Source organism: Rhinoderma darwinii, chromosome 1, assembly GCF_050947455.1.
Source record: "Rhinoderma darwinii isolate aRhiDar2 chromosome 1, aRhiDar2.hap1, whole genome shotgun sequence".
NCBI classification, from domain to species: domain Eukaryota; kingdom Metazoa; phylum Chordata; class Amphibia; order Anura; family Rhinodermatidae; genus Rhinoderma; species Rhinoderma darwinii.
In genome coordinates, this window is record NC_134687.1 from 297,752,568 (window position 1) to 297,824,656 (window position 72,089).

General features: G+C 43.8%; 1 protein-coding gene across 3 annotated transcripts; it reads left to right on the forward strand.

Moving 5' to 3' along the window:
* Positions 1-21,696: 21,696 nt before the first annotated feature.
* LOC142647696 (cold-inducible RNA-binding protein B) lies at positions 21,697-28,430 on the forward strand. Of its 3 annotated transcripts, XM_075825385.1 has the most exons (8): positions 21,697-21,804; positions 22,203-22,310; positions 22,432-22,538; positions 22,734-22,854; positions 23,588-23,681; positions 24,591-24,658; positions 27,141-27,223; positions 28,363-28,430. In XM_075825385.1, exons 2-7 carry the CDS (start codon positions 22,208-22,210, stop codon positions 27,143-27,145), a joined length of 498 nt encoding a protein of 165 aa, XP_075681500.1. In that variant the 5' UTR covers positions 21,697-21,804; positions 22,203-22,207; the 3' UTR covers positions 27,146-27,223; positions 28,363-28,430. The 3 variants fall into 3 exon arrangements, with proteins under 3 accessions (XP_075681500.1, XP_075681498.1, XP_075681499.1); XM_075825383.1 differs by lacking the exons at positions 27,141-27,223; positions 28,363-28,430 and adding an exon at positions 24,956-25,722; XM_075825384.1 differs by lacking the exons at positions 27,141-27,223; positions 28,363-28,430 and adding an exon at positions 24,956-25,722 and having other exon boundaries at positions 22,734-22,842.
* The last annotated feature ends 43,659 nt before the right edge of the window (positions 28,431-72,089 follow it).

Consider the following 72,089-nt stretch of genomic DNA (forward strand, 5'->3'; position numbering starts at 1 on the left):
ATATATATATATATATATATACACACACACACATACATATGTCCACACATACACGCACACACATTTTTTTGGGGGGGGAGGGGGTGAACATGTTAGTACAGGGATACTTACTGCTGGGGCCCTGTATCTAAGTATCATGTATGATACGGTCTGCTGGGCCATGTATCTAAGCCTATCATGTGTGATACGGTCTGCTGGGGCCACGTATCTAAGCCTATCATGTATGATACTGTCTGCAGAAAACAAGGAGGGTATGTGGGACAACCTACAGGGGACTGCATGGCACTGTCTACAAGGGGGATGTATGGCAGGGGGACTGTGTGTGGAACCATACATGGGGGTTTGTGACAATATATACAGGGGGCATTGTGTCAGGAACTCTCTACAGGTGTCTTTGATTAGAGCCCCCGAGACATAACTTTGCTTGGGGTCCCAGAAATGCCAAATTTGCCCCTGAGGGTTAGTACAAGGATACTTACTGCTGGGGCCCTGTATCTAAGGCCGGATTCACACGAGTGTGTGCATTTTGCGTGCGCAAAAAACGTGCCGTTTTGCGCGCGCAAAAGGTCCACAACAGCTCCGTGTGTCATCAGCATATGATGCGTGGCTGCGTGATTTTCGCGAACGGCCCCATTGACTAACATAGGTCCGTGCGACGCGCGTGAAAATCACGCGCGTTGCAGACGTATTTTACGTTCGTCTGAATAAGCCCTAAGGCTACATTCACATGAGCGTGACAGATTTAAGTACGTAAAAAAGGCATTTTGCATCAGTGTGCTTTGCGTGTGGCATGTTTTTCAGTGTAATTGATGCGTGAAACACGGACAGCAAATGGATGCCGTCCATGTGCTGTCCATGGTTTTCACGCACCCACTGACTTCAATGGGTGGCGAGGTGCGTGAAATACACCAATATAGGACACGCACTGCGTTTCACGCAACGGAAACTCGCTGTGAAAACTCACGCATGTGTGAATGGGCCCCATTGAAATGAATGGGTACGTGTGCTGTGCGTTGCTTCAACGCACAGCACACTGACGAGAATCACGCTCGTCTGAATGAGCCCTAAGTCTATCATGTGTGATACTGTCTGCTGGGGCCCTGTATCTAATCCTATCATGTGTGATACTGTCTGCTAAGACAATGCATCCAATTCTATCCAGCGGTGTAGCTATAGGAGCCTTAATCTTATAGATATGCTATCTCCAATATGTATGTAAAAATGTTTTTTTGGGGGGGGAGGGGGTTAAATATATGTCTCGGGGCTTGTGCCCCTGGTTTCACCTATGAAAACCACCTGGCTAATTGCTGTGTTAAAAAAACGCTGCTTTTTTTTTAACCGCACCTCAACTACACTTTGTGAACATACCCTTAGGCCAGGATCACACACTCTTAAAGGAACAGTGTCATCACAAATTATTTTTTTATATGTTAAAGATGTTAGTGCTTTATTAAAAACGTTTATATTCATTTGTGTGTTTGTGTTTTACTTTTTCTTATTTTTACACTTTTTCTTCCCTATGGGGGCTGCCATTTTTTTTCCATTTCTGTCTGTGTCGATTAACGACACATACAGACATGGAATACGGCAGCCACAGTCCCATAGGGACTGCGAACGGCTCCCGTCCCATTGACTTCCGTGTACGGCGTCTGTGTGGTAACTGCGCATGCGCCGCTCCCACACAGTCCAATTCGAAATTGGCGCCGTCCGGCGCCATTTTTCTGTGGACCGGAAGTCGCGGCCGGACAGTAATATTACTACTTCCGGTCGCGGCTTCCGGATTTGTGCACTTGGACCAGCGGCAGCAAACGGAGCGGACGGGCCGGAGGGAGCCGCGGCGGCAGGAGCAGGTAAGAGATTTCAATGTATGTTCGTGTTTGTGTGTGTTTACTACTGTATGTAAACCTACTACACTGTGTGTTAGCTCAAAAAATGGCGACACACAGTGTAGGAGGTTACACCGTTCAAACCCCTCGTTTATCCCGGCACTAGCCAGGATAAAGGAGGGGGGGATGCTGAGAGCTCACTAGAGCGAGGGCTTTTAACCCTATGTTGCACTGCTGCAATTTTGGGAATAGCTCCATCTAGTGACCAAAAATGGGTAGTATTATAAATTTAGAATTAATTTATAATATTTCCTGACTCGTGAAAAAAATAAAAAAAATTTGAACAATGTTTAATCACCCACACACTAAATGTTTCATTTTTTTAAAAAAAACATGTTTTTCTGGCAGAAAAACATGTTTTGTTTTTTTTTAATTAAACATTTAGTGTGTAGGTGATTAAACACTGTCCAAATTTTTTTTATTTTTTTCACGAGTCAGGAAATATTATAAATTAGATTCTAATTTATAATATTTCCCATTGCTGGTCACTAGATGGAGCTATTCCCAAAATTGCAGCATTGCAAAATTGGGTAAAAAGCCCTCGCTCTAGTGAGCTCTCAGCATCCCCCCCCCTCCTTTATCCTGGCTAGTGCCGGGATAAACGAGGGGTTTGAACGGTCTAACCACCTACACTGTGTGTCGCCATTTTTTGAGCTAACACACAGTGTAGTAGGTTTACATACAGTAGTAAACGTACACAAACACGAACATACATAGAAATCTCTTACCTGCTCCTGCCGCCGTGGCTCCCTCCGGCCCGTCCGCTCCGTCTGCTGCCGCTGGTCCAAGTGCACAAGTCCGGAAGCCGCGACCGGAAGTAGTAATCTTACTGTCCGGCCGCGACTTCCGGTCCACAGTCACTGATTGGTCAGCCTCATACACTCCTCTGTACAACACCCAGTTGGTAAAAAGTAAAAACACGCCCAGTTGTCCATTGAGAAACTCATTAGCATAAATCTAAACTAGCTCATAACTTGCTCAAAAATGATAGTTTTTCAAAATAAAAACCACTGCTGTTATCTACATTACAGCGCCAATCAGATTATGTAGGAGATAGGGCACTTATAATCTGGTGACGGAGCCTCTTTAGTTTTTTTTAGCCAAAGCTAGATGTGGATCCAAAAGGAATGAAAGGTATAAAGAAAAAAGCGAAGCCTGGCCTTGCTTTTGTTCCACTCATGTGTTTGTCTTTAAAAACTGCATCAAAACTGTGAGGCCTCCTTCAGGCTTGATTCACACACAGCGTTTTTGGTGGCATTTTTTTTTATACAGTTTTAAGTGTGACTAGACAGTAAAGACTATAGAAACAAATGCAATCCACTACCCAACTGCGTTTTGGTTTGTGTCGCTTTTGAGGCAATTTTGTGCTCAGTGGCGTTTTCTTCCAAACGCAGCTTGCTCTGGGGTATGGCAGTTTTTTCATGCATTTTCCCCATAGGTTTCTCTATAGGACTTTAAAAACGCCAGAAAAAAAGCATGTACAAAAAAAATGACACCAGATTAAAAATGCCACAAAAAAGCCACTAAAAACGGCATAAAAACGCACATTACATTTGAAAACCGCTAGCTTCTAAAAACGTTAGCAATTTTCAAAACTAACATGCGTTTTTTTATGCTGCTTTTAGTGGCGTATGTGGTGTCAATTTGTACATGCTTTGTTTCTGGCATTTTTGAAGTCCTATAGTGAAGCCTATGGGAAAAACAACTGGAAAAAAAACGCCATAGCCATGCTGCGTTTGGAATAAAACGCCAATTACCACAAAATTGCCTCAAAATTACCACAAACCAAAAGGCAGTTGTGTGTAGTGGATTGGATATATTACTATAGACTTTAACCCCTTAACGACCGCCCACCGTCTTTTGACGTCAGGCGGTGCAGGTACTCAGTCTACAGCGACGCCTTTTGGCGTCGCTGTAGTAGAGGGGGTTTAACGGCACCCTGGTGACATCTGCACTAAAAACCGGCTGTAAGTAACAGGTCCGGTTCTTAGTGCAGCCATCAGGACCTGCCGATTTCGTCGTAACAGCATGTGACCGCTGTGACAGCCAATCACAGCGGTCACATGCTGTTACTGCGTATAGAGCCGCCGGGAGTGTCTAAATGACAGCTCCTGCTCTAAGAACGAGCTGTTGCTAGCAGCTCTGTTCTTAGAGCAGTGATCAGGAGCCAACAGTATTGGTTCCTGATCTTTTCTGATCACTATGAGATCCAATCATAGTGATCACTACTGTAAAATAAAAGTAAAAACATGTATCTGTTTCTCCTCACTGTTCTAGCTGTGGAGAGAAACAGATACAAGTGTGTCAGTGTCCCCTCACAAAATCACTTGTTCCTCACACACAGTTTATAAAAAAAAAAAAAAAATATTTTCAGTATTTTATAGTATATAGTATATACATATATATATATATATATATATATATATAAATATATTTACTGTATATACTAAGAATCGTACTATAAACTACTTTCTTTTTAGGGTACGCTGGTAGATGGCGTGTACGCTGTTAGGCCTCATGCACACATGCCGCCCGCAAATCGCGGGACATGCACATGGCCGCCACCATTGTTTTCAATGAGCCCGGACCGCAGAACAGGGCCGTAATAAGACATGCCCGTTCTTTCTGCGGACCGGGCTCCCGGGCCGTGCAAGGACTGCAAAAACAACGGTCGTGTGCATGGCCCCATAGAAAAGAATGGGGACGCAATTCTCCCGTGGATTTTCGGGGGGATTGTGGCCGCAAAAACCCGTTCGTGTGCATGGGGCCTTAGACGGCGTAGGGTGCTGTTCTGGGCTTGGGTTTACGGTTTGTGTTAGGCGTAGGTTTGAAAAAAAAAAAAAACTTAAAAAAAACAAGAAAAAAAAAAAAAAAAAGTTTCATTCTTTTAGTGTTCTTAGTTGATTAGGCTTCATGCACACGACCGTGCTCGTAATTACGAGCACGGCCGGGCACGGCCGGCCGCGGGTAGCTGGCCGCTTTTGCGAGCCGTGCTGTCATTATAAAGTATAGCAGCACGGCCCGTAAAATAGAAAAATAGAACATGCTCTATTTTTTTAACGGCACGGGCACCTTCCCGTGAGAAAACGGGAAGGTACCCGTGGGTAACAGAAGTCTATGAGCCCGTTATTGCGGGTCGTAATACGACCCGCAATAACGGGTGTTTTTACGGTCGTGTGCATGAGGCCACGTGTGCGACGACGCGTAAATGACAGGTTGTCTGCACAGTACGTCGGCAAACCCATTCAAATGAATGGGCAGATGTTTGCCGACGTATTGTAGCCCTATTTTCAGACGTAAAATGAGGCATAATACGCCTCGTTTATGTCTGAAAATAGGTCGTGTGAACCCAGCCTTACTTGACAGCGAAAGTGTCGCTTCAAGGGATTCTATGGATATGAGACCCAGCACCAGTGATATGGGAGACGGCGCAGTTGCCACAACGTCCGTTCAAAGTGCAGCCCCTGAAATTGCACAACCCCACCAAACCGATTTAGTGTGGGAACCCACGAGTTTATTTTCTCCCACCATAAATGACTTTATTGCTACTCCTGGCATAAGTACCAATGTCAGTAATTTTTCACCACTAAATTATTTTAATATTTTTATTACGGACCAAGTTTTGGAACATTTTGTGCAGGAAACAAATTTGTATGCCAGGCAGTACATTGCCAATAAGCCTTCGTCACCTAATGCCAGGTTGTGGAATCCCACAAATTTCAAAGGGCGTCTCTCATTCCGTCAATTCATACCCTCAAAAAGTGCAAAATACGGGGTAAAGATCTACAAGTTATGTGAAAGCACTACTGGCTACACATGTGCATTTAAGATCTACGAGGGCAAAGAAAGTGAATTTAATCCACCAGGGTGCCCTCCAAATATTGGTACCACTGGTAAGATTGTGTGGGATTTAATTGGCCCTTTCCTACACAAGGGGTATCATGTATACACGGACAGTTTTTATACCAGTGTGCCATTGTTTAGCTCCCTTCATTGTGCCAACACCGGAGACTGTGGCACAATACGCAGGAATCGCAAAGGTTTCCCACGTCAACTTGTGGATAAAAAACTACGAAAGGGGGAGTCATGCACTTTTCAAATTGAGAAGATGCTGGCTTTAAAATTTAGTGACCGCAAGGACGTCTACATGATCAGCACTGTCCATTCAAGTGCAACAGCAACTATTAGAGAACGTGGGGCCTCTGCAGATAGACAAAAGCCTGTGTGTGTCATCGGCTATAACAAATTCAGGTTGCGATGCAGAACGCATTTGTCCTGTACAAAAAATCAGCGGGCAGGGCGACATTCTTTGAATTTCAGGAGAAAGTGATTGAAGATCTCCTATTTCAATCTGCAGACCAGAGAGTAGTCCATGAGTCAGAGGATGTACACCGACTTGTTGAAAAACATTTTTTACACCCCATCCCTTCAACATCTAACCAAAAATACCCCAAAAAACGGTGTCGGGTCTGCAGCAAACGAGGACAGCGAAGTGAGTCACGATATTATTGTTCCGCTTGTCCTTCCAACCCTGGTCTATGCATAAGTCCCTGTTTTGTCCTTATCAATACACTATGGGCTTTATTACAGTTTTGTTCGGGTTTTTGGTGGACCTCTTACACCCGACAATACTTCTAGAAATAGCTACATTAATTTGGGGAGCAGTGGTCCTTTACTGTATCTATACATACGGTGTGGGACACTGCCCCTTTATATATTCTACAGGTGATTGGTTGTTTTGTGCACATGGCGGTTCCTACCTTGCCGGGCAGGGGCTTGTTATGGTGTACCGCGTCACTTGGCACATTCGTCCCTTATATAGGGATTGATGGAGCTAAAGAGACGTCGTATGACCAGTCACTTTGAATAATAAAGTCATTACAGCCCTACAAATTTTCTTTCATCCTGTGAACATGCTCTAGTTTTCCACATAGCTGGATACATTCTTCCTCCTTTTTTTTGGATATATTGCCTTTTTCCGCCAACAGTTTAATACATTTTCCCACTCTAACTTACTATATATCAGAGCGGGTTGATATACATAATGTCTATGGACTGACATGATTTCAGGACAGCTGCTTTCTTAGTATGACATAGTCATAGGGTGTAGAAACTGTTAGGGACATCTATTTCTCAATCTAGAAAAGCAGAATCCTCCCATTTTCAAAGCAAAATGTGTGCCCTGAAAGCCTCCGGGTGCTCCCTTCCTTTTGGGTCCTGCCGTGTGTCCAGGAAACACATTAGGGCCAGGATGGGGATATTTTTGAACACAGGAGAAACAGGGTGATACATTTTCTGGTGCATTTCCTTATTCTCATGTCCTCTGTACAAGAAATCTGACCTTAAAATGACACATTTGTGAAAAAAAGTGAAATAAAATTTTCTTTCCACCTGCTTTGCATTAATTCCTGCGAAAACTGTGGGGTCAAAATACTTAGTACAAACCTAGATGAATACCTTAAGCGGTCTAGTTTTCAAAATGGGTCATTTATGGGGAGTTTCTATCTTTTTGGCAGCTCAGTGCCTCTATAAATGTGTAATGGGACCTGAAACATTTTCAAGCAAAATGTGTGCCCTGAAAGTCTTCGGGTGCTACCTCCCTTTCGGGCCCTGCCGTGTGTCCAGGTAACGCATTAGGGTCACAATGGGGGCATTTTTGAAAACAGGAGAAACAGGGTGATAGATTTTGGGGGGTGTTTCTTCATTCTCATGGTCGCTTTACAAAGAAATCGGTCTTCAAAGTGATACTTTTATATAAAAAGTGTTTTGTTTTTTTTATTTCACCTGCAATGCATTAAATTTAGCAAAAAACTGTGGGGTCAAAATACTCACTACAGCCCTAGATAAATACCTTAAGGGGTCTAGTTTTCTAAATGGGGTCGTTTATGGGGAGTTTCTATCGTTCTGGTAGTTCAAAACCTCTCCAAATGTACAGTGGGGCCTAAAACATTTTCAAGCAAAATATGAGACCTGAATGCCTCCGGTTGCTCCCTTCCTTTCGGGCCCTGCCGTGTGTCCAGGCAACGCATTAGGATCACAATGTGGGCATTTTTGAAAACAGGAGAAACAGGGTGATAGATTTTGGGGTGTGTTTCTTCATTCTGATGGTCGCTTTACAAAGAAATCGGTCTTCAAAGTGATACTTTTATGAAAAAAGTGAAATTATATTTTTTTACGCCTGCTTTGCATGAATTCTTACAAAACAACTGTGGGGTCAAAATACTTACAACACCCCTTAATAAATACCTTAAGGGGTGTAGTTTTCAAAATGGTGTCACTTGTGGGGGTTTCCACCATTCTGACACCTATGAGCCTCTGAAAACCTGGCTTGGTGCAGGAAAACAAAATGTACTTCAAAATTTATAAAATCATTACTAAACTTGTAAGTCTTCTAAATTGCTCAAAAAAAAATATTTTTTTTCAAAAGTGCTGCCAAAATAGAGTAAAGCGATGGAAATATATATTTAATAAAAAAAATTGTACAGTATGTATGTACATATGTGACATATTGCAGTTAAAAATAGGGAAAAATGATAATTTTTACAAAATTTCGTACATTTTTCTATTTTTTCATTAATTTCCGCAAATCGTATCAGTCTACTTTTACCACTAAAATAAAGTACAACATGTGACGAAAAAAACAATGTCAAAATTACTTGGATATTCAAAACTTTCGCAGAGTTATTCTCTGATAAAGTCAGACATACCAGATTTAACAAATCTGGCTTGGTCATTAAGGTCTTTTCAGGGGTTAATGTAACATCTGGTCGCACTTAAAACAACATGAAAAAATGCTGCAAAAAACGCCATTAAAAATGCCACGAAAAACGCACAAAAGCTGTGTGCGAATCCAGCCTAATAGCTGTGTAAACCTTGTAGCCTTTTTTAAAAAAAATGTTACTGTATAGGGGGAATTTATTAAGGCTGGTTTTTCATAGGCCATTCCCCCCCTTCGGCCATAAAACAAAAAAGAAAACATACTCACCTTACAGCTCCTCTTCTCCCCCCTCTACGTTCCCTTAGCATTCCAGTGCGGTTCATACTTATATACAATGCAGCACTCAACGTCATCAGTGCGGCGGTGAGGTGAGCGTAATCTTTTATTATTTATTTAATTGTCCACTGTAAGGGGTGTTGGGAGAAAGCCCAATTTGGGGGGCCTCTACCTTGCCAACCCCCACAGAGTGAAATTTCCGCAAGCTAAGAGCTGGCCTAGATTGCCACCAAAATTTCAACCAATTTTATTTAACTTTTGCACCGCAGCTTGTATGTATTCACTATACATAGAAATAAAACTTACTTTTATGAAATAAAATTAAACATTTCCTTAATCACAATGAATAATACAAAATATCATCGGGATAAGTAGAGGAACTAATTGTACAAACTACCAAATGGTGAACCTGGTTTAATTCACCAAAGGTCACGTATTAGTCGGGTCTTCAGGGAACACCATGGTTTCCACGGTCCGTGCATGGCCCAGGAGCCTGGACCGCATGTCTTATTACGGCCTTGTTCTGCGGTCCAGGCTCATAGGAAATAATGCACGCGGCCATGTACACGGCCCGCGATTTGCGGGCGGCTCGCGGGTGTCACTCCGTGGACGGCCGGCCGGAAAAATCACTGCCGTGCACATGGCTACGATCGTGTGCATGAGGCCTTAGGGGACTGAATGAACCCAGGAAAACAAGTCAGATACTTTCACTCCTAAAAAAAATCTGAATTGGGTATTCTTTTACGACAAGAAACTCACTTTAAAACTGCACATATACCCTCTTTACACCACCATCATTACACAAAGTGGTTCCACAGCACCCACCCTTCCGCATCTTCTAGAGCAGTAAGCATTGCCTTGAGTAGTAGCCTGCCGTATCAACATATATTGACACAATCAGACCCGGAAGGTCGCTTTCTATTTATTAAAGGGACAGTGTCGAATGTAACTATTTCAGTCGCTAACCTGTATGCCCCTAATACGGGACAAGTTCACTGGTTGACCGAAACATTGGAAAAGTTTCAGGTTTTTGCAGGAGTGCTTTTGGTGCGGGGTGACCTTAACCTAGCAGTGGACCCACTTCTCGATACCTCCCTACAACAATCCTGTCACTCTTTTGCATCCCTGCGCAGAGTCCGTAAACATCTCGACACTCTAGGTCTAATAGATACATGGCGCTTGTTAGGAGGACAGAGACTACTCCTTGTTCTCTAAATTGCACAACTCACGTCATAGGTTAGATTATTGGTTTATATTCAAACATCATCTTCCTATGACAATTAATGCAGAAATTGACGTAGCGACTCTCTCAGACCATGCCCCAGTACATATAACACTGACTTTTTCAAATATTCCCGCTAGAATGTGGTCCTGGAGACTCAATGAGACCTTATTAGATGATGACAAAGATGACAAGTGTTCGGAGGTCCATTACAGAATTTTTAAAGGTAAACGAGATGCCTGAAGTCTCTTCCCCTTTGGTGTGGGAGACACACAAAGCTTATATAAGGGGCTAGCTTATAGCTCTGGGTTCCCGAATTAAAAACCAGAGGTCAACGGAGCTCAACTCTATACTTGCACAGATCTCTGCAATGGATACATTGGGGAAGAGATCTAGAGCTGGCACAAGGCAACAAGATTTAGCTACCCTACGACTTAAACTCAGGGAACTTCTGAACATTCGCTCTGCTATAAATGATCAATATAGTCAATTTAGACTCTATGCACATGGAGATAGGGGTTCAAAAGTGATGTCTTCTCTAGTTAAAGAGGCTCTGTCACCAGATTTTGCAACCCCTATCTCCTATTGCTGCAGATCGGCGCTGCAATGTAGATAAGAGTAACGTTTTTTGTTTTTTTTTTTAAAACGAGCATTTTTGGCCAAGTTATGACCATTTTTATATTTATGTAAATGAGGCTTTCTAAAGTACAACTGGGCGTGTTTAAAGTTAAAGTACAAGTGGGCGTGTATTGTGTATGTACATCTGGGCGTTTTTACTTCTTTTACTAGCTGGGCATTGTGAATGGGAGTGTATGATGCTGACGAATCAGCATCATCCACTTCTCTTCACAACGCCCAGCTTCTGGCAGTGCAGACACACAGCGTGTTCTCGAGAGATCACGCTGTGACGTCACTCACTTCCTGCCCCAGGTCCTGCATCGTGTCGGACGAGCGAGGACACATCGGCACCAGAGGCTACAGTTGATTCTGCAGCATCATCATTTGCAGGTAAGTCGATGTAGCTACTTACCTGCAAACGCTGATGCTGCTGCAGAATCAACTGTAGCCTCTGGTGCCGACACGATGCAGGACCTGGGGCAGGAAGTGAGTGACGTCACAGCGTTAAAAAAACAAAAACGTTACTCTTATCTACATTGCAGCGCCGATCTGCAGCAATAGGAGATAGGGGTTGCAAAATCTGGTGACAGAGCCTCTTTAAACAGAGAACTGAACTTTGTCATATCTCATCTATTAAAGATGAGAGGGGAGAGCCTCAATCAGATATAGAGGACATCACTGCTGAGTTTATCTCGTTCTATTCCTCTCTTTACAACCTACCTTCGGTTCCAGATGCAGAACATTTAACATCCAGATTCCTAGCTTCCATGGACTTGCTCTCTCTGTCAGACACTGAGAAACAAGCTCTCACATCCCCATTTACACTTCAGGAGTTGACCTCCGTATTGAACTCCATTGGTGATGGCAAAAGCCCTGGTCCAGATGGATTCCCAACTTCTTATTACAAAAAAATTAGCTCTACTCTTCTCCCTAAGTTCCTGGTAATATGTAATGATCTACTTAAGGGTGGCCATCTCCCCTCCCAAACGTTAGAAGCGCACATAACCCTTATCCCAAAGGAAGGGAAAGACGCTAGTTCCTGTAGTAGATACAGGCCAATATCCCTTTTGAACACTGACCTGAAATGGTGGGCAAAAATGCTGGCAAACAGGATACAAACTTTACTGCAGAGGCTGGTCGGGACGGAACAGACGGGGTTTGTGCCTGGCAGGGAGGGCAAGAATAACACCACACGTCTTATCCAACTCATTCACCATGCACAGATAAAAAAAGATCCCTTTGGCATTTTTGGGAACGGATGCAGAGAAATCCTTCGACCGAGTCAGCTGGCCCATTATGAGAGCTACTCTGACGAAGTTTGGGTTTCCTGAACAGTTCGTATCTGCTATTTTCTCTGTCTATTCGGATCCCAAGACCAGGATACGATTAAATGGCACTCTGTGCGAATGTTTTTCCATCCGTAACGGCACAAGACAGGGATGACGCCTCTCTGTTTATTTTGACTATGGAAATCTTGATTCAAAAACGATGTCAAACAGAGAGTATCAAAGGCCTGAAGGTTGGTAACTTCACCCACTCTACTGCAGCATCTGCTGATGATCTGCTGCTTATTTTAACTAACCCGATCTTGGAGATCCCTCGGCTCATGTCTATCTTTGACGATTTTGGTCTGATCTCCAATTTTAAAACAAAGTTTTCAAAATCAGAATTCCTCAATATCACGGCACCAGTTTCTGACATTGCTTACATCACTTCCCATACATCGTTCAAATGTCCAGATGTAGCTTTAGGGTATGTTCACACGGCCTATTTTCTGCCGTTTTTCGGGCCGTAAATGCCCAAAAAACGGGCAAAAAATCGGAAGCAGAATGCCTCCAAACATCTGCCCATTGAGTTCAATGGGAAAACGGCGTTCTGTTCCAATGGAGCATTTTTCGCTGCGTTTTTTTACGCGTGAAAAAACAGCAGCGAAAAAGAAGTGCAGGACACTTCTTGGGATGTTTTTGGAGCCGTTTTCCATAGACTATTGAAAAAAGCTCAAAAAACGGCCGTAAAAACTGTGCGAGTGGCACAAGAAAACTTCTGAAAATCAGGAGCTGTTTTCTGCATGTGCACATACCCTTAAAATACCTAAAATATATATTACCAAAACTGCTATTTGTATTACAGACTGTACCTATCTTTCTCCCACATACTTTTTTCAACACTGTTAGAAGTCTGTTTGGGGCTTCCTGTGGGGTTCAAGACACCCTAGACTTCCTCATCCTCAAACAGACACAGGGTGGTATGGGCCTCCCAGACATCGACTCCTACTATAGAGCAAGTCCCCTTAGTAGATGGGCTCTACTTAACACCTTCCCGACCGCCCACTGTCTTTTGACGTCAGGCGGTGCGGGTGCTTAAAGAGGCTCTGTCACCAGATTTTGCAACCCCTGTCTGCTATTGCAGCAGATAGGCGCTGCAATGTAGATTACAGTAACGTTTTTATTTTTAAAAAACGAGCATTTTTGGCCAAGTTATGACCATTTTCGTATTTATTTTATGTTGAAAAGTAAAAGTACAACTGGGCGTGTATTATGTGCGTACATCTGGGCGTGTTTACTACTTTTACTAGCTGGGCGTTGTGTATAGAAGTATCATCCACTTCTCTTCAGATCGCCCAGCTTCTGGCAGTGCAGACACAGCCATGTTCTCAAGAGATCACGCTGTGTCGTCACTCACAGGTCCTGCATCGTGTCAGACGAGCGAGGACACATCGGCACCAGAGGCTACAGATGATTCTGCAGCAGCATCGGCGTTTGCAAGTAAGTCGATGTAGCTGCTTACCTGCAAACGCTGATGCTGCTGCAGAATCAACTGTAGCCTCTGGTGCCGACACGATGCAGGACCTGTGAGTGACGTCACAGATCTGCACTGCCAGAAGCTGGGCGTTCTGAAGAGAAGTGGATGATACTTCTCATCAGAACGCCCAGCTAGTAAAAGAAGTAAACACGCCCCGATGTACGCACATAATACACACCCACTTGTACTTTTACTTTTCAACACACCCACTTGTACTTTTGCAAACCTCATTTGCATAAATACGAAAATGGTCATAACTTGGCCAAAAATGCTTGTTTTTTAAAAATAAAAACGTTACTGTAATCTACATTGCAGCGCCTATCTGCTGCAATAGCAGATAGGCGCTGCAAAATCTGGTGACAGAGCCTCTTTAATCTACAGAGACGTCTTTTGGCGTCGCTGCAGATCAGGCTGATGAGCACTCGTGTGAGCACTCATCCTCTAAGCAGGAGCTGTTATTAACAGCTCCTGATCTTAGAGCAGCCTCCTGAACACAGCTGGGGTCGGCAAACATTCGGACCCCAGCTGTGTAACCCTTTGATTACCGCGGTCCGTGACCGCGGCATGATCAAAGGGAATTTCCCTCTTTGATCGCATCACCGGGATTCCAGTGATGCGATCAAACACCGGGGAATCCCTCTCCAGTCAGTCCTGGGGACCTACAAAGGACCCCAGGGCTGTCTGTTCCGTGTGCCTGCTGTTCGGGCACACTATGTGCTGCCCGATCAGCAGCCTGTGTCATAGTGACACAGTGTAATGTATTAGCGTACAGAAGTATGCTAATACATTACAAGTAAAAAATAAAGTTACAAATAAAGTTATCCCTTGATGGGATTAAAAAAAAAAAAGTAACAAAACAAATAAATAAATAAAAAAAGTGGCAAAAAGAGTCTTTATTTTGCATTAAATACATTTTATTGCCCCTACACTAAATAAAAACAAAAAACCTACGCATATTAGGTATCTACACCACCGTAATAACCTGAAGAATTAATCTAACGGGTTATTTAGTGTGAAACGTGAACGGGATAAAAAATAAACAAAAAAAAACTATTCAGAGAATCGCTTTTTCCTATATTCACGGCGTAAAAAAAATTTTTTTTACCCCCAAACTGTGGGAAAAATAAAATACTATTTCTCTCGCATAAAACAAGGCCTCATACAGCCACGTCAATGAAAAAATAAAAAAGTTATGGCTGCTGAAATGCAGAGAGGCAAAAACAGAAAAATTTAGCTGGTCATTAAGGTCTTTTTAGGCCCGGTCATTAAGGGGTTAATAGATGGCAAGATACACCTTCCCCCCATGTGGAATAAGAAAGACTAGGACCCTGTCTTCTCCCGCTCCTGTGGGGCCTATTTAAAACCTTTTTTTTTTTTTTTAAGTAAGTTACTTATTTCTATTATATTTTTAAAGTTTTTTTGCTGTATTTTTTTTTTTCTTCCACATGGTGGAAAGCATTACATATTAAATAATAATTTGACATGTTTTCCTATGTTGGCCACCAGAGGGAGCACTTCCCAGAATTACAGCAAGGTGAATAAGGCAAAGCAACCTGACTCACAGCTGCCGTAAATGTGGGAGGGAATCTCACCCCCCCCCCCCCCCTCCTACAAGCCAGGAAAAGGTGTCTTCAAATTGCTAAGCAGTGTCCGGTTGCGATTTCGGGAGTGATTGTACAAATGGCAGCTGGCAGAAGCTATAGAACACACCAAAGGGCTAAGGGTATGTTCTCACGCTTAGTGTATGTGCACACACACTAATTACGTCCGTAATTGACGGACGTATTTCGGCCGCAAGTACCGGACCGAACACAGTGCAGGGAGCCGGGCTCCTAGCATCATACTTATGTACGATGCTAGGAGTCCCTGCCTCTCTGCAGGACAACTGTCTCGTACTGTAATCGTGTTTTCAGTACGGGACAGTAGTTCCACGGAGAGGCAGGGACTCCTAGCATCGTACATAAGTATGATGCTAGGAGCCCGGCTCCCTGCACTGAGTTCGGTCCACTACTTGCGGCCGAAATACGTCCGTCAATTACGGACGTAATTAGTGTGTGTGCACATACCCTTACTAAACCAGGGGAAAACAGCTCCTGATTTTCAGCCATTTTTTAATCAAACTCACGTCTTTGACTGCGTTTTTTACGGCCGTTTTTTTTTCCTATAGCGTCAATAAAAAACTGCTCCAAAAACATCCCAAGAAGTGACATGTACTTCTTTTTGGCAGGCGCCTTTTTACGTGCCGTTTTTGTAAACCGGTCGCGTAAAAAAAAGCCACCTCGGAACAGAACGGCGTATTTCCCATTGAAACCAATGGGCAGATGTTTGTAGGTGCACTGCTCCCGATTTTTCAGACATTTTTCGGGACGTTTACGGCCCAAAAAACGGCTGAAAACACTGCGTGTGAACATACCCTTAGAATGATGAAAGTGAAGTGAATGGCTTTTCAGTTGACAGGTTCACATGGCGTGTATTTGACACGTTTTTTGCGCATTTTACGTGCCAAAAACCACATCAAAAAACGCTTGATTACCAATTATGTAAATAAAAAGCGTAAAGTGCGCTGTTAGTACATACAACGCACTTTTTTACACGCGTTTCTAAAAAACGCAGTGTGTAAATAAATAAATGTTTAGTAAATTCCTTTCCACACACACGCAGCACTAATACACACAGACACACACAGTACTGCTACACAGACACACACACACACAGCACTGCTACAGACACTCAGCTCTGCTACACACAGACACTCAGCTCTGCTACACACAGAAACACTCAGCTCTGCTACACACAGAGACACTCAGCTCTGCTACACACAGAGACACTCAGCTCTGCTACACACAGACACTCAGCTCTGCTACACACAGACACACTCAGCTCTGCTACACACAGACACACTCAGCTCTGCTACACACAGACACACTCAGCTCTGCTACACACAGACACACTCAGCTCTGCTACACAGACACACTCAGCTCTGTTACACACAGACAAACTCAGCTCTTCTACACACAGACACACTCAGCTCTGCTACACAGACACTCAGCACTGCTACACACAGACACTCAGCACTGCTACACACAGACACACACACACACCCAGCTCTGCTACACAGACACTCAGCACTGCTACACACAGACATACACACCCAGCTCTGCTACAGACACACACAGCACTGCTACACACAGACACAATCCGCTCTGCTATACACACACATACACACACACACAGCTACACACAGCACTGCTACACAGACACACACAGCTCTGCTACACAGACACACTCAGCTCTGCTACACAGCAATGTGCCTATAAACCAAACAAACATTTAGACAGGGGCAAAGCAATGGGGGGGGGGGCCGCGGGGGTCACGAGAGCGGGGGTCTGTGAGAGGGAGAGAGAGGGGGACAGACAGAGACACACCTTACCTGCAGTGCAGCCGGTCTTCATGGCGCCTGCTATCTCCCTACAAACCAGCTTCTCTGCAGTGTGGCACTGAACTGCGCCTGCGCAGTATAGAGCCAGATGTCAGATGCAATGAACGGGTCCCGTTCATTATGTCCTATGCCCTGTAGCTACCGTATTCCATCTGTGTATGTGTCGTTAAGAGACACATACACAGATTAAATAAAACATGGCAGCCCCAGTAAAGTAAGAAAGTGTTAATTAAAAAAAACAACTTTGTGTGTGAAAAATTAAAGTCAATATAATATTTTATTAAATAAAAACACAAATTAATAAAAAATAATCATGACACTGTCCCTTTAAGTACCTCACCCCCTTTAACGAACAAAAACCCATATCTAAAGGCACTATATTAGGCTATGTTCACACAGTTTTTTGCAGGTGGAATTTCTGCCTCAAAACTCCTTTTGGAAGTTTGAAGCAGATTTTCCTCTCCCTGCACGCCGTGGGCATAAAACTCTTTCTCTGCGTCCCATTGATGTCAATGGGAGGTCAGAGGCGTAAATGCCCGAAGATAGGGCATGTCCTTTTCCCCCGCGAGACGGTTTTACCGCTCGCGGGAGAAAGACGCCTCCGCCTCCCACTGAAATCAATGGGAGGCATTTTCAGGCCATTTTTGACGAGTTTTGCGGTGCGGTTTCCGCGTAAAAAAACTGTGTGAACATACCCTTAGTGTTTCATAAACACCTAGCCTCACTAGTTACCCCTAGATCCTTCTCCCCATCTACACCTATAAATTTCCTACACCTCACTTTTGGAACACCCTGCTCCTGGGAAGTTTTTGGGAAGACCTGGATTTCTCTCCATTACATTCTCATTTCCAAACCTCTGCTACCCCTCGTTAGAGGTTGTGAGGCGATCCTCTATCACTAGGCAAGGGAATTTTCTCCACTCTGCGAATTTCCAGAGGCTCTCCATCAAGTTCCAAAAAACATACACACCTCTACCCGAGTCATCCCAGATAGACACCCTTCTTCGATTCCCATCTACACCCAAACTACTATATAAAATATATTCAGATCTCATATCTCTCACTGCTCCAGATAGGCCCAGTTTCATTTTGGCCTGGGAAGTGAAACATCAAGTCAAGTGGTCCCCGTCTGAGATTGCAATCATTTTTAAACATTCCCACGGTTTCTCGACATGCGTCAAGATACAAGAAAATTATTTAAAGACCTTTGCGAGGTGGTTTAGAACCCCTGAATTTATGTTTAAAATCGGTCTATCCCCAGATGGTTCTTGTTAGCGTTGTGGTGAGAGTAGGGCATCGATCTATCATATCTGGTGGGATGGCCCTCTAATTAAACCATTTTGGGCTGGAGTTTCCAACTTAATTTGCCACACAACTGGCAAAGGTATATCTCTGCAAGCATCCCTGATACTAGTCTGGCTACCGATGGACTCCTTTGCCACGTCCAGAAACTATCTCACTACACATATCCTCACAGCAGCAAAGTTGTTCATCCCACTCAACTGGCGATCTAAGCTTCCCCCAACTATGACCCAGCTGGAGGACAAATTAGATCACACTTGTAGAATGGAGGAGTTGTGTAGTTGGGAACTGAGATCACATTCTAAATACATGATGGTTTGGGTCCCACTGGAAGTGATACAGACATGATTCCGTCAACCTCAATATCATTGCTTCCCAAAATCCTAAATCCTTCTCTACCCCCTTAGACAAATTGTTCCCTCTAGCTTACATTTGGAGAAAATACTAATTATGTAGGTTTATACATCCCTATTACAACGGAGCGGTCTCTAACAACCCCTATTTACCCTACCTGCATCATAGGTGAATAGTCTTCCCTACTGGCGAGTACACCTAAGGGCCTGTTCACATCACCGTTCGCTTTCCGTTCCGGGGTTCCGTCTGAGGCTTCCGTTGGGTAAACCCTGCAACGGAAAGTGAAACCACAGCTTCCGTTTCAGTCACCATTGATATCACCCGACGGAAACCTCCGACGGAACCCCGGAACGGAAAGCGAACGGTGATGTGAACAGGCCCTTAGAGCGCATTCTTTTTTGTAAATATACTTAGTTTTTGGAATGTTGTCTTTTTGTACTTCGGGGACAGGACAATGAGCTGTTGGAGGGGGGCGCCCCCCTGTTTCTCACATCTTAGATGCCGTGATTGATCGCATCATTTAAAAGGTTAAACAGCCAGGAACAGCGCGATCACTATTCCTGGCCGTTAGTCCAGCTCAGCTGTAATATACACAGCGAACACCCTCAGAGTACGGAGCTGACTTTGTCCAATCCATACATCACGCACGCACACACACCAGGACGTGCTATTACTTTGTGGAGCGGTAACAGGTTAACATGTGGAAAATCCGCAGCGTTTACAGTAGCAGCAAAGTCGTTGAGATTTCCACAAATCTCATTCTCATTCCCACACTGCAGCTAAAATCCGCACATAGGAGATATATCAAAACTGGTGCAAAGGAAAAGTGTAGCAGTTGCCTATGGCAACCAATCAGATTCCTCTCTCATTTTTTAGCGCCCCTTTTGAAAATGAAAGCGGAAACCTTATTGGTTGTCATGGGGAACTACTCCACTTTTCCTTTGCACCAGTTTTGATATATCTCACATATAATTTGTGCGGAATTCAGTGCGACTTTAGAATGTCAATTTATGCTGCGGATTCTGAATTTTCTCCCCAGAGACTTGTATGGAGAGCATAAAATACATTGTAAAAACCCCACACCATATTTTTTTGTCACTTTTTTCACAGCAATTATGCAGTGGTCAATCTGGCCGAATATACGCATCAAATTAAAGCACTATTTGGTGCGAATATTCGGCAGGATTACCCTGCTTGTTCTGGGTCGGATACGCTGTGGAGTTCTTTGCAGCCTATCCGACCCGTGTGAACAAGCCCTTATTCATACGGCCGTCTTCAGTCCGTGATATATGGGTCGCGTGTCGGCCGTATTTCCCGGACCGAACACAGTTCGGAGAGCCGGGCTCTTGGCATCATAGTTATCTATGATAATAGGAGTCCCTACCTCTCCGCAGGAATACTTTCCTATGCTGTAATCATGTTTTCAACACGGGACAGTATTCCTGTGGGGAGGCAGTGACTCACAGCGTCACGAATGATTACGATGCTAGTAGTACGGCTCCCAGAACGCTTTTCGGCCTGGGAAATGAGGATGTGTGAATAAGGCCTTAGGCTGGATTCACACGAGCATGTTCGGTCCGTAAAGGACGGAACGTATTTCGGCTGCAAGTCCCGGGCCGAACATGCTCGTATGAATCCAGCCTAAGGCCTCATGCACACGACCGTGATTTTCGGGTCGACCGGCAGCGGAGTGTCACCCGCGAGCTGCCCGCAAATCTATGAGCCTGGACCGCAGAACACGGCCGTAATAAGACATGTCCGTTCTTTCTGCGGTCCGGGCTCCTCGGCCATGCACGGACCGTGGAAACCACGGTCGCATGCATGGCCCCATAGGAATGAATGGGGCCGCAATTCTCCCGTGGATTTTCGGGGGAATTGCAGCTGCAAAAGCACGTTCGTGTGCATGAGGCCTTAGGGTTATATTGTGTGTCAGAGGCACGATCAGCCGAGACATCCAGCTCACTGATGGATTCGGCTTACAGCGATATTATGCAGTTTCTATGTATAGTGGATGCATAGAAGCTGCAGCACAAAAACTAAATATTTTAAATAAATATCTATTAAATAAAAAAAAACACTCAACAAATACATTAAATAATAAGGCTACATAGCACTTTCCGTGATACTATTGATACATAGAAAACACACATGTAGTCTGCAGTGTAACCGCAGGACTATACTTTGGCTGTTAGGTATATGCACACTGGGAAGTTTTTTTTTGGTACCACTACCAGGTGAGGACTAAAATAAAAGTAGAATATTTCCTATATACGTCCTCTCACCTTTATGATCCACTCCTAGTTGTGGTTCCAAAAACTGCATATTAAAACTGCAACAAAAACGCACCGTGTAAAAAAAGGCCTAAAAGCGGAGGTAGGGTGTATTGCACCATATCATCTAAAGGTTGTTATGTGCACGGTGTCACAAGAATTGCTTTTTTTTTTTCTTGCAATAATGTCTAAAATATAGACTATATTGCAGTCGCACGATGAAAATATTTCTCTGTATGCGTACAATCCCTAAATAAAAAAATCTTTCATTGTTCTGCACACATTTTACCACGTTACTAGGACACCAAAACGCTCGCATTTTCAAGACTGTGCTGATGGTTTCAAGCGCAGAGAATGATAAACAATCGCCGTTTGACGACGTGCTACGCAACATACGGAAAACGATCGTAATATCGGACACGGTTGCACAAACAACAGATTATTTTTCACAAAAAAAATATTTTCTACCGCGCTTTTCACAAAATGGCGCTTTCCTGTAAAACCGGTTCATTGTTTTCTGCCCAACAACGCCCGGCAACAGAACCTACCAATCAGAGCGCTTGTGTTACAAAACGCGCGTTGCATATTCATTTGATGACGTTATTGCGATACGGACTATTCCATTTTGTGATATAGATTTTGGGGTTTTTCTTTATATATTAACTTGCTCAAGAAACGATAACAGTTAAGAATATATTTTTTTATAGCTCGCCTGAAAGACCGTCGCATTATCGCATACGTTACTTTTCCGTTATGGCTAACCCTTCGTTTTACGCTGACATGGTTTATTCCTGACGTAACTTTGAATTTTAAATGAGGTGGGCGGAGTAATGAAAGCAATATAAGGCCGTGTCCGCAGCATTGCGGCATTCCTGGTTCTTTGTCTTTAGCTGTGAGAACATCTTCTTTGGGAGTAAGGTAAGTGGTTCGTTCCGTTTCTTCTTGCTGGTGGTTTAGGGTCCAAGGTTCTTGTTGCGGAATAGGTTATTTCACCATTATCTTTAAGGTTGTGGTAATGCGAGCTATCGGGATTGTACTGGTTAATATGGGGGTTTGTTTGACTTTGCAATGTTAAAGGGTGAAAAAAAGGTTTGGCGATATTTTAGCTGTACTTGAGCGGCGGGAAACTAGCGGTGCGGGCATATGTCCTTGGAAGGCGGAAGTACAGCGTGGCGCACTTGTAATGGCGGCCGGCTTCAATTCGGGTGCGGATAAAATGGCGTCGCTGCAGGAAACGCCTACAAACCACGTGCAGGGCGCCATCTTTTGGCTATTGTGCTGGCGCATTATGGTTAATCCTTATTGTTTCTCCGCAGATAACATGTCTTCGGATGAAGGAAAGCTTTTTATAGGTGGTCTGAGCTTTGACACCGATGAACAGAACCTGGAACAAGTGTTCAGCAAATATGGACCGATTTCTGAAGGTGCATAATACAGATATTCATATGCATTCTTAGTCTTTATAGAGTACTATATTTATTTATATATATATATATATATATATTTATTTTTTTTTAAATTAATTTTACCAATTTAACTTTGCAGTGGTGGTGGTAAAAGATCGTGAAACAAAGAGGTCAAGAGGATTTGGCTTTGTTACATTTGAAAGTCCAGATGATGCAAAGGATGCCATGCAAGCAATGAATGGGAAAGTGAGTACAGTGCTTTATTCTATGGGTGGTGAAGGGGAGCCCTATTGGCTTAAGCTTTCCATGTTTTATAGCTCTTATTCAGAAGACTCCCAATTTTCTTTCCTCTTTTGGCTACTGTTAACTTTGACCCTAGCTTATGATTATTTTGTGCTTTGATCTACCTGCTGTAAGTATTTTTCTAATTTTTGCTTTCAGTCTGTGGATGGGCGTCAGATACGTGTTGACCAGGCTGGCAAATCCTCTGGAGACAGAAGAGGGGGTTACAGAGGAGGTTCTTCTGGTGGCAGAGGTTTCTTCCGTGGCGGTAGGGGTCGTGGTATGTGCTTTATCTCAATGTTCAAAGAGGCTCTGTCATCAGTTTATAAGTGCCCTATCTTCTACTTGGTCTGATAGCTGCTGTAATATAGATAACAGTGATTTTTGAAAAACTATCCGCTTTGTGCAAGTTGTGAACCGCTTTATATCTATGCTAATTAGTTAATGAGACCTTTTTACCAAGTGGGCGGGTTAAAGTGTATGACGCTGACCAATCAGCGTAATTTCTCTTCATTCCAGCTTGTTTCACTGCATAGTGTGATCTTGCGAAATCACGCTGTGATGGGACTTCCTCCCACAGGTCCTTCAATGGAGCGATGGAAGTCTAAACAGATCGCCTCCAGCCGTGCCAGGATGTTTATCTGAATCTGCAGCGGCTGGAGGGTGATCTCTGTTCGGTCTTCTATTGCCCCGTTGTAGAACTTGTGGGAAGTAGTCTTGTCACAGCGTGGCTGGGCTTGAATGAAAAGTGTAGGATTCAGCGTCCTACACTAATCTTTACAACGCCCACTTGGTAAAAAGTTAAACTCCCACCCAGTTGGTCATAGATCTAATTAGCATAAATCGTAACTTGCTCAAAGCTGATCATTTTTCAGAATAAAAACCACTTATCTACATTACAGCACCTATAAGATTAGACTGATGACAGAACCTCTTTAAGTAGCGAGCTGTGAACTTGTTGTTGTCATCAAGCCGTAAGGTTGGAGGTTTTACAAGCCGTTTGCCGTTAACAGGTGGAGGAGACAGAGGCTATGGTGGCAGCAGCCGTTTTGATAGCAGGAGTGGAGGATATGGCAGCAGTGGTGGATCCCGGGACTACTATGGAAGGTAAGCAAGTAATAACAAACTTGGTATCATTGGGCCAATTGACTAAAATCCTGTACCAAACAGTATATTGTTTTGTATCGGTTTTTAAAGTGGGCACAACATTTTCCACATGGCTGTATGTTTACTTGTTAGTCCTAGTCTGTGCAGCTCTAGTTTAACACACAAATTTTACCCCCACCTCATGGAGAATAGTGGCATTTTTTTAGCATAAGTTATCTGGTATTGCACACCATTCACTTGAAATGGGGCAGGGCTGCAATTCTGGCCACATCCCATTTAGTATAGTGTGGTACCTGGGGAAAAGAGGAATTTGGTTTTAATCTAATGTCCACCAATACATTTGAAGAAATCTAGCTACTCTACTATTGGATATCTGGCTAAAGGTTGCATTTTTTGCTGGTGGTGCTGCTGTGCTGACTAAATTACACACACTCTGACTTCAACAGTCACTTTACCCAGGCTTAGGCCCCATGAATCACAGCCTGCGATTGTGGGTACAGTCGGTCGTTCACGTTTTCGGGCCGTGGTCCCATACAAAGTAGTAGTAGTAGTAGTACGGCCTGTAAAATGAAAGAACGGACCTGTTTAATGCTCGGAACATTATAGCGCTGACACCCATCCGTAGCAATACTGAAAGGTGTCTGTGGCCAATAGAACTGTTTAATTGCAGACCGTATTACAGTCCCTGATTATGGACAACTTTTATGGTTGTGTGCATGGGGCCTCAGCAAACTAAGAATTTTGTATTTTCTTTAATTAAACTTTAGAGTTGGTATTGCTGTCAAAGAACAAATAAAGTAATGCTTGTTAAGGCATTGTAAAAATCTGTGACAAAACTACTGTTTTAATGCTAGTAGCTCAATCCTGCTCTCTAAATGTGGCTAAATTTATCATGGCTTTCTTTTCTAGTGGTAGGAGTCAAGGTAGTTACGGTGATAGGTCTGGTGGCTCATACAGAGACAGCTATGACAGTTATGGTAAGTAAATCACTCACAGGGACCTGGTGTTGGGGGGGGGGGGGGGGGGTGTTTGGGCGCATGTTTGTACTCTATAGCTGTCGATACACAAAGGCTTTTAATTTCAGAATCCTCAGCTTTTGTAATGCATGTTATAGGTTCTGGTCTTCAGTTTGAACTGACATTTTAAGACCCTAAGCTGCAGTCTAGATGACCTGAATGGGATAAGGGGCAAAATCTGAATAGAATAGGGGCATTTTAATCTGACATCTGTCCATATCAAAGTGCTTTACAACTGTGCCTGCTTCTTGTCCTCAGCTACACACAACGAGTAAAATACCTTCCTGACTCAAGATCGTCCTTCCAATGGCTGTATTTATAAAGATTTTTGGAGCTTCGCAGAATCGTTAATATGTAGTACTTCTACTTCTGTTCATTTTTATATACATTTGATATACCTGACTGCCTCTAATTTATGTGGAACAGCTGTCCTATAGGGTCTGACCTGGGACACTTGCTTTTGTTTATCTTATTTTTGGTACTTTTTTTTTTTTTTTCCTTTTATAATGTGTTGACAGGCATGGATTCCTGTCAAGCTGTTTCATGAGGCAAATTAGTTGACTTCACCTTGCATTATGTGGAGTGTATTGGAGGGGGATCGGCTCCTTCAGCAACAGGATTATTTTTTTTTTTTTTAGTGGCACTTGACACTACCTGTTTGCTATTGGACTTGGTCTTGTGATGCAACATGGGCTTTAATATGCCTGTTGCTGTTGTATATAGTGCAGGGGTTAATGTCCCCCCCTCCCAAATGCTTTCCTAATTCTTTTGAAAACATTCCTTTAGTGTAACAAGGTAGATCAGAGCCTGGGTGTGATGTAAATAGTGGCTAAGCCTCCTTGATATACTTAAAGCGAAACTCCTGTCCAATCTCTCCAATAACAGTCACAAGAAGTTCTTGAAAATGTTTGTTTATATTGTCCTTTTTTTACTGGAAGAAATTGTATTGAAGTGGTTACAGAATTCTTGTATTCTACTTGCGTTTTGGCTTCACGAAGCTTATTAAAAGTCCGTATGAAAAGAAACTTGCTCCTGACATTTACCTTCTGCACAACATGGATTTGGCTGGGCTCATGGGGCATTAGATTAAATTAAATTAGTGTCTCAAAACTAACATGACATCACTGAGAAACCAGATGTCAAACTTGTTTGGGCAGTGGTCATAGCCATTGGTAATTCAACTTGTTTTGACAATTCAGGATGTGATTTATAACTGGACTTGGTATAAATGTTTATGCTTCTCTTGCCTTGTGCAATCCGAAGAACATTACTAACTTCAGTTTACATAAAGAACTTTTAGGTCAAAAAATATTGCAGGCTAACCTATAATCAATTAGCCATTCACTAGGCTGTATATTGATCTATAGATATAACTTGTACACTTCTCTAGTGCCGATTTCATGGTTTGAATTGGCTTTTAGTAATGGAGTTGTGTAAGATTTAAGTATTCAGAGTTCACTAGTTCTAGGGAATTATCTAGATTCTATACACACCATTTTAGATAGTACAAAACTGTTGCCTTCTAAGAATCCTCTACTAGAGTTCAGACTGCAGTTTCCTTGGAGAAGTGAAGTGTTGTGCATCCTGTGAAGCCTGATGAAAGCTGCTCTTGGCTAGTTCATTTGCGGAATTAGTCTGGTACTTTGAGGTAACTCTTTTGCTCATGTCCACATCACTCTTCCTTAAGCTTACACCTTGCATATGAAGTTTCCAATTTGCTCATTCTCTCTAAAAATGAAGCACTGGTCTGTCGAGAATCTAGCTCATCTACAGATTTACAATTAATGCCAGTGTGCTGGTAAAGACCAGCCTCAATACATTTTTATACTGAAACCCATTTTATGTTCATAAAAGTGCAGCCTGCAAACATTTCTTGTTTACGTCACTTCAGTAATGCACTCCCAAACAAGCTCGTATGTTCAGCAAGTTGCAGAATGACAAGCGGATCATTATGGCTAACTGGGTGTAGGCAATGTGTCTCTGAACACCGACAGTCTTAACCCCACTTAAGTCAGCGCCCCTGAATGTGAATGCATTTTAAGTAATTAAAACCCTGTTGTGTTAATACCTTCCAGAGCATCAGTGTTTAAATAGCTTTAGAACTACCAGTGCCCTTTAAAGGGTAACTTTAAAAATTGTGATAACATTTAATTATGACTACTGGAGTGTTATATAGCTACTATGTAGGAACATGAGCTGTAGTTTTTTATTTTTACTGCATGCAGTGTCGGATACCCTTTTGAATTAAATATAAAAGCCCAGACAGGAGTGGTCAATTGCATCACTTCTGAATATTGCAAACCAATCTAGCAATATTCTTCTGTTTGCAATGTTACTGAATGGCTGGCTGCTTAGTCATATAGCTTTATGTATAGGTTTCCCTAAAATGTTATGCCTTACTAGTTTTATTGTCTTAATTTTTGTAATGTTTCATCTCTTTCAGATTAACAAGAGGATATTCTGATTCTAGAATTATCTGACCAACATGACTGCTGTAAATGCTTTTGTCTTGAGCTATCTTTTGAGGTCAGTCGCTAACCGAAGTTCCTATTTATACACTGCACTTGTCAGAACAGGTCTTTAAGCTTTGGGAATCTAAATGTATAACTGTTTAGCTAAAGGGGTGGTTTACTTGGGAAATTGTCTTTTTGTTAAGAGACCCTTATGGTGCATAAACTCCCAAGTGATCAGTTGTACTTTGTTGGACTCTGGATACAGGGCAACAATAAGAAAAATGAAGTGTCCATAGAAATCAATGGGTTGCCTGTATACTGCACAGAAATGTAAAGACCTCTAGAACAAGACAACCTCTTACTAATGCCCTGTTCACAGGGCTATCTCCTGTCCAGGCTAGAAGTGAAGTTACCAGCATTCAGACCCCCGTCTAAGTTATCAAATATCCAGTAGGTGTTGATTTGTTGTGACTGGGATACCCCTTTAATTCTTGGGCTCTGTCACCAGTAATGTAGAGAACCATGGCTTTTATTTTGAAAAACGATATTAATTTTTTGAGAAAGTTCTGAACCATTTTAGATTTATGGTAATTAGTTTAACCAACTGGGTGTGTTTTTACCTGTTTACCAACTGGGCATTGTAAAGAAGTGTACGACGCTGACCACTCAGCGTCACACTTCTCCATTCATGATTAGCTGTACTTGCAGCACACTGATCTCATGAGATCACGCTGTGCTGTCACTCACACATGTTCCAAAGTGTCTTGAGAGTGAATATTCATCACCTCCAGCCAGGATGCGATGTCTATTCACACTCCCAACACTTCGGTAAAGCTTCTGTGGGACTTACAGTACAGTGATCATAAGATCAGGCTGTGTGCAGTGAAAAGCTGGGCTGGAACAATGTGAAGTGTATGACGCTGACGAGTCAGCATCATACACTTCTGAACGCCCAGTTGGTAAAAAGTTAAACACCCAGTTTATGAAACCAATTAGCATTAATTTAAAATTCACAACTTTAAATGTATTTTAAAATAAAAGCCACTTATCTACATTACTGCGCCAATCAGATTATGTAGGAGATAGGGCACTTATAATGTTGTCAGTCTCTGTGTAGCTCTTTGGTTGAAGGCACAGTAATTGACATGCAGTTTCTATAGAACACCTATTTAAATTGCATTGTAATATTTACACAACTCATTTTTCTTCCAGCTGGCCTCAAAGATGTGGAGTATGGAGTCTTTGAAGTGGTGGTTTCTTTAATAAAATTATTTCAAGTATTTTGTCCTATTTATTTTAAAGCACCATTAATTCCAGGGTGAGGTACACACGAGTAGGGGTTTTTGTGCAGGAAGGTGTCCAGGCTGTAAAAAGCCTCTGCAGAAGATAGGACATGACTTATTTTTGCTTTTTACAAACTGTGCTCCCATACTTTATGGTGGCTGTGCACAGCTGTGTGCATGAGACCTTACCCAGAAGACAGTTCTTCCCAGCACAGCCTCCTGGGATAAATGTTTAATCCCATGTGACTGCTGCAGCCAGTAACAGGCTGTTGCTGTGGTCATATGAGGTATCGTTCCAGGAGGCTGGCCTGGATGACTTCCGCTGCAGCAAATCACAGGCTGCAGCGGTCTCCTGGAATGACATCCCAGGAGGCTAGCCAGCTAAGTAATGCAGTTTTTGCAGTGGACACGTCAAAGAGCTGCACCGCAGTCAAGTGCAGTTTTCCCCACAGAATTCCCTGAGGCACACGGTGTGGAAATGATACGTAATGTAAAAGCACGCATCTGCCCCATGTGAATGCAGCCTTAATGTGTTCTAAAGGTTATATTAGCCCACCTGATGCCAAGAGCCTGTCGGGCTGGTATACTGCAAACAAAAAAGGGGTGGAGTAGTGCAGTAGACTACGCTATTCAAGCCAATGGAATTCCTTATAAAACTGATACCCTTAGTTTTTCCATAGTGGGGCTTTTGCCCCACAAGTCAATTTTTTTTTTTTTTTTTTAATTTTTCTGCTACTGTAATATACTCCCAACTGGCATCTGTCACACAGGCTAGTTTGGCACAATTGACATGTTATGACCTCTTCCTGTCATGTTAAATGGATGCTACAATGGCATATGGTTAGCAGATGCCACTGTTGGTTCTGGTGTACAAAACTAATTACGGGCCCATTCATTTCTATGGGCTATGGCTCTCTGTAGTTTTACAGGTGGGTGTCTGCTGTGGAAATCACAGAACTTGTCGTTTTTGGCAAATTACAGCAAGGATTTCCCATAGGAGTGTATGGGCCCTTTCAGAATTAAGGATACAGACTGCATTTAGACACCCTTCTGCACATGGCGGATGATTTATGCATCCATATCTACAGATGGATGAAAAATAGTTGTGTGCATGGGGCATGTCTGCCTCCATTTAACATATACATTGGGAGTTTTTCCTAGCATATGTGCTAAACACAGGCTTAAAGGAACAGTGTCATGGCAAATAATTTTTTAATATGTTAAAGATGTTAGTGCTGTAATAAAAACGTTTATATTCATTTGTGTGTTTGTGTTTTACTGTTTCTTATTTTTACACTTTTTCTTCCCTATGGGGGCTGCCATTTTTTGTTCCATTTCTGTGTGTGTGTCGATTAACGACACACACAGACATGGAGTACGGCAGCCACAGTCCCATAGGGACTGAACGGCTCCCGTCCCATTCACGTCCGTGTACGGCGTCTGTGTGGGAACTGCGCATGCGCCGCTCCCACACAGTCCTATTCGAAATTGGCGCCGTCTGGCGCCATTTTCCTGTGGACCGGAAGTCGCGGCCGGACTGTAATATTACTACTTCCGGTCGCGGCTTCCGGACTTGTGCACATGGAACAGCGGCAGCAAAGGGAGCGGACGGGCCGGAGGGAGCCGCGGCGGCAGGAGCAGGTAAGCGATTTCAATGTATGTTAGTGTTTGTGTGTGTTTACTACTGTATGTAAACCTACTACACTGTGGGTTACCTCAAAAAATGGTGACACACAGTGTAGGAGGTTAAACCTTTCAAACTCCTCGTTTATCCTGGCACTAGCCAGGATAAAGGAGGGGGGGATGCTGAGAGCTCACTAGAGCGAGAGCTTTTAACCCAATGTTGCAATGCTGCAATTTTGGGAACTAGCTCCATCTAGTGACCAAAAAGGGGTAGTATTATAAATTTGAAAAAATTTATAATATTTCCTGACTCGCGAAAAAAATTTGAACAATGTTTAATCACCCACACACTAAATGTTTAAATTTAAAAAAAAAAACATGTTTTTCGGGCGACACCATGCCTTTAAAGAGGCTCTGTCACCAGATTCTCAAATCCCTATCTCCTATTGCATGTGATCGGCACTGCAATGTAGATAACTAATGTTTTTAAGAAGTTTGTTTTTGGCCAAGTTATGAGCTATATTTTTTTATATATAATGTGTGTGTGTGCAAATGAGCTTTGAAATGGACAACTGTATTGTGGTTTTAACTGGGCGTGTTTACTTGTTTTACTAACTGGGCGTTGTGAATAGAAGTGTATGATGCTGACGAATCAGTGACCAATCAGCATCATGCACTCCTCTCCATTCATTTATACAGCACATAGTGTTCTTACTAGAACGATGTGCAGCCACATACACAAGTGTCCTGATAATGAATACACATGACCTCCAGCCTGGACGTCACGTCTATTCAGAATCCTGACACTTCTGAGTCTTTTCTGTTAGATTTCCAGCAAGCCACGTGTAATCTCGCGAGATTATGAGGTAAACGAGATTTCGTTTCCCTTGCTGGAAATCTCACAGAAAGGATTCAGAAGTGTCAGGATTCTGAATACACATCAGGTCCTGGCTGGAGGTCATGTATATTCATTATCAGGACACTTGTGTATGTGGCTGCACATCGTTCTAGTAAGAACACTATGTGCTGTGTAAATGAATGGAGAGTGTGATGCTGACTGGTCAGCGTCATACACGTAAACACGCCCAGTTAAAAACACAATACACGCCCAGTTGGATATAACGGAAAAAAAACGCCCAGTTGTCCATTTCAAATGTCATTTGCATATATATATATATATATATATATATATATATATATATATATATATATATGCTCAACTTGGCCAAAAATGAACGTTTTTAATAAAAAAAACAACGTTACTGTTCTCCATTGCAGTGCCGATCACATGCAATAGGAGATAGGGTTCTGAGAATCTGGTGACAGCCTCTAAACTTGATGTGAATATATTACTGTATATCAAATTGACATGTTATACTATACAAATTTTTTTTACACTTTCTGTTAACAGCAGTAATGCATGTAAGATACAGCTCATACGTCTCACATATAGGTGTAGTTTTAAGGCTTTTCCACATATTGCAGAGGGAAAATATGTAGCACAATACAGTAGCAGCAAAGTTGTTGCGGTTTAACAAATTTCATGCATGCTGTGTAAAAATTCCAATTAAATTGACCTGTGGTGCATATTTTTTTTGAATGACGCAATTCCTGCAGGGGTAAGGACAGCATTGCTGTGTTCTTCAATGAAGATGTCACCATCCCCCAGCACTGAGAAACTGCAAAATACACACTGTTTTCTGCAGTAAAAAACAAAATGGTGCATTTTTTTTTCCCCTGCAGAATGTGCTAGTTTCTGCACAAATTTTTGGCAGCAATTCTGTTGTGTGGACAAGTCCTAACTTACCTGAAATATTAGTTTCCTGGAGTCTGTAGGCAGCAACGCGGGTTAAGTCTCCTGGCTGCCAGATAGAAGAGATTAGCAGTAAAGCAAACAAATCTGTTAATTGAACTTCTTCCTGCTGCAGACCTTTCTGAATGTCATTTTTTTTTCCTCTACCTGCCAAAACGATAAAATATTTCATTGATGTATTCTCATGAGGGCTTGAGGTTTGCGGGACAACTTGTAGTTAACATGACATTTTATTGTACTTTACGTGCTAGGAAACAGGAAAAAAAAAAATAAATCAAACTGATTCCTGTTTTTTTTTTTTTGCACTTTGGCTTTACAGACCTCACCATGCAATTAAAACGACATGTTAACTTTATGCACCATGCACATGCACGGGAGAATTGTAGCCCCATTCATTCCTATGGGGCCATGCACACGGCTGTGGTTTCCAGGGTCTGTGCACGGCCTAGGAGCCTGGCCCGCAGAAAGAACGGGCATGTCTTATTACGGCCGTGTTCTGCGGTCCAGGCTCATAGGAAATAATGTGCACGGCCTGCGATTTGCGGGTGTCACTGCAGCCGGCTGACCCAAAAATCATGGCTGTGCACATGGCTACGGTCGTGTGCATGAGGCCTTATTCTGCAGGTCAATGAGATTAGATAAATTTGGTATTGCCATAGGTTTTTAAAAAAATATATTTTACTACTTTTCCAAGGAAAAATAGTGTATTTTGTGTTGCCAAATTCAGAGAGCTCTAACTTATTTTTCCTTTTTCCGTCGACTAAGTGGCAAGAGGGCTTGTTTTTTTGTGGGATAAGCTGCAGCTTCTTTTAATTGTTCCATTTTGGGTTACATGTGCGGTTTTGATCGCTTTATAATCCATTGTTTTGGCGCGAGATGATGTGACCAATAAATGGCAATTCTGGCATTCAAAATGTGTTTTTTTTTTTTAAATGGTGTACACAGCTAAATATACTGTAATGGTTCAGAATTTTACGAACGTGGCTATACTGATTATGGTTTATCTCTACATTTGCTTTAGGGGGAGGGGGGGGGGGGGAGTTTTTGTTTTTTTTCCGGACGTAAAAAAACCAAAAACCCACTTGTTTAACTTTTTTAATTAGCGGCCCCCCCCCCCTCCCGGGGACTTGAACCAGATCGTTGGATCGCTTGCACTATATACTGCAATACATTGGTTTTTCTGACTGGCATCGATTAAGTCCTGCTCTGGCTTAACCTAGTGACCACCCCATGGTGCTTTTACGGTGGCCACCAACAAGCTTTTTTTCTGATTCAATAGCCCTTTTCCGACGCTGCATCGGAATAAATAAACAGAGCAGGGAGCCGAGGGAGCAGGGCTGCTCGAATAGGTGAGATTGATATCAGTCTTGCCCGTTTAACCCCTCAGATGCGGCGCCGTATCTGAGTGGTTTTGGAGGGAGGGAGGGAGCTCCCTTTCATCCCACCGGCACCGAGCGATAAGATCGGCGGGTGCCGGTGTCTCCTATGGCAGCCAGGGTGCATAATAAAGGCCCCTAGTTCTGCATGTAGTGTATGCCTTGCTAGATCATGCCAGAAGCATGGCCTAGCAGATGCCTGTCTGTTTTACACGGACAGGCACTAATACACAGCAATACAGAAGTATTGCAGTGTATTATAAAAGCGATCGGTGGATTGCATAGTGAAGTCCCCCAGGGGGACTAGTTAAAAAAAAAAACGCATCTACACCAAAATGGACCAATAAAAACAAGTCGTCCTGCGAAAAAAAAGCCTTCATACAACAGCATCGGCGAAAAAATAAAGTTATAGCTCTTTGAAGAGATGATGATGTAAAAAATAGCTGGTCATTAAGGGGTTGGCCAGGAATACATCTTGATTTTATTATAACCTAATGTGACATGTACAATTACTTTTATAATGTATGTAAGTATGGCAGTGTTACCTACTTAGAATTTGCGGTCATGTGACTGCTCCCAGAGTACATTTTTCTTGCCCGGTAACGTTCTATGTCTTTGCTATGCAGAGGCACGGCGCGTCATCAACTACATTTACAGGCAGTGGGCCGGGCGGGTGTTTCACGAAGAGCTCCGTCTCTGGTCCCCCTGCCTGTAAACATAGTTGATGACGCTGTGTCTGTTCAGTTTGAAGTGCTGGCTGAGCAAAGACACGGGGTGTCATCAATCATAGTACACGCTGCCTTCTTCACTCTTGGAGCTCCCGCACTGCCTGTAAGGCATCATTTAGACGAGCGTAATATACACGCGTGTCGTACGCACATATATTAGGCTATGGGGCAGTGCAGACAGTCCGTGAGTTTTGCGCAGCGTGAGTCCGCTGCGTAAAACTCGTGACATGTTCTATATTTCTGTGTTTTTTGCGCATCACGCACCCATTGAAGTCAATGGGTGCGTGAAAACCACGCAGGTCGCACGGAAGCACTTCCATGCAAACTGCGTGGTTCGCGCAACAGCTGTCATTCTCTGAATGTAAACAGAAAAGCACCACGTGCTTTTTTGTTTACAAACATCCAAACGGAGTGTCAAAATGATGGTGGCTGCGAGAAAATCTCACAGCCGCGCATCATACACTCATGACACGCAGCTGTTAAATGCCTTTTGCGCACGCAAAACGCCGTGTTTTTTTTGTGCGCAAAACGCACACGCTCGTGTAAATAAGGCCTAAAGGTAGATGATGCGCCGTGCCTCTTTTCAGCCAGAAGTGCTGGGTGGTCAAAGACACTGAGCACCGTCTCTCCTAGTACACTCACCCTGCTCCTACTCTCTGATGGAGGAGAGGGCGGCGTTGTTATTCCTCAATCTCCACGCGCCCTGATGGTTACATAAATACAGGGCTGATGGGGTTACATAACCCCCACCATCCCTCTATGTGACCCCCATCATCCTTGTCTCTTACTATTACCGGGTATAGGATGATCAAGGTTATACACAGGCATGTTGGGGGTAATACACAGGGATGTTGGCGGTATATCATCCCTGTGTATTTCCCTATCATCAATGCATATACCCTGTGTATTACCGCCCACATTCCTGTGTATATAACCCCCATCATCCCTGTGTGATTATTAGGCCTAATTCACAACGAGCGTGGCGCATCTGACGTGAAAAAACAGTTTTTCACGTCCGAGGTGCATCCTTCTTAGCGCTGCGGGACGCGATGTCTCGCATCGCCCATAGATGAGAGTCTGGCGTGATGTGTGAAAAGATAGGACATGTCCTATTTTCCCAACGACCCTTCACACAGTCCGTTGAAACAACGGCTGTGTGACCTGCCACATTCAATTACATAGGTGCGTGGGACGGCAGCTGTTTCAACGGACGTCCCACGGATGTTGCACGATCATGTTGCATGCGTTGCACGGACGTATATCACGTTCGTCTGAATAAGCCCTAAGTGTGTGACGGTACAGGGAGGGAGCTGGGTACCTGTAATTAGAGCAGGGAATGACCCTGTGAACATAAGGCCCTGTTCACACTGAGTTATTTTGCAGGCAGAAAATTCTGGCATTTTGAGGCAGATTTTGATCTGCCTGCATGCTGTTTTTCGCCCGCAACCATTGAACGCCGTGGGCAAAAACGCTTTCTCTGCCTCCCATTGCTGTCAATGGGAGGTCAGAGATGTAAATGCCTGAAGATAGGGCATGTCACTTCTTTTTCCCGCGAGTCTGTTTCTCCGCTCGCGGGGAAAAAATGCCTCCCATTGAAATCAATGGGAGGCATTTTCGGACGTTTTTTGGTGCTGTTTCCGCGTAAAAAAACTCAGTGTGAACAGGTCTAAAGGGGAATGGCAGTATGCAAATAGCTGAGATGCTGTGGAGGGCGGGAAATGTAGGCTGTCTCCTCAGATGCAGAAAGGTATGGTGGGTTACAAGACAGGAAACAGCCAGGACCAGAAGCAAGGGATGTAAACAAGCAGAAAGGGCAGTAGTGACGATGGCGATCAAACAAAAACTGGTTAGAAAGTATGTAGGGGGTTTTAGGGAAGGCAAACCAAGGCTGGGGGACACTTTTTAGAACATATTTTTTTCCTGGCCAACCCCTTTAATAGGAGCTTTCATTAGGCCCCCAGGCTGCCATCGACACCCCTCAATCTTGTTGTGGGGGGGGGGGGGGGGTGAGCTGTTAGAGGGGGCTGTCACTCTCTTTCTAATTATTTAAATGCCACGGCTGCTATTGACCGCAGCATTTAATGGGTTAAACGAGCGGGGTCACGCTTGAGCGCATTTCCACTCATACCACTCACAAGCCCTCATCACTCAAAATAAAAAAGTTATGGTTCTCAGAATATGGTGAGAAAACTAATTTTATTTATTATATATATATATTTGTTTTAACAATCAGTTTTTTCCTTGTAAAAGTAGTAAAACATAAAAAAACTATATAAATTTGGTATCGCCGTAATTATATTGACCTGCAGAATAAAGTTAACATGCCGTTTTTACCGCACAGTGAATGATGTAAAAAGAAAACCCCCAAAAGATTGAGGAATTGCAGTGTTTTTTCTATACCATGCCACAAATGTTTTTTCCCCATTTCCCACTACATTATATGGTACAATAAATGGTGTCGTGAAAATCTTCAACTCGTCCTGCAAAAAACAAGCCCTCATACGTCAATATTGATGGAAAAATAAAAAAGTTATGGCTTTTAACCCGTTAGTGACCGGCCCGTCGTGTTTCTACGTCGGTCACTAACGGGCCTTATTCCGATGCCATAGACTTTTTATGTCGCGGCATCGGAATAAGTAAACAGAGCAGGGAGCTGTCAAATCTCCCTGCTCTCGGCTGCCAGAGGCAGCTGAGGGCTGGGAGCGTCCCTGCTCTGCCGTGTGAGATCGATATTAGTATCGATCTCACACGTTTAACCCCTCAGATGCGGTGCTCAATAGCGAGCACTGCATCTGAGTGGTTTTGGAGAGAGGGAGGGAGCTCCCTCTATCCCCCACCGACACCCGGCGATACGATCGCCGAGTGTCTGTGTCTCTAATGGCAGCCGGGGGGTCTAATAAAGGCCCCCAGGTCTGCCTGGAGTGAATGCCTGCTAGATCATGCCGCAGGCATGACCTAGCAGATGCCTGTCCGTTTTAAACGGACAGGCAGTAATACACTGCAATACAAAAGATTTGCAGTTTATTATAAATGCGATCGCAGAATCGCATATTATAGTCCCCTAATGGGACTAGTAAAAAAGTGAAAAAAAAGTTTAATAAAGTTAATTAGAAAAAAAATAAAAAACCCAGCTTTTCCCCTTACAAACTGCTTTACTATTAAAAAAACAAAATAAAGTTAAAAAGTTACACATATTTGGTATTGCCGCGTCCGTAACGACCCCGACTATAAATCTATTACATTATTTAACCCGCACGGTGAACGGCGTAAATTTTTTTATAAAAAACTATGGAAAAATTGCTGTTTTCTGTGAATACTGACTTTAAAAAAATGTGATAAAAAGTGATCAAAAAGTCGCATCTACTCCAAAATGGTACCAATAAAAACTACAAGTCGTCCCGCAAAAAAAAAGCCCTCATACAACCGCATCGGCGAAAAAATAAAAACATTACGGCTCTTCAAATATGGAGACACAAAAACAAATAATTTTGAAAAAAAAGCGTTTTCACTGTGTAAAAGTAGTAAAACATACAAAAAGGATACAAATTTGGTATCGTTGCTATCGTAACAACCCGCTGAATAAAGTTATTGTGTTATTTATACCACACGGTAAACGGCGTAGATTTAGGACGCAAAAAAGAGTGGCGCAATTTATGCTTTTTTTCTATTCCCCCCCCCCCCAAAAAAAAGTTAAAAGTTAATCAATAAATAATATGTACCTAAAAATGGTGCTATTAAAAAATACAACTTGTCCCGCAAAAAACAAGACCTTACACAGCTGTGTCGACGAAAAAATAAAAACGTTATAGCTCTTGGAATGCGACGATTGAAAAACGTAAAAAATAGCTTGGTCATTAAGGTCCAAAATAGGCTGGTCATTAAGGGGTTAAGAGGTGGGGAGGAAATAAATTAAAGTGAAATTTCGAAAAATGGCTGCAACGGGAAGGGGTTAACAGTATTTTGGCACTTCACAACATTTATAATGGTCGTATGGTGTCAGCAAACCAGCTTTGGAAAATTGCTCTCCAAAAGCCAGTTCGCGCACCGTTTATTGTAAGCTCTTCCTTGTGCCCAGCGTGTAAGAAATACACACATGTACTAATCTTGCTACAGGCAGCATGGACGATCCTGGGAAACACCCAGGGGTGGAAGGAGATGGAGCAGACTGAGCACTGAGCTTGCTGTGGAAGGGCTGGTGGAGTGTATGGGAGAGCGCAGATCTGGGGCGGAAACCATGCTGGCTGACCTGATAAAAGCCATTACAAAATGCCTTGCTTCTCTGACCTACCATGTTGGTGGAGTGAAAGAGGACATTTCTATACTTAGACCAGGGGTCTCAAGCACGCGGCCCGCGGGCTGCCATCTGCGGCCCGCGGGACACAGCCGCTAGTATCGGCTCTGGAATTCCCTGACATCGCTGTCCACATATGAACAGCGATGTCTGGGGCTTCCCCAGAGCCGGAGTCCCGAGCAGAGCGCTGGTGTCGGCTCTGCTCCGGGACTCTGTGGAATTCCCTGACATCGCTGTCCACATATGAACAGGATGTCTGGGGCTTCCCCAGAGCCGGAGTCCCGAGCAGAGCGCTGGTGTCAGCTCTGCTCCGGGACTCTGTGGAATTCCCTGACATCGCTGTCCACATATGAACAGCGATGTCTGGGGCTTCCCCAGAGCCGGAGTCCCGAGCAGAGCGCTGTTGTCTGCTCTGCTCCGGGACTCTGTGGAATTCCCTGACATCGCTGCCCATATATGGACAGAGTGTCAGGGTCTTGCCCAGAGCGGAGCAGAGCGCTGGTGTCGGCTCTGCTCCGGGACTCTGTGGAATTCCCTGACATCGCTGCCCATATATGGACAGTGTGTCAGGGTCTTCCCCAGAGCCGGGACTCTGGGGAAGCCTCTGACATCGCTGTCCATACATCGACAATGATGTCAGGGGCTTCCCCAGAGCAGGAGTCCCAGTGATGTCAGGAGCACAGCTGGAGTCCCAGGAAGAGCCTACTAGCGCTCTGCCTGGGACTCCAGCTCTGGGCAAGCCCCTGACATCACTGGGGCAGCCTCTACAGAGGGCACTAGGGCAGCCTCTACAGAGGGCACTGGGGCAGCCTCTACAGAGGGCACTGGGGCAGCCTCTACAGAGGGCACTGTGGCAGCCTCTACAGAGGGCACTGTGGCAGCCTCTACAGAGGGCACTGTGGCGTTATCTACAAGTGGGTGTGTGACAGTATCTGAAGAGGACACTGGCATTATCTAGGGGTGTGTTGCATTATCTACAGAGGGCACTGTGGCCTTATCTACAGAGGGCACTGTGGCCTTATCTACAGAGGGCACTGTGGCCTTATCTACAGAGGGCACTGTGGCCTTATCTACAGAGGGCACTGTGGCCTTATCTAGGGGTGTGTTGCATTATCCACAGAGGGCACTGCGGCAGCATCCACAGAGGGCACTGCGGCACTATCTAAAAAGGGGCTGCCCAATCTTGACATGTGTGCTAACTGAGCCGCCGGACTGCATTTAGCGACACTTAAACTGGAAAGCTGGATTGTTCAAATAAGCACGTGGAGAAATATCTCAAATTTTAAACCTAGCGCTATTATTATAGTAATGTAGTATTATTATTCTAGTAATATAGTGTTATAGTAGTTCAAATAACTAATTGATTAACAATAATTTTGTATTGCATCAAATTTGAAAGTAATGCGGCCCGTCAACTTCCCATTTTTTCTATATGCGGCCCACTTACCCGGCCGAGTTTGAGACCCCTGACTTAGACAGGATGTCAAACAAATATTTGAGCGCACTACTGCTCTGGAGGAGCGTGTGAGTGAAATTGAAGATGTGTTATCTCCCCTGTGGAGGAAGGTAAATAATCAATCCAGAAATATGGAAGTGCTGAGATTGAAGTAGGATGACATGAAAAACCGTTTTAGGCGGAATAAAGTCAGAATTGTGGGGTTCCAGAGGAGGTGGAGGGGTCCAACCCTACGTATTATGTGGAAGCCTGGTTGCTCAATGTCTTTGGGAAAGACAATCTTACTTCGCTATTTGCGGTGGAAAGGGCCCATCGTGTGCCTATGCGCCAGATCCCACCGGAGAGCCCGCCACGTACCATCTTGGCCAAGATTTTACATTACCGAGACAGAGACATTTTGCTTCGAAAAGCGCGGGAGCGCCAGAATTTGGAGATTGATGGTCACAAGATATCGCTGTTTCAAAGAATATTCCATGGATGTCCAGAAACGTCAAGTTCAGTTTTTTTGTATTAAAAGGCGCCTCAGGAACTTGCATGTGGTCTATTCCATGCTACACCCGGCAAGGCTGCGGGTGGCAGCGCTTGGAGGTACACACTTCTTTGAAAATCCGAAAGATGCTTTGAGGTGGCTAGATCAACATGAGTGTCAATTAGGGAATCCCGGGGGATTAGGATCCCCCGGATAAAGATGCTGATTGATAACCTCAAGATTGATGTTTGACCCATGAACTGTGGGTCTAATGGGACTGGGTCCTGGGTAGCGTGAGTATGGCAACGCCCTCCCCAAATACCGCTCACAGTCCGCAACATATTTAGATTTGTTATCCTTGTCACCCTCAACAAGAGCACCATAAAAACATGAGATGCCCCGCATCCTGGACATTGCCGAAGAAAAGAACAAAAATGCCAATCTGGGGAAACGTGCAGAAGAAATGTCGATCTTCGAAACTGCATGTCTCACCTGTAGGTATTTAAAGAAGTCAGCTCTAGGTATATGAAATGTACTAGAAAGGGAGTCAAAGGAACATAAAAGGTTAAGATCGTATAAATCCCCTATTTTATTAACCCCTAAGGCTACCCAATTAGAAACATCAATGGAAGGAATCATAGAATTAAGATAAAACAAGGGCATGCTAAGAAGAGCCACCGAGTCTGAGCTATGAGCTACATATTTATTCCATGCTAAAGTCGTAGCTGTAAGGCTGGGTTCACACGACCATGTTACGTTCGTAATGGATGGAACGTATTTAGGCTGGAAGTCCCGGACCGAACACAGTGCAGGGAGCCGGGCTCCTAGCATCATAGTTATGTACGATGCTTGGTGTCCCTGCCTCGCTGCCGGACAACTGTCCCGTACTGTAATCATGTTTTCAGTACGGGACAGTTGTCCTGCAGTGAGGCAGGGACTCCTAGCATCATACATAACTATGATCCTAGGAGTCCGGCTCCCTGCACTGTGTTCAGTCCGGGACTGGCGGCCGAAATACGTTCCGTCCATTACGGACGTAATGTGCTCGTGTGAATCCAGCCTAATACTCAAAATACGGGAAGGAGAATGTAGAGGTTCCGACATCCCTGCAGTTTTTAATAACGATACTGCTCTACAACCTATACAAGTTTCCTCAATCTGCACCCACGCCTTATGTGTGTGATTGGTCCACCAATATTTTGTCTAATCCAGTAGGGAAGCCAAATCATATGCCTTCAAATCAGGAACACCCATTCCGCCTAGCCTCCAATGTTTAACCATTACCCTATACTGAGTTCTAGAGCGTAAACCCGACCACATGAAAGAAGAGACAATTTTAAAGATTAGAAAACGTAGCTGGGAGTGGTATGGCTATCGTACGAAAAAAATAAGCGGGGAAAGAGGACATCCCTGACGAGTGCCATTCGAAATTAAGAAGGGTTGAAACAGATACCCAGAAGAGAATACCCTTCCTGATGGATGAGAGTATAAAGCCATTATGGCTGAGTTAATTCACCCAAGAAACCCAAATTTTTGTAAAACTGTGTCCAAGTAACCCCAGTGAACTCTATCAAACGCCTTCTCCGCATCCAAAGCCAGGAGCAGAGAAGGCGTTCGAGCGATCTCCGCGCATTGAATGAGATCCAAGATCCTGCGTGTGCCATCAGGAGCCTGTCTATTCACTACAAAGCCCACTTGATCAGAGTGAATAATGGTAGGGAGAACATGAAGGAGCCTAGTGGCCACCACCTTAGCATACAGCTTTACATCTGTATTCAACAGATATATCCGGCGAAAGTTCGCCGGTGTATCTGGATCTTTGCCAGGTTTTGGAAGTGTAATAATTGTCACTGAGAGCATTTCTGAAGGAAATTTCTTCTTCTCAGCCGCTCTGTTAAAGACATCCGCTAGATGTGGAGCCAAGGTGTCGGCAAATTTTTTATAATATCCGTTGGAAAAACCATCAGGGCCCGGGGATTTACCCAATTTGAGGGACTGAATGGCGGGGAAGACAAGTGCTCCAATTGGGAAGGATAAATCCCTGGGAGGTGTAATTTATCTAAAAATTGTTTAATAGCTGGGGAAGAGGGCTGTTGAGTATTGACATCATCCTTGAAATTATATAAGCTACTATAATACTCCTGAAATTGAGCCACAATCTCCTCTGGCTGAAATATTTTTTGCCCCGAACTAGACTTAATAAAGGCGATCCGTTGCCTAGCTTGTCTAGATTTTAGCTGTTTGGCTAAAAATTTGCCTGGTCTATTAGTGTGTGCATAAAAATTTAATTTGTATTTATGGAACATGTGCTCATGCGCATTTAGCAAGACTAGTCGGAGTTCGTCACGTAGAATCCGAAGCTCCGAGGCAACCGTTCTAAAAGGAGCCTGTTTATTTAATTTTTCCAAGTCTGCAATTTTGGAAATAAGACGAGAAGATTCAATATTACGCGTTTTTTTAAGATGTGCAGCAGCTTGCAGAAACAACCCTCTCATATAGGCTTTGCGAACCCCTACACTGAAAAAATATTTGGCGTGGAAAAGAAGTTCAATTCAAAATAATCTTGAAGTCTAGTGGCAAAATTGTATCTAAGACCGGAGTAATGAAGGACCGAATCATTTAAACGCCATAAAAAGGTCGAGGGCCCCTTTATTGAATCTGATATATCCACCGAAATTGGTGCATGGTCAGACCAAGTAATCATTCCTATTTTAGCGTTAGAGACTCTACAGAGGTCATGCCTACCCACTAAAAACATATCTATTCTAGAGTAAGAAGAATGTCTGGTAGAGAAAAATGTATAGTCCTTCTCAGAACCATGTAAACACCTCCAAACATCCAAATAACCCTCCCTGACCGTCAAACCATGAATAGAGGAAGATCTTCTGGTGGAAACCGAAGAGTCAAGATCAGGAAACATACCTTCATTAAAATCCCCACCAATTAGAGCCAAGCCCTCTGTCACCTTTCTAATCTTGGCGAACATCCTGGTTACAAACTCATTCTGCTGTGAGTTCGGAGCATAGATATGAACTAGAGTAAACCTTACATGGTTAACCCCTTAAGGACGCAGCCTTGTTTTGGCCTTAAGGCTCAGAGCCCATTTTTCAAATCTGACATATTTCACTTTATGTGGTAATAACGTCGGAATGCTTGAACCTACCCAAGCGATTCTGAGATTGTTTTCTCGTGACACATTGGGCTTCATGTTCGTGGTAAAATTTGGTCGATATATTCAGTGTTTATTGGTGAAAAATTGCAAAATTTAGAGAAAATGTTGGAAAAATTGCATTTTTCAGAATTTAAATGCATCTGCTTGTAAAACAGACGGTTATACCACCTAAAATAGTTACTAGTTCACATTTCCCATATGTCTACTTTAGATTGGCATCGTTTTTTGAACATTCTTTTATTTTTCTTGGACGTTACAAGGCTTAGAACATAAACAGCAATTTCTCATATTTTTAAGAAAATTTCAAAAGCCTTTTTTTTAAGGTACCTCTTGAGTTCTGAAGTGGCTTTGAGGGGCCTATGTATTAGAAACCCTGATAAAACACCCCATTTTAAAAACTAGACCCCTCAACGTATTCAAAACAGCATTTAGAAAGTTTTTTTAACCCTTCAGGCATTTCACAGGAATTAAAGCAAAGTGGAGGTGAAATTTGCAAATTTCATTTTTCTTGCTGAATTTCAATTTTATTCAATTTTTTTTTGTAACACAGAAGGTTTTACCAGAGAAACACTACTAAATATGTATTGTCCAGATTCTGCAGTTTTTAGAAATGTCCCACATGTGGCTCTACTGCGCTCGTGGAATAAAACACAAGCCCTAGAAGCAAAGAAGCACCTAGTGCATTTTGAGTCCTTTTTTTTAATTAGAATATATTTTAGGCAGCATGCCAGGTTTGAAGAGGTGTTGAGGTGCCAAAACAGTAGGAATCCCCCAATAGTGACCCCATTTTGGAAACGACACCCCTCAAGGAATTCATTTATGGTTGTTGTTACCATTTTGACCGCACAGTTTTTTCACAGCACGTATTTGAATTGGGCTGTGAAATGAAAAAAATGTCATTTGTGATCAAAATTTCTTATTTTCACAGGGAACAAAATACCCCATTTTGTTGCCCAATTTGTCCTTAGTGTGGCAATACCCCATTTGTGGTGATAAACTGCCGTTTGGGCCCATGGGAGGGCTCAGAAGGAAAGGAGCGCTATGTGTTTGTTGGAGACAAGATTTTGCTGGATTGGTTTTCGGGTGCCATGTCGCATTTGCAGAGCCTCAGAGGTATCAAAGCAATGGAAACCCACCAGAAGTGACCCCATTTTGTAAACTACACCCCTCAATGAATTCAAATATGGTTGTTGTTACAATTTTGACCACACAGTTTTTTTCACAGCACCTATTTGAATTGGGCTGTGAAATGAAAAAAATGTAATTTTTTCCAATAAGATGTCATTTTTTATCAAAATTTCTTATTTTCACAGGGAACAAAATAACCCATTTTGTTGCCCAATTTCTCCTGAGTGCAGCAATACCCCATTTGTGGCGATAAATTGCCGTTTGGGCCCATGGGAGGCCTCAGAAGGGAAGGAGCGCTGTGTGTTCTTTGGAGTGCAGATTTTGCTGGTTTGGATTTCGGGTGCCGTGTCGCATTTGCAGAGCCCCAGAGGTATCAAAGCAATAGAAACAAACCACAAATGACCCCATTTTGGAAACTACACCCCTCAAGGAATTCATTTATGGGTGTTGTGACCATTTTGACCCCATAGTTTCTTCACAGAACTTATTTGAATTGGGCTGGGAATTAAAACAAAATTATTTTTTTCAAATAATATGTCGTTTTGGCTGAAAATTTCTTATTTCCACAAGAAGCAAAATACCCCATTCTGTTGCGCAATTTGTTCTGAGTGCCGCAATACCCCATTTGTGGTGAAAAACTGCCGTTTAGGCCCATGGGAGGGCTCAGAAGGAAAGGACCACCATTTGGCCTACTGGGGATTTTCTAGTGTGAAGTCATGTATGCAGAAGCCCCTGCGGTACCAGTACAGTTGAAACCCGCAAGAAGTGACCCCGTTTTAAAAACTACACCCTTAATGCATTCATCTAGAGGTGTAGTGAGCATTTTGACCGGAGACCTACACCCCATAAACTGTAATGTGGGTTCTCCCGGGTATGGCAATACCCTACATGTGGCTGTTATCAGCTGCCTGGGCACAGAGCAGGGCCCAGAGGGGAAAGACGAGGGGGGATAAGCTGTGCGGAGTGCATCAGGGTAAGTAAAATTGGGGTAAATTATAAACCAAGGGATGTATGATAAATTTTAAAACACTCTTTCATACAGAGCTCTGGTTATTCGGGACACGTGTCACATTGATATATTGTGTCATCCCTTATCGCCCTCTTATAGCAGACTTTGCACCTCTTTTGACTTTTTCCCTTCTTGCCAGTTTGGGGAACTTCTCCTGGAAAGTGTTGCCCTGGTATGATGCGTGTGGCCTTGCTTCCAGAAGTACTGGGTGCCCCCCCTTCTTGGTCCCTAAAGATTAGGTTCTTGATAATCACCTCTTGAAATTCCAGGAAAGTTCCCCTCTGGCCTGCACATCGATGTAGCACGTACAATGCCATCTGTATGATGTGCCCGGCCAGCTTCTTATACCTCACAGCATGGCGCTGTAGGGCTTCAGGATTTGATCTGACAAGTCCATCCCTCCCATGTACCTATTGTAGTCCAGGATGCAGTCTGGTTTGGGGGTGGCCTTTCCTTCATATATCCTAAACCTGTAGGTATACCTGATGCACTCTCACATAGCTTATACATCTTCACGCCATACCTTGCCCTCTTACCCGGCAGGTACTCGCGGAATTGAACCCTCCCTTTAAAATGTACCAGGGACTCATCAATAGAAATACACTTCTCGGGGGTGTATGCTTGGGAAAACCGGGCAGTGAAACGGTCTAATAGGGGTCTCCGTTTATACAAACGGTCAAAACTGGGGTCATCTCGGGGTGGGCACGGCTCATTAATCAGTATAATGTAAGAAGCGAAGTATTGCCTCATTTATTTATTTTTTTAGGTTACAGTTCAGTTCTGAAATTGCTTTGAGGGGCCCATATATTAGAAACCCCTATCAAACACCCCATTTTAGAAACTAGACCCCTCAAAGTATTCACAATAGCATTTAGAAAGTTTATGAACCCTTTAGGTGTTTCACAGAAATTTAGAGCAAAGTAGAGGTGAAATTAACTTTTTTTTTTTTGTCAGAAAATCCTCTTTATACCATTTTTTTTTAACACAAAAGGATTTATCTGAGAAACGCAACTTAATACTTATTGCCCACATTCTGCAGTTTTGAGAAATATCCCACATGTGGCCCTAGTGCGGTAATGGACTGAAGCACCGGCCTCCGAAGCAAAGGAGCATCTAGAGGATTTTTAGGCCTCTTTTTTATTAGGCACCATGTCCGGTTTGAAGAGGTCTTGTGGTGCCAAAACATTGGAAACCCCCCAAAAGTGACCCCAATTTGGAAACTAGACCCCTTGAGGAATCCATTGTAGTTCTCTTGGGGTGCATGCAGCTTTTTGATCAGTTTTTATTCTATTTTTAGGTGGCGTGGTGACTAAAAAACAGCAATTCTACTATTGTTTTTTTATTCTATTTTTTTTACAGCGTTCACCGTGCGCTATAAATGACATATTCACTTTATTCTGCGGGGCGATACGATTACGGCGATACCCTATGTTTATAGTTTTTTTTAATGTCTTATGGCGTTTGCACAATAAAATACGTTTTGTAAAAAATCATTCACTTTTTGTGTTACCTTATTCTAAGCGCCAGAACTTTTTTATTTTTCCATCAATAAAGCCGTGCGAGGACTTATTTTTTGCGTAACAAACTGTAGTTTTGATCAATACTATTTTTCGGTACATGCGACTTTTTGATCTCTTTTTATTCCATTTTTTGGGAGGTGAAGTGACCAAACAATTGTGATTGTGGTACGGTTTATTATTATTTTCTTTTACGGCGTTCACCGTGCGGGATAAATAACGAAATAATTTTGTAGTTCAGGCCGTTACTCCCGAGACGTACTATTAGGTCATGGAGCGCGAACGATACAGCTGCCATGACCTAATAGTACGTCCAGGAGCTGGAAGGGGTTAAAGAGGCTCTGTCACCAGATTATAAGTGCCCTATCGGCGCTGTAATGTAGATAACAGCAGTGGTTTTTATTTTGAAAAACGATCATTTTTGAGCAATGAGAAGTGTATGAGGCTGATTGGTCACTGATTGGTCAGCCTCATACACTGTTTTACAACACCCACTTGGTCAAAAGTAAAAACACGCCCAGTTGGTCTTTTTAGAAACTAATTAGCATAAATCTAAAATTGCTCATAACTTGCTTAAAAATGATAAGTTTTTCAAAATAAAAACCACTGCTGTTATCTACATTACAGCGCCGATCAGATTATGTAGGAGATAGGGCACTTATAATCTGGTGACAGAGCCTCTTTAAAGAGGCTCTGTCACCAGATTTTGCAACCCCTATCTGCTATTGCAGCAGATCGGCGCTGCAATGTAGATTACAGTAACGTTTTTATTTTTAAAAAACGAGCATTTTTGGCCAAGTTATGACCATTTTCGTATTTATGCAAATGAGGCTTGCAAAAGTACAACTGGGCGTGTTGAAAAGTAAAAGTACAACTGGGCGTGTATTATGTGCGTACATCGGGGCGTGTTAACTACTTTTACTAGCTGGGCGTTGTGTATAGAAGTGTCATCCACTTCTCTTCACAACGCCCAGCTTCTGGCAGTGCAGCACTGTGACGTCACTCACAGGTCCTGCATCGTGTCGGCACCAGAGGCTACAGATGATTCTGCAGCAGCATCGGCGTTTGCAGGTAAGTCGATGTAGCTACTTACCTGCAAACGCTGATGCTGCTGCAGAATCAAGTGTAGCCTCTGGTGCCGACACGATGCAGGACCTGTGAGTGACGTCACAGTGCTGCACTGCCAGAAGCTGGGCGTTCTGAAGAGAAGTGGATGATACTTCTCATCAGAAAGCCCAGCTAGTAAAAGTAGTAAACACGCCCCGATGTACGCACATAATACACGCCCAGTTGTACTTTTACTTTTCAACACGCCCAGTTGTACTTTTGCAAGCCTCATTTGCATAAATACGAAAATGGTCATAACTTGGCCAAAAATGCTCGTTTTTTAAAAATAAAAACGTTACTGTAATCTACATTGCAGCGCCTATCTGCTGCAATAGCAGATAGGGGTTGCACAATGTGGTGACAGAGCCTCTTTAAGTTCACAAATAAGAATAAGATATCTGCCCTGTTTATCAAAAATAGAGCGCACCAAGGAGACTGCAACATTGGCGAGATAGCAATTAAAACACCCCTCTTTTTACTAGGCATAGAAGCTAAATATACATGTAGGAATCTAGGATGGTAACATCTAGGGGTCTTCTCACTATGAAAGCAGGTCTCCTGAGCAAACAATACATCACATTTTAACCCCTTAAGCCTTTTCACGGCGGTCATTACTGGGCTTTATTCTACAGCGCCGCCTTTCCACGGCGCTGCATCAGAATAAAGTGAACAGAGCAGGGAGCTGTCAAATCTCCCTGCTCTCAGCTGCCAGATGTAGCTGAGGGCTGGGGGCGTCCTTGCTCGACCGGGTGAGATCGGTATTAGTATCGATCTCACCCGTTTTAACCCTTCAGATGCGGTGCTCAATAGCGTGCACCGCATCTGAGTGGTTTTGGAGAGAGGGAGGGAGCTCCCTCTCTCTCCCACCGACACCCGGCGATAAGATCGCCGAGTGTCTATCTCCGATGGCAGCCGGGGGCCTAATAAAGGCCCCCAGGTCTGCCTGTAGTGAATGCCTGCTAGGTCATGCCGGAGGCATGTCCTAGCAGATGCCTGTCTGTTTTAAACGGACAGGCAGTAATACACTGCAATACGAAGTATTGCAGTGTATTATAATAGCGATCGGAGGATCAAATATTTAAGTCCCCTAGTGGGACTAGTATAAAAGTAAAAAAAAGTTGAATAAAGTTAATTTAAAAAAATGTGAAAAAAAAATAAAAATGAAAAACCCACTTTTTCCCCTTACAAAATGCTTTACTATTAAAAAAAACACAATAAAGCAAAAAAGTTACACATATTTGGTATCGCCGCGTCCGTAACGACCCCGACTATAAAGCTGTTACATTATTTAACCCGCACGGTGAACGCTGTAAAAAATAAAATAAAAAACAATGGAAAAATTGCTGTTTTCTGTTAATCCTGACTTTAAAAAAATGTGCTAAAAAGTGATCAAAAAGTCGTATCTACTCTCAAATGGTACCAATAAAAACTACAAGTCGTCCCGCAAAAAAAAAGCCCTCATACAACTGCATCGGCGGAACAATAAAATAGTTATGGCTCTTTGAATAAAGTTATTGTGTTATTTATACCACACGGTAAACAACGTAGATTTAGGGCGCAAAAAAAGAGTGGTGAAATTTCAGATTTTCTTCTATCCCCCCCCCCAAAAAAGTTAATAAAAGTTAATCAATAAATTATATGTACCCCAAAATGGTGCTATTGTCGACGCAAAAATTAAAAAGTTATAGCTCTTCGAATGTGACAATGGAAAAACGTAAAAAATGGCTTGGTCATTAGGGCCCAGAATGCAAGCAGGGGGAAGGGGTTAAAGATAACGCCTCCTTCCACATAAGGTGTCACTTATAGGGACTATTAAGACCCCGCACATTAATAGAGGATACAGTGACCGGCATCTAAGAATATTGAGAAATTGCATATTTCGTATTCAGAAAACAGAGCCATTTATAAAGAAATATAACATTACCCACATTCTGCAGGACATAACAGAGATCTAGATGCAGGGTATCGACAAGTCCAGTATGGTCAATGAATCTAAATAAAATAACAATGAGAAAAACAGAAAAAAAACATACATCGAGAATTTACTAGCAAAATAAAAATAAAAAACAAAATCAAGAAGAACAAAACTGGAGTCCCCCAGATCAGCCAGTGAGCTGGGTATTACTCTTTCGCCAGGGCGAGTATCGAGCTCAAAGAACCGTCAGCCCAACTTGAATTGTGGCATCCACAACCACCAATCAGCATATGCTTTCTCTGACGAGCCTTAGGAGTGGTGTCCTCTTTTGTCAGCCTTCTTCCAGTCGTCATGGATTTTCCGAGGAGCATCAGAAGCATTGACATGAAGAGAGCCAGATAGAGCAATGTTCCATTTGTGCAACAGAGATAGACCGTCTTCCACCGAGCTCACCGTATGAAACACGCCTCGCCTATTGATGATTAACTTTGTTGGAAATCCCCACTTGTAAGCAATCGCCACCGCCTGAAGGGCCTTTGTCACCGGAGAAAACGAGCGGTGTGCCTGCAAAGTAGCAGTTGAGAGGTCCGGAAACAGCAAAACAGAGGCATATGGATCAGGTAGGGAGACCATTTTGTGTGCAGCCTGCAACAAGCGGTCTTTGATGTGATAAAAGTGCACTCTCGCAAGCACATCGTGAGGGGCATTTTCTGGTGCAGACTTAGCTTTAGGAATACGATGAGCACGATCTATGACAAAATCCGCAGAAGTAGCCATACGAAGAAGAACTTTGACCCCTTAGGCCTCATGCACACTTACATCACCGTTTTCACGGCAGCTTTTGACCGGTCCGTGAACCCGTTTTAGCGGCCGTGTGATTTCCATGTGCACTCTGTGTTTCCGTTTCCGTGCTCCGAGATTGGTACTGTCCAGGGTGCTGAAAGAGTTAATGGGCTGCACTGATCGGCGGTAACTCTTTCAGCAACCTTGACAGTACCATGCTCGGCGCGCGGAAAATACAATTTTAATGTAATAAAAAAATTAAAAAAATAAGTTCATACTTACATTCCTCCTGTCCGGCCTCCAGCGATGACGTTCAATCCATGTCGCCGCTGCAGCCAATCACAGGCTGTAGTGGCGGTCACGCACGTCAGGATGACGTCAGAAGGCCGGCCTCCAGGGATGACGCTACATCCCACGTGACCGCCTCTTCAGCCAATCACAGGCTGCAGCGGCCTCTGCAGCCAATCACAGGCTGCCACGTCACAAAAGAAGGTCGGACTGGAGGAAGAAGAGGGACTCGTCACCAAGACAACAACCGGGTACGTATGAAATGCTTTTTATTTTATTTTTAATCAGCAGCCTCTTTTCTCTATCAGTTATTGATAGAGACAAGTGGCTGCCGATTAATGTAATATTTTTCTAATGTTTTTCTGCCCGCCCGGCGGTTGCTAGGCATACGGATGCCTTCCGTGTGCCTTCAGTTTTTTTGACGGCCCCATTGACTTACATGGGCCTCATGGTCACGGATTCTCGGACCAAAGTAGGAAATGCTCTACTTTGGATCGGAACGGAGTAACGGGACCGTGAAAAAAACTGAAGTGTGCATGGCCCCATTGAAATTAATGGGTCAGTGTGCTAGCCGTCAGAAAAACGGCTAGCAACCTGAAGGAAGAAACTGAAGTGGGCATGGGGCCTTAAAGAGGCTCTGTCACCAGATTTTGCAACCCCTATCTGCTATTGCAGCAGATAGGCGCTGCAATGTAGATTACAGTAACGTTTTTATTTTTATAAAACGAGCATTTTTGGCCAAGTTATGACCATTTTTGTATTTATGCAAATGAGGCTTGCAAAAGTCCAAGTGGGCGTGTTTACAGTAAAAGTCCAAGTGGGCGTGTATTATGTGCATACATCGGGGCGTTTTTACTACTTTTACTAGCTGGGCGTTCTGACGAGAAGTATCATCCACTTCTCTTCAGAACGCCCAGCTTCTGGCATTGCAGACAGTGTGTTCTCGAGAGATCACGCTGTGTCGTCACTTACAGGTCCTGCATAGTGTCGGACGAGCGAGGACACATCGGCACCAGAGGCTACAGTTGATTCTGCAGCAGCATCGGCGTTTGCAGGTAAGTCGATGTAGCTACTTACCTGCAAACGCTGATGCTGCTGCAGAATCAACTGTAGCCTCTGGTGCCGATGTGGCCGACACGATGCAGGACCTGGGGCAGGAAGTGAGTGACGTCACAGCGTGATCTCTCGAGAACACGCTGTGTCTGCACTGCCAGAAGCTGGGCGTTCTGAAGAGAAGTGGATGATACTTCTCGTCAGAACGCCCAGCTAGTAAAAGTAGTAAAAACGCCCCGATGTACGCACATAATACATGCCCAGTTGGACTTTTACTTTAAACACGCCCACTTGGACTTTTGCAAGCCTCATTTGCATAAATACAAAAATGGTCATAACTTGGCCAAAAATGCTCGTTTTTTTAAAATAAAAACGTTACTGTAATCTACATTGCAGCGCCTATCTGCTGCAATAGCAGATAGGGGTTGCAAAATCTGGTGACAGAGCCTCTTTAATGCCCAAGACATTTTTACGTTTTTCCATCGTCTCATTCAAAGAGCTATAACCTTTTTATTTTTGCGTCGACATAGCTGTATATGGTCTTGTTTTTTGCGGGACAAGTTGTAATTTTTAATAGCACCATTTTGGGGTACATAGAATTTATTGATTAACTTTTATTAACTTTTTTTGGGGGGGGGGGGAATAGAAAAAAAACCAGCAATTTCGCCACACTTTGTATGTTTTACTACTTTTACACAGTGAAAACACTTTTTTTTCAAAATTATTTGTTTTTGTGTCTCCATATTTGAAGAGTCGTAACGTTTTTATTTTTTCGCCGCTGCAATTGTAGGAGGGCTTTTTTTTGCGGGACGACTTGTAGTTTTTATCGGTACCATTTTGGAGTAGATGCGACTTTTTGATCACTTTTTATCACATTTTTTTAATGGTTAGATTCAAAGAAAAGCAATAGAATGTTTTTTTATTTTATTTTTTACGACGTTCACCGTGCGGGTTAAATGATGTAATAAGTTTATAGTTGGGGTCGTTACGGATGCGGCGATACCAAATATGTGTAACTTTTTTTACTGTATTTTATTTATTTGTCTATTTTTTTTTTCACTTTTTATTAAACTTTTTTTAAAACTTTTTTACTAGTCCCACTAGGGGACTTCACTATGCGATTATCCGATCACATTTATAATACACTGCAATACTTCTGTATTGCAGTGTATTATGCCTGTCCGTGTAAAACGGACAGGCATCTGCTAGGTCATGCCATGATCTAGCAGGCATTCACTACAGGCAGACCTGGGGGCCTTTATTAGGCCCCTGGCTGCCATCGGAGACACAGACACTCGGCGATCTTATCGCCGGGTGTCAGTGGGATGAGAGGGAGCTCCCTCCCTCTCTCCAAAAACACTCAGATGCGGTGCACGCTATTGAGCACCGCATCTGAAGGGTTAAACAGGTACTAATATCGATCTCACACTATCGAGCAGGGACGCCCCCAGCCCTCAGCTACCTCTGGCAGCTGAGAGCAGGGACATTTAACGGCTACCTGCTCTGTTTACTTATTCCGATGAAGCAATGTAAAAAGTCTATTGCATCGGAAAAAAGCCAGTTAGTGACCAACGTAAAAACACTATGGGGCGGTCACTAACTGGTTAAACAGATTTTGCAGGAACACCGTTATATCAGGTGGTTGAACATCCTCAGGTATTCCCCTAAACTTGATGTTATTCCTACGCGAACTGTCTTCTAGGTCCGTAACCTTATCTTTAAGCCATTTTATGTTGTCCTCTGCAGTAACATGAGCATCTACAACCTCGTTGTGAGCAATGGAGAAGTCACCCAGCTTATTTTCTAGGTGTGAAGTGCTATTACCCGAGTCCTCAACATCCCTTTGAAGTCCCTTTATGAGTTTCCCCATATCAGTACATAGTTTTTTCTGCAGAGAGAGAAGCATTCCTGTTAAAGCCACTTCAGTGACTGGATTCTCGGTGGGGGAAAGTGTATTCAAGTCCCATTCTGAGACAGGCAAGGAGTCCACAACACTGGCGCTATCCCCTGGGTCGGCCGTGAGCGTGCTTCTTTTATAAGCCGGGCATTTGGATGAAGGGGAGACGTGGCGAGGAAGAGGGGCCTTGTTTGCTGCCGTCCTTACCTCCCTGAGCTTGCTGTGTGACATTGCTGCGTGTAGGAGACGAGCGACATGAGGAATGTGCCTCCCCTCTGTCTTGTTCAGCAGACGCCATAGAAGAGCGTTGACTGGCGCCATCTTGCAGGGAGGGTGCCGAGGCATAGAAATCAGTCAGGTAGTGTGGCACGATCCTCCTCACGATGGTTCCTCACCCAAGAACTCAGGATACCTAGGTAAGTGGTCTGTGAGGAATACCAGGCTGTGGGATGCTGCTGTGAACTGCTAAAGAAGGGCTAATGACGGAGCACACTTACACTGTGACCATTCAGATGCACAGCCAAACTCCACCTCCCGAAAGCATTTCCGAGAGGGACTCTCATTAGGGAAGTTAACAAATTAAAGTCTATTTCTAGGGCTAAGGAGGCGGCTTTGAGACTGGAGGTGCAGAAGGCGGAGGCTGATTTGGTTGCTAACGATGGGGGGGGGGGTGGTACTGAGGAGAGGCTTTGTAGGACACAGGATCTTCTTAATCAATATCTACTTACCAAAGCAGGGCATAAACGTTTTTTCAAAAACAGAAGTTTTTACCCAAGAAATGCAACTCAATATTTATTGCCCAGATTCTGCGGTTTTTAGAAATATCCCACATGTGGCCCTAGAGTGCTAATGGACTGAGGCACCAGCCTCAGAAGCAAAGGAGCACCTACCGGATTTCAGGGCCTCCTTTTTAAAAAAAAATATATTTAAGGCACCATGTCATGTTTGCAATGCCCTAGAGCAGGGGTCTCAAGCACGCGGCCCGCGGGCTGCATGCGGCCCCTGGGGCTGTCATCTGCGGCCCGCGGGACACAGAGCCGCTAGTATCGGCTCTGCTCCGAGACTCTGGAATTCCCTGACATCGCTGTCCACATATGAACAGCGATGTCTGGGGCTTCCCCAGAGTCGGAGTCCCGAGCAGAGCGCTGGTGTCGGCTCTGCTCCGGGACTCTGTGGAATTCCCTGACATTGCTGTCCACATATGAACAGCGATGTCTGGGGCTTCCCCAGAGCCGGAGTCCCGGGCAGAGCGCTAGTACAGGCTCTGCTCCGGGACTCTGTGGAATTCCCTGACATCGCTGCCCATATATGGACAGTGTGTCAGGGTCTTGCCCAGAGCGGAGCAGAGCGCTGGTGTCGGCTCTGCTCCTGGACTCTGTGGAATTCCCTGACATCGCTGTCCACATATGAACAGCGATGTCTGGGGCTTCCCCAGAGCCGGAGTCCCGAGTAGAGCGCTGGTGTCGGCTCTGCTCCGGGACTCTGTGGAATTCCCTGACATCGCTGCCCATATATGGACAGTGTGTCAGGGTCTTGCCCAGAGTGGAGCAGAGCGCTGGTGTCGGCTCTGCTCCTGGACTCTGTGCAATTCCCTGACATCGCTGTCCACATATGAACAGCGATGTCTGGGGCTTCCCCAGAACCGGAGTCCCGAGCAGAGCGCTGGTGTCGGCTCTGCTCCGGGACTCTGTGGAATTCCCTGACATCGCTGCCCATATATGGACAGTGTGTCAGGGTCTTGCCCAGAGCGGAGCAGAGCGCTGGTGTCGGCTCTGCTCCTGGACTCTGTGGAATTCCCTAACATCGCTGTCCACATATGAACAGCGATGTCTGGGGCTTCCCCAGAGCCGGAGTCCCGAGCAGAGCGCTGGTGTCGGCTCTGCTACGGGACTCTGGGGAAGCCTCTGACATCGCTGTCCATACATCGACAATGATGTCAGGGGCTTCCCCAGAGCAGGAGTCCCAGTGATGTCAGGAGCACAGCTGGAGTCCCAGGAAGAGCCTACTAGCGCTCTGCCTGGGACTCCAGCTCTGGGCAAGCCCCTGACATCACTGGGGCAGCCTCTACAGAGGGCACTGGGGCAGCCTCTACAGAGGGCACTGGGGCAGCCTCTACAGAGGGCACTGGGGCAGCCTCTACAGAGGGCACTGGGGCAGCCTCTACAGAGGGCACTTTGGCAGCCTCTACAGAGGGCACTGTGGCAGCCTCTACAGAGGGCACTGTGGCAGCCTCTACAGATGGCACTGTGGCAGCCTCTACAGAGGGCACTGTGGCGTTATCTACAAGTGGGTGTGTGACAGTATCTGAAGAGGACACTGGCATTATCTAGGGGTGTGTTGCATTATCTACAGAGGGCACTGTGGCCTTATCTACAGAGGGCACTGTGGCCTTATCTACAGAGGGCACTGTGGCCTTATATACAGAGGGCACTGTGGCCTTATCTACAGAGGGCACTGTGGCCTTATCTACAGAAGGCACTGTGGCCTTATCTAGGGGTGTGTTGCATTATCCACAGAGGGCACTGCGGCAGCATCCACAGAGGGCACTGCGGCAGCATCCAGAGGGCACTGCGGCGCATCCACAGAGGGCACTGCGGCAGCATCCACAGAGGGCACTGCGGCAGCATCCAGAGGGCACTGCGGTGCATCCACAGAGGGCACTGCGGCAGCATCCACTGAGGGCACTGCGGCAGCATCCACTGAGGGCACTGCGGCACTATCTAAAAATGGGCTGCCCAATCTTGACATGTGTGCTAACTGAGCCGCCGGACTGCATTTAGTGACACTTAAACTGGAAAGCTGGATTGTTGAAATAAGCACGTGGAGAAATATCTCAAATTTTAAACCTAGCGCTATTATTATAGTAATGTAGTATTATTATTCTAGTAATATAGTGTTATAGTAGTTCAAATAACTAATTGATTAACAATAATTTTGTATTGTATCAAATTTGAAAGTAATGCGGCCCGTCAACTTCCCATTTTTTCTATATGCGGCCCACTTACCCGGCCGAGTTTGAGACCCCTGCCCTAGAGGAACCAAAACAGTGGAAACCCCCCAAAAGTGACCCCATTCTGGAAACTACACCCGTCAAGGAATTTTTCTAGGGGTATAGTTAGCATTTTGTCCCCACAGTTTATTTGCAGAATTTAGTGGAATTAGTCTGTGAAGATGAAAATCTACTTTTTTTCTGAAAAAAACATAGAATTTTTTCATTTTTACAAGGGATAAAGAAGAAAAAACACCCCAACATTTATAAAGCACTTTCTCCTGATTACGGCAATACCCCATATGTGGTAATAAACTGCTGTTTGGACTCTCAGCGGGGCTCAGAAGCAAAAGAGCGCCTTTTGCATTTTGGAGCGCAGATTTTGCTAGAATAGTTTTTGGTGCCATGTGATGTTTGCAATGCCCTAGAGGTACCAAAACAGTGGAAACCCCCCAAAAGTGACCCCATTCTAGAAACTACACCCCTCAAGGAATTTTTCTAGCTGTATAGTTAGCATTTTGTCCCCACAGTTTTTTTGCAGAATTTAGTGGAATTAGTCTGAAGATGAAAATCTACTTTTTTTCTGAAAAAACATAGAATTTTTTCATTTTTACAAGGAATAAAGAAGAAAAAACACCCCAACATTTATAAAGCAATTTCTCCCGATTATGGCAATACCCCATAAGTGGTAATAAACTGCTGTTTAGACCCACGGCAGGGCTCAGAAGGGAAGGAGAACCATTTGAAGCACAGCTTTTGCTGGAAAGGTTTTCGGGTGCCATGTCGCATTTTCAGAGCTCCTGAGGTACCAGTACAGTGGAAACACCAAAGAAGTGACCCCATTTTGCAAACTGCCCCCTCAAAGAATTTATCTAGGTGTGTGATCACTTTTATGACCCCATATGTTTTGGGGCTGAATTTAGTCATTAAAAATAAAATGTTACATTTTTCACAAATGCGTCATTTATAGGACAAATTTTTCAGACACAGCATGTAAGTGCAGGAAGACACCTCAATGTTGATTGGGATTTTCTTCTGAGTTTAGAAATACCCCCAAAGTGGTCTAAATATGTTGTCTGGACACTTAGCAGTGCCTGGAAGTGAAGAAGCACCACGAGGGTTTTGAGGCCTAATTTTTACTTGGATGATTTTTGGCCACAAGCATAGGCCTGAAAAAATTGTGCAGATCATACACATTTGTTAGAGTATTTGGTATTCATCTAGGGGTATATTGAGGGTTTTTTTTTTGTTTGTTTTTTTAGAGTGTCCAATTTTAAAAATGGGTAAAAGACCAGAATGATAAAGGAAGGGGTGGGGGTTTTAAAAGTATAACATTTTTAATCCAGGGAGGTGTGGTAGATGCGGAAGCACTCCTTCATGCACAGTCTGGGTATAGATGGGCAAGTGTCGCACTGATATATGGTATCCTTACGGATACCCCTTTTTGGGCAGACACGGCACCTTTTCTGTGCCCTGCCTTTTTTTGTTGTAGCAGGCACTTCACTAGGAAAGTGCTGCCCAGGAACAATTCGGCAAACATTACTTGGAGCAGCAGACATTTCCCCCACCTCGTCTCCAAATAAAATAAATTTTATCATTTTCTCTTGGTACTCCAAGTATGTACCCGGATTGCCAGCTTTCCTAAAAATTAAAAAGGAGTTATATAGTGCCAGCTGGACAAGGTACACTGCCAGTTTCTTGTACCAGATTTTACACTTTCTCATGGCACTATATGGTTTCAACACCTGATCATTCAGGTCAACCCCCCCCCCCCCATGAATTTATTGTATGCCTGAATGCATGCAGGCTTCATCATGGATGATGTGAATCCACGTGTGGTGACAGGGCTGCAGCTGGCGTTGTGTATTGATGTCAGCATACAGACCTCTTTTTTGTCTCTAAATTTGAGACACAGGATCCCATCCTGCAGCAATGCCCTGCTGTCGCCAATTTGCAGGGATTGGCTGATGAGGGTCTTGGGAAGGTGCCTCTGATTTTTTCGCACCGTCCCACATGCCACTGTTTTTTTGTCTTTTAGACATTTGAACAGGGGTACACTTGTGTACCAGTTGTCCAAGTACAAGTTGTACCCCTGATCAAGCAGTGGGTGCAGGAGGTCCCACACTATCTTCCCTGTTGTGGACAGAACGGGGGGACAATTTGGGGGCTGTATTGTCCTGTCCTTCCCCTCATAAATCCGGAAAGCGTGTGTGTATCTGGTGTCCGATTCACACAGCTTGTACATTTTTATCCCGTACCTGGCGCGCTTATTTGGCAAATATTGGCGAAACTTCAGCCTGCCCTTGAATTGCACCAGGGATTCATCTATAGAGATTTCTTTTTGAGGGGTGTAGACTGCTGAAAAATTTTGGGATAAAATGTTAATGAGGGGCCTAATTTGATAAAGTCTATCGAAGTTTAGGTCATCCGCAGGGGGGCATTGGGAATTGTCACTAAAGTGAAGAAATTTATGGAGGGCCTCAAAGCGGTGTCTCGTCATTGTATTGCGGTACAGCGGACAATGATACAGAATGTCCGTGGACCAGTAGGATCTCACTTCGGGCTTTTTAGTGAGACCCATGTTGAGGACTAACCCCCAATACTTGTGCATTTCTGCACAATTAGTCGGTTGCCACCGATTGGCCTGGGCATGAAAGGCGTTGGGGTGTTCAGAAATAAACTGCTGGTCGTAAATGTTGGTTTGATCAACCATGAGCTGGATCAAATTGTCTGTGAAGAACAATTTGAAAAATCCAATAATAGGCAGCCCTTCTGCCTGCACGTAAATGCCTGCCGCAGCAGTAAATTCTGGGATTTGGGGGGTGTAATTGGTTGGGGTTGACCAATCACTGCTGACTGTACCAGGGTCAGGCAGATCTGCAGTTTCAGGGTCAGGCAGAACCTGGGCACTAACCCTCCTGCGACTACGAGGAGGTTCCTCACGGTCACTGGAGGAGGAGGATGAGAGAATGAACTGTGGTTCCTCACCACTCGCTGAGTCCGTATCGGACGCGATCACTGCATACACCTCTTCAGCGGTGTAAAGTCTCGCTGCCATTTTGGGTGTGTTTGCGTATATATATACACGCGACTGACAGTAATGGATTGACGCTGACTAACTGACTGACACTTACTGACAAGTGATGCGACTGACAGTAATGGATTGACGCTGAAAATGGATTGACGCAGACTAACTGACAACGGACACTGACTAACTGACACTTACTGACAAGTGACGCGACTGACAGTAATGGATTGATGCTGATAACGGATTGACGCAGACTAACTGACAACGGACACTGACTGACACTGACTAACTGACGCGACGAATTGACGTAGACGAGCAACTACCTACGAACTAAATCAAATTATTATTTGTGATCAAAAAAGAGAAAAAATATCTCCCTTATACACTGGGAGGCGGTAGGGAACAGGGGAAGTGAAAATTAGGGGTTATTCTCTATTTTCACTGACTACACGATACGGGCTCTGATCTCTCCAACTACTAAACACCAACTAAGAGATCAGAGCCTGTATCCTGTATTTTTCAACCGCCCTGCAACAAAACGCACTGTGATTGGTGGGTCTGAACAGACCCACCAATCACAGCTCTCGATGGACCAATAGCAGCAGTCCATTGCCAGTCACATGGGACATGGGGGAGGGACATGGGGGATGAGTGTATCTGTACAGATCTGAACAGATCCACCTATCACATCAATCGCTGGCATTGGACCGCTTTTACGGGTCCGTTGCCGGTGACTGACATGTGTTAGCTGTCGGGGGGGGGGGGCATTTTTAACCCCTCCCTGGCTAAAAGTGCACTGAGATTCGTGGGTCTGAACAGACCCACCAATCACAGCTCTCGCCGGCAAAGGACCAATAGCAGCAGTCCATTGCTGGTCACATGGGACATGGGGGGACATGGGGGGAGGTAGGTGGAGCTTTGTAACCGTTCCCGGACTTAACTACGAGTCCCGGGAACGGTTTTAAAAACTTTTTACTGTTACAGCAATGTGATCGGTGGATCTGTACAAATCCACCGACCACATCGATCGCCGGCATCGGACCGCTAATCGGGGTCCGTTGCCGGTGACTCGGGAGTGTTAGCTGTCAGGTACACCGGCTGTGTACACCGGGAACGATTCAGTAACTGTATGTCCTCGTGCGGGAAGTAACCTCCAGCAGCGACGGACAGTTATGTCCTCGTGCGGGTAGGGGTTAATGCATATAAAGCAGCTTTGGATAGGGGGAGCTTGCCGGACTAGACGAACTATGCCGTTATCGTTGTAATACCCAAGCCTGATAAGGATGTTAGAATGCCTGAGTCCTACAGGCCTATACGCTTTTGACAGTTGATGTAAAAATTCTGGCTAAGATTCTGGCTAATAGACTTTCTAGGGTGGTCACACAGGTAGTACATCAGGATCAGGCTGGATTTATGCCCAATAGGTCAACGGCTGTTAATTTGCGCAGATTATACGTGAATCTTCAGATGCCTCGGCGGGTGGGGGAGGTCAGGGCTGTGGCTTCTCTGGACGTGGCCAAAGCCTTTAACCCCTTCCCTCTTTAGCCACTTTTGACCTTCCTGACCGAGCCTCATTTTTCAAATCTGACATGTTTCAATTTATGTGGTAATAACTCCGGAATGCTTTCACCTATCCAAGCGATTCTGAGATTGTTTTCTCGTGACACATTGGACTTTAAGTTACTGGCAAAATTTGCTCGATATGTTCAGTATTTAATTGTGAAAAACACCAAAATTTAGCGAAAAATTGCAAAAATTAGCATTTTTCTCAATTTAAATGTATCTGCTTGTAAGACAGGCAGTTATACCACACAAAATTGTTGCTAATTAACATCCCCCATATGTCTACTTTAGATTGGTATCGTTTTTTGAACCTCCTTTTATTTTTCTATGACATCACAAGGTTTAGAACTTTAGCAGCAATTTCTCACATTTTCAAGAAAATTTCAAAAGGCCATTTTTACAGGGACCAGTTCAGTTGTGAAGTGGCTTTGAGGGCCTTATATATTAGAAACCCCCAAAAAGTCACCCCATTTTAAAAACGTCACCCCTCAAAGTATTCAAAACAGCATTTAGAAAATGTCTTAACCCTTTACACATTTCACAGGAATTAAAGCAAAGTAGAGGTGAAATTTACAAATTTCATATTTTTTTGCAGAAATAAATTTTGAATACAATTTTTTTTATAACACAGAAGGTTTTACCAGAGAACTGCAACTCAATATTTGTTGCCCAGTTTCTGCAGTTTTAGGAAATATCCCACATGTGGCCCTAGCATGCTACTGGACTGAAGCACCGGCCTCAGAAGCAAAGGAGCACCTAGTGGATTTTGGGGCCTTATTTTTGTTAGAATAAATTTTAGGCATCATGTCAGGTTTGAAGGGCTCTTGCGGTGCCAAAACAGTAAAAATCCCCCAAAAGTGACCCCATCTGGGAAACTACACACCTCAAGGAAATTATCTAGGGGTACAGTGAGCATTTTGACCGCACAGGTTTTTTACAGAAATTATTGGAAGTAGGCCATGAAAATTAAAATCAACATTTTTTCAAAGAAAATGTAGGTTTAGCGATTTTTCATTTCCACAAGGACTAAAGGAGAAAAAGCACTGTAAAATTTGTAAAGCAATTTCTCCCGAGTAAAACAATACCCCACATGTGGTAATAAACGGTTGTTTGGAGACACGGCAGGGCTTAGAAGGGAAAGAGCGCTATTTGGCTTTTGGAGCTCAAATTTAGCAGGAATGGTTTGCGGAGGCCAGGTCGCATTTACAAAGCCCCTGAGGGGACAAAACAGTGGAAAACCCCCACAAGTGACCCCATTTCGGAAACTACACCCATTGAGGAAATTATCTAGGGGTATAGTGAGTGTTTTGACCCCACAGGTTTTTTGCATAAATTATTGGAAGTAGGCCCTGAAAATGACAATCTAAATTATTTCAAAGAAAATTTAGGTTTAGCAAATTTTTTCTCATTTCCACAAGACATTTACAAAGCCCCTGAGGGGACAAAACAGTGGAGACCCCCCACAAGTGACCCCATTTTGGAAACTACACCCATTGAGGAAATTATCTAGGGGTATAGTGAGCGTTTTGACCCAACAGGTTTTTTGCATAAATTATTGGAAGTAGGTCCTGAAAATGACAATCTAAATTTTTTCAAAGAAAATGTAGGTTTAGCAAATTTGTTCTCATTTCCACAAGGACTGAAAGAGAAAAAGCACCGTAAAATTTGTAAAGCAATTTCTCCCGAGTAAAACAATACCCAACATGTGGTAATAACCGGCTGTTTGGACACACGGCAGGGCTTCGAAGGGATGGAGTACCATTTGGCTTTTGGAGATCACATTTAGCAGGAATGGTTTGCGGAGGCCATGTCACATTTACGAAGTCCCTGAGGAGACAAAACAGTGGAAACCCCCCACAAGTGACCCCATTTTGGAGACTACACCCATTGAGGAAATTATTGGAACTAGGCCCTGAAAATAAAAATCTACATTTTTTCAAAGAAAATGTAGGTTTAGCTTATTTTTTTCTCATTTCCACAAGGACTGAAGGAGAAAAAGCACCACAAAATTTGTAAAGCAATTTCTCCCGAGTAAAACAATGCCCCACATGTGGTAATAAACGGCTGTTTGAAGACACGGCGTGGCTTAGAAGGGAAAGAGCGCTATTTGGCTTTTGGAGATCACATTGAGCAGGAATGGTTTGCGGAGGCCATGTCACATTTACAAAGCCCCTGAGGGGACAAAACAATGAAAACGCCCAAAAAGTGACACCATTTAGGAAACTACACCTCTTGAGGAATTCATCTAGGGGTGTAGTGAGCATTTTGACCCCACAGATGTTTCATAGAATTTATTAGAATTGGGCAGTGAAAATAAAAACAATCCTTTTTCTTCAATAAGATGTAGCTTTAGCTCCAATTTTTTCATTTTCACAACAAATAAAGGAAACAAAAGAACCCAACATTTGTAAAGCAATTTCTCCCGAGTACGGCAATACCCCATATGTGGTCATAAACTGCTGTTTGGGCACACGGCAGGGCTCAGAAGGGAAGGACTGCCATTTGGAGTGCAGATGTTGCTGGATTGGTTTCTGGGCGCCTGTGGGCCCAAAACAGTGGAAACCCCCCAGAAGTGACCCCATTTTGGAAACTACACCCCTCAATGCATTTACCTGGGGTGTAGTAAGCATTTTAACCCTGCAGGTGATTGGCAGAAATTGGTGTGCACTCGATGTTGCAGAGTAAAAATGGGATTTTTTTCCATAGATATGCCAATATGTGGTGCCCAGCTTGTGCCACCATAACAAGACAGCTCTCTAATTATTATGCTGGGTTTCCTGGTTTTAGAAACACCCTACATGTGGCCCTAATCTCTTGCCTGGACAGTCAACCAGGCTCAGGAGTGAAAGCGTACCATGTAAAATTGAGGCCTAATTTGGCGATTTACAAAGTATTGGTTCACAACTGCAGAGGCTCTGATGTGAAATAATAAAAATAAACCCCTGAGAAGTGACCCCATTATGGAAACTGCACCCCTCAAGGCATTTATTAATGGGTGTAGTGAGCATTTTCACCCCACAGGTCTTTTCCATAAATGAATGCGCTGTGGATGGTGCAAATTCAAAATTTATATTTTTCCCTAGATATGCCATTCAGTGGCAAATATGTCGTGCCCAGCTTATGCCACTGGATACACACACCCCAAAAATTGCTAAAAGGGTTCTCCCGGGTATGACGGTGCCATATATGTGGAAGGAAACTGCTGTTTGGGGACGCTGTAGGGTTCAGATGGGAGGAAATGCCATTTGGCTTTTGGAGCGTGGATTTTGCTTGGTAGTAGTTTTGTTTGGAGTCTTACTGGTGTTTCCGTTTATAATGTGGGGGCATATGTAAGCCGGGCAGAGTATATAAGGGGCATAGTCAGGTGGTATAATAATGGGGTAAAAAAAAAACAATAAAATGATCCATAGATGTGTGTTACGCTGTGACACAATCCTTTCTGGACAGGCCGGTGTCGCACTGATATATGGCGTCCTTTCTTATCCCCCTTTTGGTCCACACTCCACGCCTTTGCAGTTTGGGGAATTTTGCTGGGAAGTGTTGTCCTGGTATAATACGGGCACCGTCGCTTCCAGCGGATATGTTTGGGCTCTCCCCTTCCTGGTTCCCTAATTTTAGGTCCTTGATAAATCGCCTCTTGAAACAGAAGAAATGTTCCCCTCGGGCACAACTGCATATTTTTTTATTTCCTGACTTATTGGAGCCATAACTAATTTTATTTTTCATAGACGTAGCGGTATGAGGGCTGGTTTGTTGCGGGACGAGCTGTAGTTATTATTGGTACCATTTTGGGGTACATGCAACTTTTTGATCACCTTTTATCCTATTTTTTGGGATGCCAGGTAAACAAAAAAACGCAATTCTGGCACAGCTTTTTTCATTTTTTTTTATACAGCGTTCACCATGCGTTATAAATTACATGTTAACTTTATTCTGCGGGTCAGTACGATTCCGGCGATACCTAATTTATAGAACTTTTTCATGTTTTACAACGTTTTGTACAATAAAATTACTTTTGTAAAAAGAATGTATTTTTTCTGTCGCCAAGTTGTGAGAACCATAACTTTTTAATTTTTTTGTCGACGGCGTTGTATGAGGGCTTGTTTTTTGCGGGACAAGCTATAGTTTTTATAGGTACCATTTTTGGATACGTGCGACTTTTTGATCACTTTTTATTCTAATATTTGTAGGGCAAAGTGACCAAAAAACAGAAACTCTGGTAACGTTTTTTACTTTTTTTTACGCTGTTCACCGCGTGCAATAAATAATATAATATTTTGATACCTCCAGTCGTTACGGTCGTGGCGATACCAAATACATATGGTTTATTATTATTTTTCAATAATAAAGGACTTGACAAGAGTAAAAGGGGGATTGTGTTTTATTTGATTACTTGAAACTTTTATTGTTTTCAAACTTTTATTTTTTGCACTTTTTTATACTTTTTTTACACTTTTTCTCAAGTCCCACTAGGGGACTTGAAGGTTCAACGGTCAGATTTTTTTTTTTCTAATACATTGCACTACCTATGTAGTGCAATGTATTAGATCTGTCAGTCATTCACTGACAGCAAGCCGACTAGGCTTCGCCTCCCGGCGGGGCCTAAATCGGCTTCCGTAATGGCAGAGCAGGAGACCATTGTGTCTCCTGTTGCCATAACAGCAGTCGCCAGTCCTGATTGCCTGTCAGGGCTGGCGATCTGCTAGTAACCGCTACGATGCAGCAATCGCTTTCGATTGCTGCATCGAAGGGGTTAATGGCAGGGATCGGAGCTAGCTCCGGTTCCTGCCGTTACAGGTGGATGTCAGCTTTACAGTACAGCTGACTTCCACCGCTGATGACGCCGGATCAGCTCCTGACCCGGCGCCATCTTGCCGGCAGCTACGGAAGCCGATCAGGCTCCGCCGCCGGGCGGATCTTGAACGGCTTCGGTGCTAGGCAGACCGGGAGGCCAGTATTAGGCCTCCGGTTGCCATTGCAGCCACCGGAACCCCGGCAATTTCATTACTGGGGTTCCGATGAGCTGCAAACACCTTAAGTGCAGCGATCGCGTTTGAGCGCTGCACTTAAGGGGTTAATGGCGGGGATCGAAGCTAATTTCAGTCCCCGCCGTTACAGCCGGATGTCAGCTGTAAGATACAGCTGAGATCCGGTGATGGAAGGCACCGGCTCAGCTTCTGAGCCGGTCCCAAACATTCGGCGTATAGGTACGTCAAGATGCGGGAAGTCAATGCTTTCCATGACGTACCTATACGGCAAATGTCGGGAAGGGGTTAATAGCGTGGAATGGCAATACGTATGGTATACAGTATATATATATATATATATATATATATATATATATATATATATATGGAAAAGTATCCACAGGGATGCTCTTATGTTGTTACATCAGGTGTACACCACCAAGATAAGTCTATGTATGAAGGGAAGGGGCTAAAGATTGGGAAATAGCGATGTAACAAAAACCTTTTATTATTCTAAAAAAAGATGCTTCTGCATACTTTATTTGTTGGGTTCGGTGTCCCCGAATAATGCCCAACTTTAGGTGTAATGTTGTTAAAATATAACACTAATTCAGTGTACAAAATATTATCTCGGCTGTGCAAAGTATATTGTACCAGCGGGAAACAAGGTGAACGGTCCCCTGCAACACCCTATGTATTCAATGCAATCCCACCTGGTTAGTTTTATTCCGTTTTATTTGAAAACCACCAAATGGGGTTGAGGGATGAAGACCAACATATTTTGAATTGTATGCATCATACTATACTGTTACTGTATGTGCTTTATTCAATTATAGATGAGCTAAGTTGAAAACACTTGTGTAAGATCTCACCTACTGTGTGACATATCATACCACCTGACTACAGTTTGTCACGCAAAAATCAAGCCCTCACTTCGTTCCGTCTACAAAAAACATAGAAAAAATATGTCTCCCAGGAAATGGTGACACTAAAACATTTTTATAATGGACAGAGAACGGCGTTAAAATTTTTTAAAAAACTGAGAATTCTTTGGTCTCCTCGCCTTCCAAAAAATGTTATAAAAACTGATCAAAAAAATCGCATGTACTTCAAAATTATACTAATAAAAACTACAGCTTGTCCCATGAAAATCAAGCACTCACACAGCTCGTCAACGGAGAAATAAAAAGTTATGACTCTCGGAATGCAATAATTCAAATTGACAGCCCAGTCTCATTTATATGTGCAGCAGTTCTTCACCTAAAACCCCACATCATCATTTGCTAGGCCCCACTGGTAGACCCTGTAAATGCAGCGGAAACTATGAAATTTTGGGGTCTTGTGCTACATATGGGGCTAGTGAAGAAGTCAAAGATTAGGCAATGCTGGAGTGCGGATATTTTGTACAATATCACGGACACCCTTTGGAAGTGCCACTCCTGCACCCAAAAATGCGGCCTGTGCATAAAGGATTGGTTCAAAGCGTACGTCACTATCCATGGATAATTAATTGTATTATTCATTTACCCCATTATTACATCATCCTATTATGACCTGATGCACTCCACCCAGATTACATATATCCTGATGTACTCCACATAGCTTACATATACCCTGATGTACTCCACACAGTTTACATATACCCTGATACACTCCACCCAGTTTACATATACCCTGATGTACTCCGCCCAGTTTACATATACCCTGATGTACTCCTCACAGCTTACATATACCCGATACACTCCGCACAGCTAACATATACCCTGATGTACTCCGCATAGTTTACATATACCCTGATGTACTCCACACAGTTTACATATACTCTGATGCACTCTGTCCAGTTTACATATACCCTGATGTGCTCCGAACAGATTACATATGCCCTGATGTACTCCACCCAGCTTACATATACCCTGATGTACTCCGAACAGTTTAAATATGCCCCCATATTATAAACTGAAACACCAGTAAAACACTAAACAAAAATACTACCAAGCAAAATCTGCTCTCCAAAAGCCAAATGGCGCTCCTTCTGGGCCTGACAGCGTGCCCAAACAGCAGTTTATGACCACAAATGTGGTATTAGTGTACTCTGGAGAACCCGCTTAACAATTTATGGGTTGTGTTTCTAAAGGGGCACAATCTGAGCACAACACATTGGGCACTGAAATAGCATATCTGTGGAAATATGGCAATTTTCAATCTGCAACATCTATTGTGTACTAATTTCTCCAAAACCCGTGGGGTCAAAATGCTCACTACACCTCATGATAAAATTCCTTAAAGGGGTGTAGTTTCCCAAATAGGGTCACTTCTCATGGATTTTCACTGTACTGTTACCTTAGCTCAATGCATCATGGCGTCAAAAAACTATTTTGTAAAATCTCCACTCCAAAAACGAAATTGCGCTTTTTCCATTTAGAGCATTGCCGTGTGTCTAAATAGCAGTGTACAACGACACATGGGATATTTCCTTACTCAGGAGAATTTGTGTAACACATTTTGGGGTGTCTTTTCTCCTGTATTCCTTGTGGAAATGAAAAATTAGCTAAATCTACATATTATTGGAAAAAAAAATGTTTCATTTTCATGGCCCAATTCTAATAAAATCTATAAAACACCTGATGGCTCAAAATGCTCACTACACCTCTAATTTAATTATTTGAGGGGTATAGTCTTCAAATTGGGATAACACCTGAGGAATTTCTACTGTACTGGTACTTCAGGGGCTCTGCAAATGCGACATGGCCCCCAGAAACCAGTTCAGCAAAATCTGCGCTGCACTTCCAAATGGCGCTCCTTTTGGTGTTTTTGACAAATAAGCAATGAATTTATCGACCAAATTTTTCCACTACCATAAAGAACAATATTTCATGAGAAAACAATTTCAGAATTGCTTGGACAGGTAAAAGCATTCCAGCGTTATTACTACATAAAATGTCAGATTTTAAAAGATGTCCTGAAGGCCAAAATAAGCTTGGTCCTGAAGGGGTTAAAGGGGTTGGCCAGTAATACATTTTATTTTTATTTTAACCTAATGTGACATGTACAATTACTTTTCTAATATAATGTCTGTTTATATATGGCAGCTGTCATGTCCGTGGCTGCGGGCCATCAGCGCCACTCTCCCCATGACAGCCACAGCCACGAGTCGGCGAGCGCTGGCCCCAGTCTCCGCTTCCACTCACCTCAGCCGGATCTCGTAGGGTGCGCGCACGCTCGTGCCCGCTCTTAAAGGGGCAGTGCGTGCACCGGACTTTGAGGAAGCATCAGGCCGTGAGTACCCTGGACTATAAGAGGGGTCCAGCCCCCTGCTTCGATGCCTGAGCGTTGTTGTTGTTTCCCTAGTTTGTCTATGCAATGGTCTCCTAGTGTGTTCCTGTTCCCTGCATTCCGTACTATCCTGGTCGAGTACTGTGCTGAGCCAAAGTCGTGACATGCTGTATACCATGCCTGACCTGCTTCACCACGCCTGACGTCTACCTGCTGCATAGTCCCAGCTGAGCCTGCTTTGCTACTGTCCGAGCTACCACAGGTACCCTATACGAACTATAGACATTGACCTGCGCCCTGTTGGCCAGCTGCCATACCGCCAAGGCGGTACGGTCCAGTGGGTCCACAGACCCTACGTGACAGCAGCGTTACCTACTTATAATTTGCGGTCACGTGACTGCTCCCAGAGCAAATTTTTAGTTTCCTGGTGACGTTCCGTGTCTTTGCTCAGCCAGCACTTCTGGCTATGCAGAGGCACGGCGCGTCATCAACTACATTTACAGGCGGTGGGCCGGGCGGATGTTTCATGAGCTCTTCAGAGATCTGCCTCTGGTCCCACAGCCTGTAAATGTAGTTGATGATGCGCCGTGCCTCTGTTTAGCCGGAAGTGCTGGCTGATCAAAGACACGGAATGTCGTCTCTCCTAGTACACGCCCCCTGCTCATTCTACTCTCTGATGGAGGAGCGTTGGCGTTCATGTTATTCCTCAATCTCTGCGCGCCCTGATGGTTACATAAATACAGGGAAGATGGTGGTTACATAAATACAGGGAAGATGGGGTTATATGACCCCCATCATCCCTGTATATGACCCAAATAATCCCTCAATATGACCCCATCATCCCTGTATTTGACCCCATCATCCCTGTATGTGACCCATATCATCCCTGTGTATAAGCCCCCATCATCCCTGTCTTTTAACCCCAACATCGCTGTGTATTACCCCATCATTCCTGTATATAACTGCTATCATCACTGTATAGGATGATGGGGGTAATACACAGGGATGATGGGGGTAATACACAGGGATGATGGGGGTTATATACAGGGATGTTGGGGGTTATATACAGGGATGTTGGGGGTTATACAGAGGGATGTTGGGGGTTATACACAGGGATGATGGCGGTTATTTACAAGGATGATGGCGGTTAGTTACAGGGATGATGGGGGTTATATGCAGGGTTGATGGAGGTTATATACAGGTATGTTGGGGGTTAGACACAGGGATTTTGGGGGTTATACGCAGGGTTGATGGCGGTTATTTACAGGGATGATGGCGGTTATTTACAAGGATGATGCCGGTTATTTACAAGGATGATGGTGGTTATTTACAGGGATGATAGTGGTTATTTACAGGGATGCTGGGGGTTATATACAGGGTTGATGGCGGTTATATACAGGTATGTTGGGGGTTATACACAGGGATGATGGGGGTTATACACAGGGATGATTGGGGTTATTTACAGGGATGATGGCGGTTATTTACAGGGATGCTGGGGGTTATATACAGGGATGATGGGGGTTATATACAGGGATGTTGGGGTTATATACAGGGATGTTGGGGTTATACACAGGGATGTTGGGGTTATATACAGGGATGTTGGGGGTTATACACAGGGATGTTGGGGGTTATACACAGGGATGATGGCGGTTATTTACAGGGATGATGGCGGTTATTTACAAGGATGATGGCGGTTATTTACAAGGATGATGGCAGTTATTTACAAGGATGCTGGGGGTTATATACAGGGTTGATTGCGGTTATTTACAGGGATGATGGCGGTTATTTACAGGGATGCTGGGGGTTATATACAGGGATGATGGGGGTTATATACAGGGATGTTGGGGTTATATACAGGGATGTTGGGGTTATACACAGGGATGTTAGGGGTTATACACAGGGATGATGGCGGTTATTTACAAGGATGATGGCGGTTATTTACAAGGATGATGGCAGTTATTTACAAGGATGCTGGGGGTTATATACAGGGTTGATTGCGGTTATTTACAGGGATGATGGCGGTTATTTACAGGGATGCTGGGGGTTATATACAGGGATGATGGGGGTTATATACAGGGATGTTGGGGTTATATACAGGGATGTTGGGGTTATACACAGGGATGTTGGGTTATATACAGGGATGTTGGGGGTTATACACAGGGATGTTGGGGGTTATACACAGGGATGTTGGGGGTTATACACCGGGATGAT

Coding starts and splice junctions, on each gene's coding strand:
- LOC142647696 (XM_075825383.1), top strand. CDS start 22,208: ATGTCTTCGGATGAAGGAAAGCTTTTTATAGGTGGTCTGAGCTTTGAC. Junction 22,311..22,431: donor ATATGGACCGATTTCTGAAG/GTGCATAATACA, acceptor TTAACTTTGCAG/TGGTGGTGGTAAAAGATCGT. Junction 22,855..23,587: donor CCGTGGCGGTAGGGGTCGTG/GTATGTGCTTTA, acceptor TGCCGTTAACAG/GTGGAGGAGACAGAGGCTAT.